The 72,089-nt window shown below is 40.2% G+C and overlaps 1 protein-coding gene across 1 annotated transcript; it reads left to right on the top strand.

Annotated features, from left to right (window-relative positions):
* The first annotated feature begins 48,052 nt into the window (after positions 1-48,052).
* On the top strand, positions 48,053-52,291 carry LOC306876128 (nuclear receptor subfamily 4 group A member 2). Its single transcript, XM_079427083.1, has 7 exons — positions 48,053-48,193; positions 48,367-49,235; positions 49,539-49,668; positions 49,847-50,010; positions 50,373-50,575; positions 50,702-50,880; positions 50,975-52,291. The coding sequence occupies exons 2-7, from the start codon at positions 48,369-48,371 to the stop codon at positions 51,229-51,231; spliced, it is 1,800 nt and encodes a 599-aa protein (XP_079283209.1). The 5' UTR covers positions 48,053-48,193; positions 48,367-48,368; the 3' UTR covers positions 51,232-52,291.
* The last annotated feature ends 19,798 nt before the right edge of the window (positions 52,292-72,089 follow it).

Raw genomic sequence — 72,089 nt, 5'->3', positions numbered from 1 at the left:
TGGCTACCAATAGCTGCTCGCATAAAATTCAAGGCATTGATGTTTGCCTAAAAAACCACCATTGGCTCTGCACCCCTTTACCTAAATTCATTACTTCAGATTTATGTGCCCTCTAGAAGCTTGCGTTCTGCAAGTGAACATCGCTTTATTGTGCCACCCCAAAGAGGCTCAAAATCACTTTCACAGACTTTTAAATGAAATGACCTGCCCAACTCAATCTGAGCAGCTGAATCCTTAGCCCTCTTCAAGAATCAGCTAAAACACATATCTTCCATCTTTATTTGACCTTCTAACTCTAGCACTCTCTATTCTAATTCTATTCTTAAAAGAAGAAAACTTGTCCCTTTTAGACATGCACTCTATTAATTTACTGCTTGTTTTCTAAAAAAACAACAAAAAACTAGCTTTGCTAATCTTTTTGTATTCCATCTGTTTACTTTTTGTTTATTATACAATTAACAAAAGCAAAAAAGGCCTCTAACACTATCTTGCTCAATTCTTTGTCTATTCTTTCTGTTTTCTTTTTATGTATTATATAATTTAAAATAACCTTGCTACGTGTACTGCGTTAAGAGACTTGTTTTTGTTTTTTTAATCAAAATCAAGTCTCTACTGCGTTGTAGAGACTTGATTTTGATTACTTTCATTGTCCTCATTTGTTAGTCGCTTTGGATAAAAGCATATGTTAAATGACTAAATGTAATATAAATGTAAATACTGTATGGCTGTATCCAAAATCGCCCCCTATACCCTCATTCACTATTCCCTACATTAGTCCACTCATACAGTTCACTTGAAGGAGTGAATGAAAACGAGTGAGTGAATTCGGACACTGAGTGCACCGGAAAGACTGCCGCTTTTGCATAGTCTGCTTGCTGTTAAATAATCATTTGAAACGGGCAGCTCCAATAGTAAGATTGAAGGATAAATCTTGAACTCTGTCAATTTACAACTAATTACTAATAACAATACCTTTGTTGTATTACGCTGTATTACGCCGTGGACGAGCACTATAAAATCAATGAATAGGTGATTCAGCTGCGGGCGCCATCTTTGGCGAGTGTACATCGGTTGTACACTCGTTTTTGCGGTGCATTGTGGGATTGAATGAGTGCACTCGAGAACATCCACTATGGTTTCAAACACCACTTAAAATGGCTGTCCCCTCAAATAGTGCACTATCTGAGGGTATAGGGGGCGATTTCAGATACAGCCTATGTCTATCTAGAATATATACAGAGTTCTGGCATGAAACTGTAGATGGCGGAGTCCGATGGGTCTAACTCAATCTGACCTAATGAAATCATTATCACATGACACAGCTGATTGGTTCTCTCCTTTATCGGTAGCTTATGAGCTCGCTGCTCAAGATTCAAATATATGACTAATGCTTGACGTAGCAGTTTGCAGCATGCTTCAGAAACCCTCCACCTTCCCTTGCTCCACCAGTATAGATCTGCTACGAGGTGATTCATGCATGCTATATGGGGGTTATTTCATGTATGTTATATTTGAAGCAGCAGCATGTTGTGGATGTATTGGCAGTAACAAGTCTCGGTACTTGCTCTGCCTCAGCAGCAACAGCATAGCAGATCTATTCTGCCAAGACCAAATACATTAACATTGTCATGTACATTACCATGCCAATCCCTCTGAGAGTTGTCATGACAGAAATGTATTTAATCTGAATTAAATTTTCTAAAAATGTATTTGGTTATTATTCTCTTTAGTACCGTGAAGCAAGCAAACTGTATTGTTTAAATAAATTAATTAAAAAGCGCCATAGATATAAAGGTTATTTGACTTCACTCTTTGTTTCATAAGCTCAGTTTTACAAACAACCACAGTAGTGTGTTTCATCTAATATGAATAAAAAAGACAACTGCCAGTCTGAAAAACTGTTCAGTTCTTCTGTCAGATAGATTGGACCTGTGCTCAATGAAGAAAATAAATGGAAATGTAGATTGAGAATGTCCAGTCTACAATACAGTTAATCTAGTGAGACACTGGCTGTTCGTGACTCATGTGAAAAATGGACAGCCATGTGTCCAGAAAAAAGAGAAAAAAAAGGAGAGAGAGAGAGGGAGACAAGTGGAGACAATGAAAATAGATGTCCTACAGGGAAAGAGATGACAAGTGTCTAGTGTGTCAGCAGCATTGTGAAACGTGTGGATGTGTGACTGCTTGAGGTGTCAGGATTGTTATATCCTCCTGTGAAGTGGGTCTGTCCACTTGAGCCACTCTCCCGTCCTGGGTATCATAGTGTACAGGGTGTCAAACATCGTCTGTCCACAGGCAAGTACCTTGAAAGGCTTACTTTAGAAAGATATCATACTACTTTTTATTTTTGGTTTGTCAGCCTGTGGCCAGCTTTATTTTGTAAACAGTGCAGTTTTCATGAAATACGTTCTTCTAAGTTAAACCACATTTTATTAAAAGCTTAAAATGCCACACTGTATTACAAAATGTGCTCAAGGGGCAAGAGAACAATTATATTAATTATATTAAAATTACTTACTTACTTATTTACTTTTGTCATTTAGCAGACGCTTTTGTCCAAAGCGACTTACAAATAAGAAAAAGTAACTAAAACTAAAAGTTACAACTCTATAAATACTATATACCCACATATTTAAGAAAATAAAGAAATTAAATAAAATTGACACATGCATATAACAACATTTCAATACTAAACATATAAATGAATAAACTAAAATAAAAAGCAATACTTCTATCCCTTGCCGGTGGAGTCGCACGGTAGAGTTGATGGTCTTTACACTCTTCGGTCTTCACACTAGGAGGGCTTCACACGACGACTGCCGCGACCGCTGCCGCGGTATAATAACCTTTTTTATACCAATCCAACAAATCACCATTTCAATTCAGCTGGACCCACTTTCCTGTTTATCAACTAAAAATGGCCAAGCAAGTGCACACACTGACAAGATACGCGATACAGTACGAGACCAAACGCGATTTCAGCACCTCTCAACACAGTAAACAAAAATAAGCGTTTCCTAGCAACGGCAAATGCCCTAAACACTGAATTATAAAATTATATCTACAGTATATATAAAATTACCAAATTATATATAAATGTCAGTTAATAAAATTTATTGAAAAATAAGTTGGAAGAAGGTGATGTGTTAGATATGCACAAAGCACAATTCTCAATCTGTTATATAGAATAAGAGCTGTCTCTGTAAAAGTGTGTAAAAGGAAATCCAAATTTCCTCCTTTAACCCCAGTGAATGAAACAGAAATACAGTTGGGGGATACAGTGTTTCACACATTATGTATGTACTGTCTGTGTAATAACAGCAACGAGTTTGGGCATAATCAATCAAGTCATGATAGAAACATTTCCCAGTCCAAAAATAATTAGAGCCATAGCTTCAAATCAATAAGGTGTATTCTGGAGAGATAGCCAGTGGTCATTTATTTCCACTGCTCTCACTGGACACAAAAACGCTTGTTTGTTAGAGAGACCACCATGAGAGACCTCAGCTGGAAAACTAAAAATATAAATATAACGAACAGCAAAATGCACCTGTGAGCCCTAATAAAAAAACACTAATCAAAAACAAAATAATTCAATATGGGCTTTATCTTTTTCAATCCTCTATCCCAGCTGGAAATTCTTAACAAGCAAACAAAAACAGAAATATGTTTCTTGCTCTCAAATATCATGACCTTCTTTTAGAACAGTTTTGCTATATCACAAAAGTTAATAAAATCAAACTCAAAAAAATGTAAACAAAAATAGGCTGACAAATGTTTGGGGTCAGTGAGATTGATTGATTGATTGATTGATTGATTGATTGATTTTTATTTATATATTATCATTTTTATTTTTGCAAATATGCATTAAATTGATCACAATTACAAAAAGGTATTTTTACTTGAAAGAGTTATGTGAAACTAAAATGGCTGTTGAATTTTCATCTTGGAAAATGCAGGAAATGTGTTAAAATAGCTATTCAAATAGTAAAAAGTGTATTTTAAAGTGTAGCAATATTTCATAATATTGTACTGTTTGTGAATTTATACAATTATAATTGAGGCAAATGTTACTGTTATGTCTTACAATGTTATTGTATTATTATACTTTATATTATACAAATGTATACAATTTAAGCATACTAACTGTACTGTAATATCTGAGTACAGAAAATTACATTAAATTAAATGAAAAACAAAACAAAAGAAAACAAAAGAAAAACAAAACAAGGAACTGCTTCATTCCATATAATTACATTCTACTAAAGAGTATTTATAAACTAAACTATGTAACTACAATGTACTACAATTTGTACTAAAGAATGTATTTGTACTGAAGTTAATTATTGTTATGGGGGTTTTTTCTTTTCTGTATGTTATGTCATTTAAGATAACTGACACACAGTTTAATTTCTGTTTGTGTAATTCGATTTTTCCTGCTGTAATATTGAAAGGAAAGGATGAACTACAGAAACAGTATTCATGAGATAATCTACCCCTGAGGCGACACATATTTTTTACAATACAAGCTTAATCCTGCTCTCACAGAGATCCTGAGAGGCTTTCAGATGTGAGGCTGCATAATCTCAGATTATTATTATTTTTGTTATTTTTTGCCACAGAGGAAAAGAAAAAACTACACTCTGTAGAGAATAAACAGTATAATATTGGATACAATATAGCATATATAATTTATACAGCATTATGTTCAGTGTAAGCAGCTCATTACACTGCCATGCAGGCTTCTTTTTCTGTCAAAGGGTGCGTCTCAATCAGCTCCCTAGCTCGGTAGTCAGGCCACTAATCAGGAAGTCAGAAATGGCTTCAAAGGGCTGTCTTAATCATAACCTGAAACGTTTGCTCTAATTATTTTTACAATGCACTGCAAAACCTATGCTCCCTTAACAGAAATTCTGAAGAATAAAACGCATAAGCAAGTTCAATTAACATCATGACATGCAACAAAAGTTTTGAAAAGACAAACTGGTATTTACAACGCGAGTACGTAGTCATGTTGCCAGAAATTCATCAGTGTCAGTGTCCCAATGTGCAGTGAGCCAGAGTACTAACCAGCGCCTAAATTCATTTATAGGATGCACTGATTTATGACCTAGGGTGCTAGTAAGATGATTGTGACACAACCACACTTACAAACTGATGAAATGACTGCATTTATTGACATTTTAACAAATTAGCTGTAATCTCATGAATGTAATTTAACAGTGGTCTTTTAAGTTTTATCACCTGTCACCAGTTCACTATCTAACAAACAGTGTGTGTGATGACTGAATTAACCAAGAGACCTTGCTAAATAGAAGCTAACCAGATTGTCTACCATTCATTGAAATGGAGGTGTTCTAATGCAGATCAGTCTTGTACTAAATGTTACTAACTTTAGCAACAAATGTAATCAAAGAAGATGTATGTATGTTAATGAATGCCAATAATCAGTGGCACCTGCAGATGTACGGATGTACGCACAAACAACAAAGTGCAGATGTATGTACAATGTACTGTAAGAAATACATTTGACAGTGTAGACAGCTTCATTGATAACAATGGGAGTTTTCTGAGAGTGCTTAACTTTGTGCTAGACTATAGTCAGTGATATTGTGATAATGTAAATATTACTTTCGTTATAGAATTTATTAGCTGTTTGAATAACTGTGGAAATTAAACAAAATAATGAAATGTTTAGCCTTATACCCTGGAGTTGGTTCACCCTCCATCTACGCTGAATCATCTGAAGTGGTTTCTGAGTCAGTAAAACAAACAAGTACACAGAGACCAAACTGTGCAAGATGAAGTGGACAATCATCTACAAACAACTGAAACAAAAGACTACATTTTGAAAGTTAACTTAAAAAAAATCAGTCCTGTGATTAAGTGCTTATTCACACTGAAACAGTTTTTGTGTCCATCCGTGCTGTTTTTCATTTGTTTTCAATTCCTTTGCTATAAGCCATTTTCAGAGTTTTACATTTTTACAACTTCTTACAGAAATGTACTTTTTACATTTCTAAGACACCTTTATTCATAACAAAATAGGCTTAAAACTGCACCTGCATTAGATGTCATCAGCTTCAGGAAGCTCTGTGTGTTGCGAGAATGGAATGAGACACTGCATTGCATTACCATATTTTAGAAATGTCTGCTTGTCTTCCTTTAGACAAATTGAAACTGATGATGTTTTAATGCAGGGACACTTTTATGCCGGTATGCTGAATGACATCACACAGCTGCCACAGCCAGTAGAAATGGCATGCTTTTACACGTGCTTTAGACATCGGCACATGCTTAAGTCTTCACATAGTGTCAGTTGCAGCATCTCATTCCTTTATCAGGAAACCGGGTTACATACAGTATGTAACCCTAAAACGATATGTTGCTGCTTCCATTTTTTGCAACTTTAAAGGGTTTGGTTTTCTGGATGCAATAGCATTTCATGCTTGAGTGTTCTAAAAAATACATTATTTTAAAAATATTTATATTTGCAGCTCCTTTTTTACCAGTCTGTCTCAAACACCCTGTTTAGTTCCTGTCTCAAGCACCCTGTTAAACCCCTTCTTCTGAAACACAAAATGTGCTCTGTGCATTGTGATTGGTGAACCACTTAGTTCTGGAAATGTCACGCCCCCTGATTTAGACCCTGGGAATGTTTACAGAGAAGAGGATCATAAAGAACTTTTGCAAGCACAGATTTTAGAGGACATAGAGTGGTAAGTTTTTTTTATTTTTTTTTTATAACAGTATTACATAAGTAAAACTGTTATACAGCTGCAGGAGAAGCTTTTGAGCGTAGCTGGCATGTACTCTCTTACACTTCTGGAAGCTGTCCTCTGTAAAATGTGCAGCACACAGATAAATGTTATAATGTTCAGAAACAGTTTTAAAGGGGTCATCGGATGCACAATTCACTTTACTAGTTGTTTGAACGTAAATGTGTGTTGGAAGTGTGTGTACACATCATCCTATAATGATAAAAATCCACCCAGTGTTTTTTTTTTTATCCCCTTTAAAATCCCCTTTCTCAAATCAGGCTGTTCTGAGATTCCTGTCAGAATGAGTAGTTCTGTACAGGCCGCTCCCATGATAGTTGACTGACAAGACCGTCTTACCTTAGATCTGCCCTGAGTGAGCTGAGAGAGCTGTCCGCCATTGTGTCATCTCCTGTGCAGAGGAAGACAAGATGTCTCAGATTAAGCGATTGAGGTGTTCTGTTGTTGGATGTAATAATGAATACAGCAGTCATCATTTACTCCCGACATCTCAGGCGTGTCAGTCCTTGTCTTGTGTTTCCCCTCCTCCCGTGCCCATATTTGGCCTTCCTGTTCCTGTCCTCGTTTGTCTTCATTAGTTTAATTAGTCCCTAGCCCTGTGTTTTGATTAGTCCACACCTGTTCCTTATTTCCCTGTGTTTATAAGCCCTGTGTTTCCTAGCCCCTGTGTCCGGTCTAACGTCATTGATGTTCGTCTCTCCCCAAGCTCCTCGTCTCATTGTGTGTGTGTGTGTGTCTCTCTCCAATAAATGTGATTATTGGAACTCCTACGTCTCCTCGCTCCTTGTGTCCCGAGAGGGAACGTGACAGAAGACCGGAACTACAACAACACTATGGCTGAAGACAGGCTTTGGTGTCTGCGGCAGGATGGTCGGGAGTTGGTAAAGTATGTGGAGGAGTTTCTTGAGCTTTCCAACGAGGTGAGCTGGATTGACGCCTCGCTCGGTGTGTGTTTTCGGTTTGGGTTGGACAAAGATGTCATCAGCTGCGATATCCCCACGTCCAGTTTTTCCCTTATCGGGCTGATAAATTATGTCCTCAATGTACATGGCATTGATTTCGAAGTCGAAGAATGTCAAACCGATCTTCGTCCAACCCAACCCGAGAACAACCCGGCCTCACCAGCTCACCGCTCGCCAGGACCCTCCACATGCCCTGCCAAATGTTCCGGCCACCCAACTCTTCCCAGCACTGCTGCTGTCCTCAGCCCAGAGCACCCCCGCAACCCTGCGCTTCAAGAGCGCCCTCCTGAGTTCCCGCTGGTTCCGTCCAGCCCTCCTGAGTTCCCGCTGGTTCCATCCAGCCCTCCTGAGTTCCCGCTGGTTCCGTCCAGCCCTCCTGAGTTCCCGCTGGTTCCGTCCAGCCCTCCTGAGTTCCCGCTGGTTCCGTCCAGCCCTCCTGAGTTCCCGCTGGTTCCGTCCAGCCCCGCGCTTCCCGAGCGCCCCCAAGTGTCCGCGCTTCCCGAGCGCCCCCAAGTGTCCGCGCTTCCCGAGCGCCCCCAAGTGTCCGCGCTTCCCGAGCGCCCCCAAGTGTCCGCGCTTCCCGAGCGCCCCCAAGTGTCCGCGCTTCCCGAGCGCCCCCCAGTGCCGGCTCCACGCACGTGCCCTCCAGTGCCGGCTCCACGCACGTGCCCTCCAGTGCCGGCTCCACGCACGTGCCCTCCCGTGCCGGCTCAACGCACGTGCCCGCCTGAGTTCCCGCTGGTTCCGTCCAGCCCTCCTGAGTTCCCGCTGGTTCCGTCCAGCCCTCCTGAGTTCCCGCTGGTTCCGTCCAGCCCCGCGCTGCCAGAGCGCCCGACAGAGTCCGCGCTGCCAGAGCGCCCGACAGAGTCCGCGCTGCCAGAGCGCCCGACAGAGTCCGCGCTGCCAGAGCGCCCGACAGAGTCCGCGCTGCCAGAGCGCCCGACAGAGTTCGCTCCTCTGTGGCTCCCAGGGGGGAGCTTCCCCAAGAAAATTTTGGGGGGGGGTAAGAGGGTCACAGCCTGTGTGGCCGGGCCAAGGGCCAAGGCCACACGACCCGGAAAAAATAGGCCCTGGCCTCCCGAGTCTCCAGATCCGCCCTGGCCTCCCGAGTCTCCAGATCCGCCCTGGCCTCCCGAGTCTCCTGACCCGCCCTGGCCTCCCGAGTCCCCTGACCCGCCCTGGCCTCCCGAGTCCCCTGACCCGCCCTGGCCTCCCGAGTCTCCAGATCCGCCATGGCCTCCCGAGTCACCTGACCCGCCATGGCCCCTGGAACGGGCACCGCCCTGGAGGCCTCCAGAGCGCCCACCCCCCCTCCCCATTGGATGGTGTTAGGCGTGAGGACACGCCTTCCGGAGGGGGGCGTAATGTCAGTCCTTGTCTTGTGTTTCCCCTCCTCCCGTGCCCATATTTGGCCTTCCTGTTCCTGTCCTCGTTTGTCTTCATTAGTTTAATTAGTCCCTAGCCCTGTGTTTTGATTAGTCCACACCTGTTCCTTATTTCCCTGTGTTTATAAGCCCTGTGTTTCCTAGCCCCTGTGTCCGGTCTAACGTCATTGATGTTCGTCTCTCCCCAAGCTCCTCGTCTCATTGTGTGTGTGTCTCTCTCCAATAAATGTGATTATTGGAACTCCTACGTCTCCTCGCTCCTTGTGTCCCGAGAGGGAACGTGACAAGGCGCTGAAGATGCAGTGAATTATGTTTGTTTTTGAAGGGAATGCACCCCCACAGGGCCGGATTTACCTCTTTTTCGTGACCTAGGCAAAAAAATTGTTGTGCCCCCCCTTCCCTATTAATATACAGGTCCTTTTCAAAAAATTAGCATATTGTGATAAAGTTCATTATTTTCTGTAATGTACTGATAAACATTAGACTTCATATATTTTAGATTCATTACAACACAACTGAAGTACTTCAAGCCTTTTATTGTTTTAATATTGATGATTTTGGCATACAGCTCATGAAAACCCAAAATTCCTATCTCAAAAAATTAGCATATCATGAAAAGGTTCTCTAAACGAGCTATTAACCTAATCATCTGAATCAACTAATTAACTCTAAACACCTGCAAAAGATTCCTGAGGCTTTTAAAAACTCCCAGCCTGGTTCATTACTCAAAACCGCAATCATGGGTAAGACTGCCGACCTGACTGCTGTCCAGAAGGCCATCATTGACACCCTCAAGCAAGAGGGTAAGACACAGAAAGAAATTTCTGAACGAATAGGCTGTTCCCAGAGTGCTGTATCAAGGCACCTCAGTGGGAAGTCTGTGGGAAGGAAAAAGTGTGGCAGAAAACGCAGCACAACGAGAAGAGGTGACCGGACCCTGAGGAAGATTGTAGAGAAGGACCGATTCCAGACCTTGGGGGACCTGCGGAAGCAGTGGACTGAGTCTGGAGTAGAAACATCCAGAGCCACCGTGTACAGGCGTGTGCAGGAAATGGGCTACAGGTGCCGCATTCCCCAGGTCAAGCCACTTTTGAACCAGAAACAGCGGCAGAAGCGCCTGACCTGGGCTACAGAGAAGCAGCACTGGACTGTTGCTCAGTGGTCCAAAGTACTTTTTTCGAATGAAAGCAAATTTTGCATGTCATTCGGAAATCAAGGTGCCAGAGTCTGGAGGAAGACTGGGGAGAGGGAAATGCCAAAATGCCTGAAGTCCAGTGTCAAGTACCCACAGTCAGTGATGCTGGTGTTGGTCCACTGTGTTTTATCAAGGGCAGGGTCAATGCAGCTAGCTATCAGGAGATTTTGGAGCACTTCATGCTTCCATCTGCTGAAAAGCTTTATGGAGATGAAGATTTCATTTTTCAGCACGACCTGGCACCTGCTCACAGTGCCAAAACCACTGGTAAATGGTTTACTGACCATGGTATTACTGTGCTCAATTGGCCTGCCAACTCTCCTGACCTGAACCCCATAGAGAATCTGTGGGATATTGTGAAGAGAAAGTTGAGAGACGCAAGACCCAACACTCTGGATGAGCTTAAGGCCGCTATCGAAGCATCCTGGGCCTCCATAACACCTCAGCAGTGCCACAGGCTGATTGCCTCCATGCCACGCCGCATTGAAGCAGTCATTTCTGCAAAAGGATTCCCGACCAAGTATTGAGTGCATAACTGAACATAATTATTTGAAGGTTGACTTTTTTTGAATTAAAAACACTTTTCTTTTATTGGTCGGATGAAATATGCTAATTTTTTGAGATAGGAATTTTGGGTTTTCATGAGCTGTATGCCAAAATCATCAATATTAAAACAATAAAAGGCTTGAACTACTTCAGTTGTGTTGTAATGAATCTAAAATATATGAAAGTCTAATGTTTATCAGTACATTACAGAAAATAATGAACTTTATCACAATATGCTAATTTTTGGAAAAGGACCTGTAATAGGCCTAATAGTACCACCCAAGCAAACAAAAATATTTCTTAATCAGTGGAAACCGTTACTTATCTCAATAAGCGCTTGCATTCAGCCAATAAAAATTGAATGTAGTTCTTAATTTGTTTGAGAAACCATTCCATTAATAGGCCGTGTGGTGGCCACGTTACCACTTTGGGAGTGTATTATTTCTCTAATAATTTTAACAGCCTGGAGCCACAATCACACATCAATTGTTCAGATGATTTGTTTCAAGAAATTTGTCATGTTTCCATCCTGAAATATTGTGTGTTGAACTAGCAATTTTTTACGCACCTCATCCCAAACCTTCCGTTGCAAATTCCAAAATGTCATTTTAGAGCTTTTCAGGGCCATGCAGAGACCTTTGGAGGGGCAGGTGCTCAAAGTATAAAAGTGGCACATGGAGCACGGCTTTTAATAGGACTGTGCCCCTTGCTGATAGGTGTATCGAAATGGATGCTTCTGTATTGATACAGCAGCAAATGCTATGACGTAGGTTTGAAAAAGAAACACAGAACAGAAAAGACCATTTTAAGTTTAAAATTTTTTGCACCTCTTAATTACTCTGGAATGATATTATTATTATTATTATTATTATTATTATTATTGTTGTTGTTGTTGTTGTTGTTGTTGTTGTTGTTGAGTTTACAGGGTAAGGTGGTTTTGCTGTTGTAAACACTACTGTTGTTGTTGTAGAAAAAATATTCCTGTCTTATTTAAAATAGAATTCTAATCTATTCTAGAATTCTATTCCTGTTCTGAATTTATTAATTTTTTTGAATGATAATGATTATAAAAACAGGATTGATAAGTATAATTCGGAGGATGAGAAAATCAGTATAAGCCTGTTTTACCAGTGTTTTGATAATTATTTTTAAGGCACTCTACGTTTTTTTAAATAAATACTGTAATAATAATAGTTAGAAGTATTAATAATTTTTAGTCAGATAACAAAAAAATACAAGACACCTCGACACGCTTTAAACTTTTCCCAATTAAACAGCAAGAACGAAAGAGAACAAGCACCTTTGTTTTTATTGCTGTGTGTAGAACTATGTTAGCTGCATTTTTTAAATGTAATATTCATTTTAATAAAATTTAAATTCGTCCCCCACACTTTAGTCAAGCTCGAGCAGGTGTTTTCACATAGAGGTTTCTAGATTTAAATCTAGATTCAAATTAAAAGAGACATGACCTGACGTTTTATTCGTATCCAAAATAAGGAGATATGAATATCAGGAGAGCTGAACACTCTCGTGCAGTGCATGTTTCATTCATACTCGAAGCCAGAGGGCGCTCTTGCGTAGAAACTTATGACGTATGGACAAACTTACAAGGCTATGGCTGTAGTCTTGCATAGCCAGACCTTTAGACTGACGGCAGAAAATCTGGAATATAGACGGTTTCATCAGGCGCACACGTCTGGCCCGAAGTTAACTTCCGGTCACAATACCCGCCACAATATCAAAACTGACCGATTTTCTAAAATGCTTCGTTGAATAAACATGAGCACGTAATGCACGTTTAAAAATCAAAACGAGGTGCGGGTGTTTTTATATCACTGTATTTCTGAAGGAACACTGTCTTTAGAAAATGTTCAATGTCATTTTCATTTCATCCAGCATGTTATATGCCTGATAAAGTAGTGTTTGCTTTGTCTATAGATGTTACCGGGGAAACCTCTAGTTCTCCCGCTTTAAAGCGCCTCCTGCTGGCATAGAATGAATTTGCATTTTTAATAAGTCCGTCGTCTGATTAACGCAGCAAACATATTTTGCTTTGTTATAAAAAAATAATTTACTCTAGAGGGACTTAGCTGTTGTTACTGATTCTATTTGGATGTCTACCGGAAGTTAAGTTAGGGCCACAAAAGCGCGCATGCGCAGTAACGTTTGTTTATGTTGTTGCCGTTGAAACCGTTTATATGTCCGCTTTCATTGGCCAAGGCCCATCCATGTTTGACCGACATGTCAAACAACCAATCATAGTTCGTCTTGGTTAGTGTCATGTTTTGTGGCGTGGAAATGTAGCCACAATAACAAACTGGTGTGTGAAACTCTTTTAAAGATTCTATGCCGCAAACTTTAAATATTTCACATACTTTTGAAAATCCTGCGTTTAGTTGACCCTGATAACCGTTCGTCGTCACAGTTGTAAACAAGGTGGCTTTCTTCTTTCGTGAGGGGGTTTGGTCCCACGGCATTTTTGTTTCCTGGCGGACCGAAAGTAACCACTCGCGTCTCCTGGAAATCCAGTTTAATTCAACCAGTCAGATTACGACTTCGACATTCCTGAAGTGTTTCCAGAAAAGTGTGCTATATGCATCAGACATTTAGCCAAGGTAGGCATCACGTGACGTCTGAGGCTGAGACTACTATCGCTGTAGCTGAGCTGAATAAACACACGATTATGAAAATATATAGTTTATGTGTGTTTTTCAAGTTATCTTCAGATAATAAATAAACTATATGAAAAATGCAGTACTGATTGACATATTATTTAGTATAGAAACTATAAAATATATTTCCTGAATTATTATGTGATAAAAATGGGAAAAGGGTGTTCATAGTAGCCTTTATATACCAATCATAAAATTGTCATTAGGAAAACATTGAACCAAAATATTGTAGCCCCTTGCTGCATTTAACCGTGCTTCCACAGGCTACATACAGCAATATAAACAACAGCTGTGCATGATCTCTTCACACAGTTATCGTAAAATAATAATAATTCAATAATATAAGTTTACAAGCACATCGCCCTGCAGGAGAACTCCACTTACCAGCAGCCGCGGACGTTACTGAAGGCATCTTAAAGGTGTCTTAATATGGAGCTTATAATATGACAAAACTATTTGAATTTGAATTGTGTAAATTTGAATTATTGACAGGTGTCATTTAACAAAACTGAATACAATGTGGCATTTAACATAGTTCTGAATTAGAATTTTTTTAAACTTGAATAATGAACATTTGAAATTAAACAACTGAATTTTTTTATGGCAGTTTTTTTTAATAGACATGTATTTTCAAACAGCGGATTTTTTGTTCTGAATTCTTTGAATGCAAATATCCAGTTTTAAAAAATACAGCTTCAAGTTTTCAAGATGAAGAAGAAACTCGAAATATCAAATTCAATATTTAAAATTCAAAGCACAGAAATTCAGATCGTAAAGAAAGTAGGTCAGAGGTCATCCACAGGGAAGAGTAGATGATCTCCGAAAAGTCGAACGAGGCCTTTACTGCGACCGGGAGGGGATATGTTCGGTTCACTTAAGCCGGGCTCACACTGTGCGATTTTTAATAGTCTTTTGCGATTGTTGCTCACACTGTACGAACATGATCCCTATGTCAGACTGTAGGATCTAAGTTGTCTTAATGTCAGACTGTACGACAGTCAAGACGTGACAAAAACGAACATACTCAAGAAGACTTGTCCGGAGTTTTACGTCATCAATACGTGACCCGCGTTCTCTCGCTATAATGGTAGCTAGCAAACAACAGCAACATGTAGCGTTAGTTTTATTAATCACATGCCTTGATGTTAAAAAAAACCCCCGAAAAAGACGACGTGTGTGGAGCAAGTCATGGCTGGGCAAAAGAGGACTTTATGGACTTCCAGTTCTACAGAGCGAACTTGAGGTAATTTTGTTAGTCGGGTTTAAACATCCTGCCCAGCAGCGGCTCGCCCATAGAGGGCGCTGGGGCGCCGACCTCCCTGCCAGTTTTTTATTTTTATTTATTTTTTTATTTAATAATAAGAAGTTTTTAATAATCTCTCATTTTGAAAATTTATCTGTGTTAATGACATGCTATTAATGGTTTTACTTTAGAATGTGTTTATAACTCTCCAGAATGATATTTGCATTCACTTCATGTTGGTGTAGTAGTAGCCAATAGGCTGTCTTCCCTGGGCTCCAGTTCGCTCATCCCTACAGTGCTGGAATTTACGCCAATGGTTCCCCTGTTGCTACGCAAAAAAGTTTATATTTTGCCAATCATCGTCGTCGAATTTTATGGTTTGGGGGCTCTGAAAATATCGCCCCTAGTACCAAGATTAGAGCAGTGCACCTGCTGCGCGGGACATTTACCTCAGAGGAGTGCGAGTGCAGTATGGCAGCGCGGCTACGTCGAGTAGCATTAATGTAAATAAAAAAAAGAAAGAATTCTTAATTCAGATATTTTTGTTTAAAAACATTTTTTGTAAATTTTACTCATTTTAAATGGTTAACTTTTAAGGAATTAATTAGATTAATTATTACTCAATTCTAATTTGTTAAATGTATTTAATAATATTGCTTGTAATCTGTTGCCACAATTTTGAGTGAATATAGCGTATTCATTTTTATGCTGTCATTCTCTTACAGTCTCTCAGTCTCTCTCTCTCACTCACAGTCACACACCACGTTTCACACACATTTGCCATTAAAATAGTGATCTCAATAGGAATATAACTGTATGTTTGCTTTGCTTTTTTTGTTACGAAGTTCTGAGCTGGATTACTGTGTTTCATACTAGTTAAAATGTTAAAATAATTTTTCTTCTCATACTTGGTGTTCTTCAAGAATGTTGTCCCACCCTTTCTTTGAGAGCCTTCTCTTTCTCTAGTATCAACACAGACTGTTATCCATTATCCAATTTGTCTACAGTGAACTTTAAAGATATGTAGTCTACAGCTGGGGATTGATTAAAGAACTAGATTGTTGTATTTCCTATAATAATTTATCGTTATGCGTTTGCACTTTTTCTATCTGGACACGGAGCATAATAAACATGCAACTTGTTAATTATCATTACCTGTGAAACTATTGATTTCTACATGGCAGTTCAAATAATATTGTCTTTTTAGACCGTTGGTATTGACTGGTTTGAGTTATTTTATTGGTATAAGCAAGGGACATGGGTGGCCTAAAATGCACCAGAATGCAGGAAATCACATCTATGAAATAAATGTTTTTCTGGGGGAGGAGCCCTCAGACCCCCCGCACAAACAGCCCCACCTAAAATATTTTTTCACCAGCTGCCACTGATCCTGCCCCTTAATAAATAAACTTTAAGTAAACTTTACTTTGTACATATATTGTTTTTACAAATAACGAAGTTGAAGTTTGAAGTTGTCGCGCTAATTGCGTCATCAAGTTCAGTGCTCCTATTGGTTCTTGGTTTGACGGTCGTCGTAGGAGATGTCACACTGCAGGAAAGTGTCTGAAATCTTCTGACACTGCCAGAATTTAATTGGAGGAAAAAATTGATCGCAACGGCCATTAATCGGCTGTCGGTGAACATGTCAAACCAGCGATCTAGACAACCGATTTTAGCCTAGGATTATAGGAATCTTTTAGGATTTTAGGATTTTCAAAATTTGTCTCAGACGACCAAATCGTGGCCAAAATCGCACAGTGTGAGCCGGGCTTTAGGCTAGTTTTGTCCTGGCCGCAACATATTAACTCGTGGTAGTGTGATTATATGTCTGGCCACGAGATTATTTAGATTTTGGCGGACACAGTTCTCAAGAGGAATACTTCAGCTGCAAAAAGTAGTTATTTCATTTATTTAATATTCAGTCGCGTGTTGTTTGATGTTTTAAATGCCACAAAGAGTATTTATTTTCTATTAGGAGGTTTAAGATGATTGCATACGGATATATTGAGTGTTGATGAGTAACGTTAGGCCTACCCATCATGCAGTTTTGGGTGGCATGGGAATAGGCAGGCAAAGGATATGGAAATTGACAGCATTGCGTGTTGCAAAACTGTTAGTACACCAACAATCCCACCATGGATGTTTTGTTCTCCCAGGGTAGATTTGGAAGTTAAGAATATAATTAAATCAGGGATATATCAAAAAGTTCAGCAATATATTGACATAAATTATGACACAGTTCAGATTTTCACAGACGCATCAAAAGATCAGACTGGGAAAACAGGGGTTGCAGTCCACATTTTAAAGTATAATGTTAATATTAAAAAAAGGACAACAGACCATTTGGCCATTTTTACAGCAGAAATGTTAGCAATAATTCTGGCTTTACAATGGGTGGAAGAAGTAAAACCCAATAAGGTGATCATCTGTTCAGACTCAATGTCCTCACTAGCATGCATTCAGAGTGGAAAGTCTTTATGTAGACAGGATATACAGTATAAGTGTAGTATTTATATGGGTTCCTGCACACAAGGGAGTGGAGGGGAACGAGAAGGCAGACATGCTGGCGAAGGAAGCTGGTTGAACTGTATATCAAATTAAGCAGGTCAGAAACTAAAAGTATTAAGGACAAAATAAACAGAATGTGGCAGGAGAGATGGGATGAGGAGGTAAAAGGCAGACATTTGTATAAAATACACAAAGAGGTTACAGCTAGTAAAATCAGTGGATTGGAAAGGCAGGAGGAAACATGGTTTACCAGACTGAGGATGGGACATACAAGTTTAAATGGTGGATTACATATTATAGGGAAACATCAGACTGGAGTATGCACAAATTGTGGAGTAATAGAAAATGTAAAACACATACTTTTAGATTGTACACAATACACCAGAGAAAGGGAAAAAATGAAGAGAGCGGTAAAGAAAGATTTATAACCAGTAAAACCAGCATAACAAGAGTATAACCAGCACACAGTCTACAGTTAGGGCGGTTATAACTTTTATTAAAGAAACCCAACTACCAAGTAGAATTTACTAATTATTATTTTTATTTTTTTTTTCCTGGGGGTTGAGGAGCCCAAGGTGGAAGCTGGAGGAGCTGAACACGCAGCGACAGCTGAAGCTTGAGCCTTGATCCTATAGGATGTTAATGTTTTTTTTTGTTTTGTTTTTTGGAGATGGGGGTAGCTGCAGCCTGGAGCAATGGGCGTGCTGAAATGAGGCTTTCCGAAAGGTGAATCAGTACAACAAAATCTACCCCTAACCCTACCCCCACACCCTGACAGACAGCTTTGTCGACCAATCATTAAGACCTTTCTCCACGCCCCTACCTTTTGGCACGCCCATTGCTCAAGCTTTTTTTTTGTTTTGTTTTTTGTTTTTTTATTATGCCTTACATCAGAACAATACAACGAGAAACATTCAAGTGTAAAAGAAACATAGAAAAAGATGAACAACATTAATATAATGAAACAGTGCCAGAGGACAGAACAAAATATAATAGACAAATAAATAAATAAAATTACAAACCTTTTTTTTTTTGGGGGGGGGGGCCTCACTTTATACAATAGCATACCTGCTTACAATATTATGAGTTCTAATAGCCTTTTTGTTTGTGCAATTACACAGGACTTTACAATACAGCTTGAAATCGTTTATAAAATGAGAAACGTTTGGTCTGGAGCCTGACCACTTCATTTTATGAATATGAAACTTCCCCATTAAAATGAACAATTGTATGAAGTATGCTTTATCTTTATCAAATCCATGATCTCCCATTGCTCAAGCCTGCAGTTATCCCTACTTGAAATGATGACGTCCCAATGTGGTCACACCTCAGCCCAGTAGATGGCGGTAATGCACAATGATTGCAAGCTGCCAATAAAATTTACAGAAGAAGAAGAACGTTAGGCCTAATTGTTAGGCATGGTGTCTTTAGAATTTTTTTTTCCTTTTATATAAAAAAACGATTAGCTGTATCCAGTGCACGATAATGTTAGCTAATTAGATTTTAATAAGTTAAATTCTATTTTGTTTGCTAGAATTCATTCGATCGTCTTTTTCAACGAGTGTTTGCTATTGAATCATTTTTTGAATCATTCCGCTGCTGGCGCCATAAATATCTATACGGGTGACTCTCTGATTTGATTCACTTAACCATTCAAATGAGTCATTTCTTTGTGAATCAAACTGAGCACGCTGTTATAGCACCTGCTATGTTTAAGTTTCCACTGCTGAATTTAATAATAATATTTATCTTGTGGTAACACTGCTGTGTGGGAAGCTCTGACACAGAAAAACACTTTAGATACGTAAGAGAAAGCCGTAAAATGTAAGTGCATCATGTTTTGTTCTTGAATGGAGGCCTAATCCGTCTGCTGCACAAGAGCAGGTTAAATTTTTAGATTGAATTAACTTTTGAAGCATATATATGCTGTATGAAAGTACTTGTTTTACCGTGGTGGGGATTATTATGTGCAAAATATATTTTTTTAAATTTAATCTGAACATTTTATATATGTAATCTGATTTTTTTTTTTTTTTTTTTTTTTACAGAAATTGAGCTGCTGTATGAATTTATGCATGAACATTCATCAAACACATCAGGTGCGAATTCTGGGTCTGGTCCTAATGACTGTAAAAAACTGTAATGTTTAAGATTGAATAATTACCTTACAATATATATTTATACATATATTTCAAGGAAGCAATTTGGAAAACATTTAATGCTGCTGAAATGGAGGTCAAGGAGACTATGAAGAGGTGGCAGATCAAAAGGGTGGACTTCAGGAGGCAGACACACTCTGTGAGTTTAAAAGTCCCACCTCTTTAAATTTCCATACACATGACACACTATCACATTTCTATAATTCAAATCCATTAAAGTATTTTTATGCTGCACCAATTAGTTTAAGCAGCAACACTTCCCATAATATATAAAGTACTTGTTAATTTGTAAGAAGAATGACATCAATGCTTATATTAGTCGCTTATTTACTGTCTCACCCTTATCCCTAGGTTACAGTAATCCGGTATCCAGACCAGACGGTGGACCTGCTCCTGGGAATGACCACAACACATCCCTGAATGTCAGCAGAGACCATGTCAACAAGATGACAGATCCTTGTGAAGACCTCATTGATGGCCCCATCACAGATCCTCAGCAAAGACTACGAGAACCAGACAAGCCCTCTGCACAGACCCTTTTTACCAGCTTCACCTACTAGCATGATGTTTCTTCAAACAGAAGAAGTTGGATGAAATATTCTGAATGGTATCAATCCACAATGTCCTGGCCAAATTCCCTCCACTGGCCTCTATCATGCCTCCTAATAATCCCCATACACTTGATTGGCTCTATGACTCTCTCTCCTCTCCACCTGTAGCTGGTGTGTGGTGAGCGCACTGGCGCCGTTGTCCTGTGGCTGCCGTCGCATCATCCAAGTGGATGCTGCACACTGGTGGTGGTTGAGGAGAGACCCCCCAGATGATTGTAAAGCGCTTTGGGTGTACAGCAATACACAATAAAGCGCTATATAAATGCATCATTCATTCATTCATTCATTCAATCTGACTTGTGATGCAGCCTGGAATAATCACACCATGTTCATTCGTTTGGTCAGAGGAGAACCGGTTTCCTGACTGAGCCTGGTCTTGTTTGGGTTCCTTGTCGCTGTTGCCTTTTGTCTTGCTTAGTTGAAGACACTTAATATTCAGCAATATTATTGACTTGACTGCACTGACAACATTTGATAAGAACTGAACTGAATTATGACACAATGTTTGTTTATATATATATATATATATATATATATCTCAAGTCTGCTTTATTGTCAATTCTTCCACATGTACAGCACATACATACAGAGAATTGAAATTGCGCTACCCTCAGACCCTTGGTGTAAACAGTTAACATTAAACACGTTCAAATACAGATAATACGGTTTAAACATATGTACATACAACTCTATACAAGTAAGGACATTGTAGAAAAAAAATAAAATAAAAATAAAGAAATAGATAAAGTGGCATAAGGCGCATGGTAGATAGTGCAAACCAGTTAAATAAAAACAAAACTGTGCAGATATATTTGTAGTGCAAAAAGAGCTTATCAATCTGAGAACATTGTAGAAAAATAAAAAAGATAAAGTGACATAAGGCACATGGCAGAATAGATGGAGTGCAAACCAGTTAAATAAACCAAAACTATATATATACAGTAAATATAATTTACTTGTTACTTTGTGGTTTAAAAAGTGTGTTAATGTTTATACTGTAGTGCATTTGTTCATTGTTAATATATATTGTGACGAGTCGGCTGCCTCCCCCCTGTCCATCATCACCACCCCGTCCCGTATTCGCCGCCCTTCACCAGGCTCCCGACGGGAGTGGGTGTGTGAGAGAGGAGGGGCGCTGAACACCCAGGGCTGGCGGCGTGTGATGAGGCGCACCTGATGTTGATAGAGCCTCATCACCGCTGCTGTTTAAACGCCGAGCGCGCCTCTCCTCGGGAGACCGGTCTCTTCCCCGTGCATGCACGCTGGTGTCCTCGTGGGTCCAGGAAGGGTGCGTCGAGGAGGACTGCCGCACCCGTTAGGCGGCTGACAGGCCAGGATGAATGCGCCGAATCCCCCAGAAGCGCCGGGAATCCAGGAGATGGACGAAGCCGCGCAAGAGACGCCGCCGCCACTCCGACTTAAGTTGAACTGCTTCAAGAACCTCGATACTGGGAAATGTCATGTAGCTTTTCAGCTGCGAAACTATTTTATTGATAAATTTGCGGGGCAGCCGCAGCTCTGACAACAAGTTTCTGTCCTCATCTCCACGTGTGTTCGCGAGTGCGTGTCTGTGCTGTGTGCATTTGAGAGAGAGAAAGGGAGAAAGCATATAAATAATTTGTAAATAATTTGTCATTTTTACCCTATTGTTTGTTACCAGTGGTGGGCCGTCAGGAGAAACAGGGCCTTCTCTGCTGGCCCTACAAAAAATTAAATTGTGTGAAAAATGTTTTTGATTATTTAGGTATCATTTTAATTTGTGTAATGTCCATAACATTGCCTATGCTTAGTTTAGTTGAGGTTTAACTGGAATATTCTACATAAAAAAAAGTCTGCGGCCACAAGTGGGTGTTTTAAAAACGACTTCTTTAAATGATTCAGAGTCTACTCTTTCTTTTGAGAGACAATAACTTTAAACTTTAAAATCTGATTGAAGCATATTTTGAATTTGAATTGAATGAGGATTTGATCTAGAAATATAAATATATAAAATATAAAGAAACATTTATTTCTTGAATAAATAAATCAGAGTGTTTCCCTTGGATAACCACACATTGTTTTCTGTTATGTAAATAATAATTAAATCACAATAAATAATTTTATTATTAAAAAAACTGTTTACAACTTATCTAATAACAAGTAATGATCAATTAGATCAAAAGCCTTCTTAAGAGCAATAAAAATAGCCCCTGTAAGGTCACCACTATCTAATGCTGAATATACATCATTAGACAGCTTTAGAAGAGCACTAGTTGTTGGATAATTTGGCCTAAATCCAGATTGAAACAGTGATAAAATATTATTGTTGTCAAGGTACTTTGATATCTGAATGTAGATTAATTTTTCAAATACTTTGGCAATAACACAAATTATCGATATTGGCCTATCATTTTGTGGATCAATAATATCACTTTATGAATTGGAGTAATACGGGAGTACTTCCAAAAAGCTGGTACTCACTAGACTGTAATGACATATTAAAGAGATCAGCCAGTGTGTACATGAGAATATGAGAGGCAAGTTTGATATATCTAGGCTCAATTCCACAAGGTCCAGCACAACTGTTAGAGCGAAGTTGCATACATGTTTGTATAACACAGGGATCCTCAAATCTGGCCCACGATATCCACTTTCCTGCATAGTTTAGCTCTAACCCTAATCAAACACACCTGAGCATGCCAATCAACGTCTTCAGGATCATAAGAAAATCACAGATAGGTGAGTTTGATCAGGGTTGGAGTTAAACTCTGCAGCGCATTGGCCCTCCAGGGCAAGATTTGAAGAACCCTGGTGTAACATGTTTGCTCTGTTTTTGGTTCTATTGTGTTGTTGGGATTGTTTGTCCTGTCATATGACCTAGTTTCCCTGTATGTTAGATTCAGTCTCATTCAGTTCAGCTGGTGCTCATTAATTAACTCATCAGCTCGCTTTGTTTGCTCATGTTTAAATGCTTTCAGTATTGGGTCTCTTTTTCGTCTGGTATTGCTTGCGTGTTACTACATGATCTTGGTTGTGAACTTTTATCTCTTCTTTGTGGATTAATGAAAGCCAGGAGCCTGTTCTTCGTACATCACTTATTACAGGGGTTCCCAAACTCGTTCCTGGAGCCTCCCCAACATGGCACATTTTGCATATCTACTTTGTTTGACACACCCATTTCAGGTCTTGGAATTGCTACTAATGAGCTGATGAGTTGAATCAGGTGTGATTGATAAAGTAGACATGCAAAATGTGCAATGTTGGGGAGGCTCCAGGAACGAGTTTGGGAACCCCTGGTTTATTACATCTGAGATCAAATGAAACATACAAGATGATATCATCGCTCTATTCATGATTTGGCTAATCCGGATCTTCGAATGCAGTTATCTGAGATAAATTCGTGTTCATGGGTTGGTTTAAAACAGTGCTCGAATTGTGTCAAAGTTCTTGGGGGTTCCCCCCAACCAGAGCATCCCCTCCCCCTCCCTCCGTCAAAACATTAAATAAATAAATAAAACCTTACATGTAAATATGATGATTTTTATTTTATTTTTGTCTTGTCCTCATTATCATTGAGAAAACCTAATTCTAATATAAAAGCTTATTTTATGGTGATCAGTGAATTATGTGTAGCCTATCAAACAATCACTATGAAAAAAAAAAAGATATTTGATAAATTAATAAACAAAATTTGATATCTCGAAATTTTCTGGGATTTTATTGATAATGACAATCAGACAATCTTTTCCTGAGTGTGTCACGCTGCAGGACTGTAGTGGACAGATGACTCCTAAATTTTTTGTTAGCCTATTCTTCAGATTCTGTGTGGTGGTCAGTCAAATTCTTATATTTAATCAATAAAGTATATTTGAATAATAAGACATTTGGGCTGATTTGGGCTGTTACCGAACAAACAAAATCATTATCAACAAAAATTAATATTTGCAATGCAGAGGAAACACAGAAGCTGCATCTGAAGTGGCGTTTAGATGTATTTATTTACACACTGTTTAATGAAGGACATGAATGTATTTAACCTGCAGTTACAAATGCATAAATAATGTTTTGATATTTTTATCCTAAAACGTTGAATACTGATATTTGAAATTATTTAAAAAAAATGAAAAGGTACCTTAAATGTTAAATTTAAAACGCCAGCAAGTCACTGGTAATAAGTGAGTGTCATGACCCGGAGAGATGAGGAAGCGATTGCAGGTGAAACAAAGGTTTATTGTAGCCAGACAGATAACAGACAACCAGGAAGTAATGACGACTGATGACTGACGACTGATGACTGATGACTGATGGCTGATGACTGATGGCACAGGGACCGGATGGGCAACACAGCAGGGTGGTGGTGACGAGACGGATCCGTGGCGATGAGTGGGAATCCCCAACACGAACGTAGACACACACCAACACCGGACGAACACCTTGACATCTGACGAAGGACGGAGAAAACGTGAAAGTCACAGAACAAACGCAGGGAGACATCCAAAACAATCTGACATAGGAGAGGAGAAACTGGTGAGTATTTATGGGTGAGTTAAGGAGCTGCAGCTGGTGCTGCTAACGAGGCTCAGCTGAGTGTAGTGAATGGTGATGGCTCGGCCACGCCCACACACGTACTACACGCACACACATGACAATACACGGGACAAGGAGGAAACAATGAATGAGTGAACCGTGACAGTACCCCTCCCCTAAGAACGCCTCCTGGCGTTCCCAGGTTCCCCTACCTGTCGATTGTAATCATCGATCAGAGAGTGGTCCAGTATGTCTCTCGCAGGTACCCAACTTCTCTCCTCCAGACCGTAACCCTCCCAGTCCACCAAGTACTGAAATCCGCGTCCCCTCCGCCTTGAGTCCAGTATACGATTTACCGAAAATGTGGGTTCCCCGTCTACGAGTCGCGGCAGGGGGGGAACCCGTGCTGGCGGATTAATGGGAGAATGAAACACGGGTTTAATTTTGGATACATGAAAGACGGGGTGAATCCTCCTGTACACCGGAGGAAGGTTGAGGCGGACTGCCACCGGACTAATGATCTTGGTGACAGTGAACGGGCCAATGAATTTGGGAGCAAGTTTATTAGAAACGGAGCGTAGAGGAATGTTCTTGGTTGAAAGCCACACTTTTTGACCAACGACGTAAACGGGAGGCTTCGACCGGTGGCGATCGGCTTTAGCCTTGGTGCGCGCCCCCACCTGGAGTAGAGTCTCACGGGCTCTAGTCCAAGTGCGGTGACACCTCTGGACAAAGGTGTGGGCGGAGGGGACCGCGACTTCGGATTCCAGACTGGGAAAAATTGGTGGCTGGTAACCTAAACTACATTCAAACGGAGATAGGCCCGTGGACGACACTGGTAACGCATTGTGGGCGTACTCCACCATAGACAGTTGCTGACTCCAAGAGGAAGGATTCTTGGAGACCAAACATCGCAACGCCCTTTCCAAATCTTGGTTGGCTCTCTCGGTTTGGCCATTGCTCTGGGGATGAAACCCTGAGGACAGACTAACAGTCGCTCCCAGTAATTTACAAAACTCTCGCCAAAATTTGGACACAAACTGGGGTCCCCTGTCGGAAACCACGTCCACCGGGAGGCCATGTAAGCGAAAGACGTGGTTTACGACTGTCAACGCTGTCTCCTTGGCTGAGGGTAATTTGGGCAAGGGTATGAAATGGGCCGCCTTCGAGAACCGGTCCACCACGGTCAAAACGACCGTGTTGCCCTGAGAGGGCGGGAGGGCGGTAATAAAATCTAGCGCAATGTGGGACCAGGGTCTCGAAGGGACGGGCAGCGGTTGAAGTAACCCATCTGGGGGTCGATTGGAAGTCTTACCAGTGGCACAAACCGAGCAAGCCAAAACAAAACTGTGAATGACGCGAGCCATACGTGGCCACCAGAATCGTTGCTTAACCATAAAATTAGTGCGATTGACTCCTGGATGACAAGCCACGTTGGAACAATGCCCCCACTGAATAACGTCGGACCGTAATCCCTCCGGCACAAATAACCGATTCGGTGGGCAACCGGGCGGAGGCATTACCCCTTCTAAGGCCGTTTTGACCTTCGACTCGACCTCCCATGTGAGTGTGGAGACAAAAAGAGTCTCGGGTAAAATGCATTCGGGAGTAGACGGGCGTTCGGAATTGTCAAAAACGCGTGATAAAGAGTCGTGTTTGATGTTTTTGGAACCCGGGCGGTACGAGAGGGAGAAATCAAAACGTCCGAAAAAAAGTGCCCACCGAGCCTGCCTGGAGTTCAGTCTTTTAGCCGTTATAATATATTCTAGATTCCTGTGATCGGTCCAGACGATAAAAGGTACCCCCGACCCTTTCAACCAGTGGCGCCATTCTTCCAACGCTAACTTGACTGCCAACAACTCTCGGTTACAAATGTCGTAATTGCGTTCGGCCGGGGATAAACGATGGGACAAAAACGCGCAGGGATGCATCTTGCCGTCCGCAGAAGAGCGCTGGGATAACACTGCGCCTACCCCCACCTCTGACGCGTCGACCTCCACCACAAACTGACGTGAGGAATCAGGGGCTATGAGGATGGGGGCTGAAACAAAGCGGCCCTTGAGTTTGGTAAACACAGCCTCGGCTGTGTTAGACCACCTGAATGTAGTTCTGGGGGAGGTCAAGGCAGTCAGAGGCGCGGCTAGTTGGCTGAAGTTGCGAATAAAACGCCGGTAGAAGTTGGCGAAGCCCAGAAACCTCTGTAGGGCCTTACGGGAATCAGGGCTTGGCCACTCCACCACAGCCTTAACTTTCTCAGGATCCATGTGCATTCCCTCGGACGACACGATGTACCCCAGAAAAGGAACAGACTGTGCATGAAAAGCGCATTTCTCCGCCTTGACAAAAAGCCCATTCTCTAGCAACCTCTGAAGCACTCGCCGGACGTGCTGCACATGTTCCTGGAGAGACGAAGAAAAAATCAATATGTCATCCAGGTAGACATATATGAACTGATCTACCATATCTCGCAGCACGTCATTGACGAGTGCCTGGAAGACCGCCGGGGAGTTGGACAGCCCGAAGGGCATGACCAAGTATTCAAAGTGCCCCCTAGGGGTGTTAAAAGCAGTCTTCCACTCATCCCCCTTCCTTATGCGGACCAAATGATAGGCATTACGTAAATCCAATTTTGTGAAAATGGATGCTCCCTGCAACCTCTCGAAGGCTGAAGACATCAACGGCAAAGGATAAGTATTCTTTACCGTGATGTTGTTCAACCCTCGGTAGTCAATACAAGGACGCAGGGACCCATCCTTCTTCCCCACAAAAAAGAACCCCGCCCCCGCCGGAGAAGAGGAAGGGCTGATAAACCCGGAAGCTAGAGAATCAGAAATATATTTCTCCATAGCCTCCCTTTCTGGAACAGAAAGCGAATATAACTTGCCCTTAGGCGGAGACGTACCTGACAGTAAATCTATGGCACAGTCGTAAGGACGATGCGGAGGAAGAGAAGCTGCTCGAGACTTACTGAACACTTCCCTCAGGTCCTGGTACTCCGCGGGCATGTTAGACAGATCCATCGCCTCCTCCTGAAACACAGAAACAGAAATCAACGGACAGGCAGACACCAGACAGGACTCATAACAATTCTTGCTCCAAGCTAGGACGGATTTCCGGATTTCAGTCTATTTTGGGGTTGTGATTGAGGAGCCAGGGGTGGCCGAGCACGACGGGTGCAAGGGGGGAGTCCATGATTAAGAAGGAGATAGTCTCTGAATGATTGCCTGACGTGATGAGAGTGATGGGTTCCGTGGTGGAGGAAATGGGGGGTAATTCGTGACCGTTGAAGGCGTGAACAGAAATCTTGTGAGTAAGGGACTTGGTGGAGATTTGAAGTTTGTGTGCAAATGTCTGGTCCATAAAATTACCCTCAGCCCCGGAATCCAGTAGAGCCTGACAGTTGAGTGAAAGTGTTCCCCATCTCAGTCTAACCGGAAGGAGGGTCGATGATGTGGATGAGGTCTTCTCTGCGGAGATCCCACCCGATAGTAGCCTCATACTTACTATCGGGCTTGGTCTTTTACCGGGCATCTGTCCCGTAAGTGACCTGCCCCTCCACAATACAGGCAAAGACCCTGGGATCTCCGCCTCTCCTTCTCCTTCTCCTCCCGGGAAAGCCGAGCTCGCCCTACCTGCATGGGTTCGTGATCGTGGGTGGGACTGACCACGTCCCCGTCGTTGACTCGGTGACTCTCAGACCCACCAGGGACTCGGCTGGCCGGGACGCATCGCTCCGCTCTGGCGAGCCGTGCGTCCACTCTAAGGGCCAAGTCTATCAACCCATTGAGTGTGGTGGGGAGGTCCAGGACGTAGATCTCTCTCTGGACGCGGTCAGCCAGCCCATGCAGGAACATATCCCACTGCGCCTCCTCGTTCCAGCGACACTCCGCCGCCAGGGTCCGGAGATCGGCGAGAATTCTGGCCGCCTCTCTTCCGGCGACGACCCGATCGAAAACTCGCTTCATTTCCTCGGAGAGTGCCTGAAACGAGGTGCAGCAAGGATCCCGGTTCAGGAATGCCCTGCAAAATCTGGGTTCCCCGGCGTAAAGCTCGGGGACGGGCAGCCGAGGTTCCGGCTGGAAGGGTACCTCAGATGGACTGGGGACAATGGGTGGTATGGGTGGCGCAGTGGGAGCTCGCAGCTGTTGGAATTGCTGGGTGAGCTCGGACACCTGTGTCACCAGAGCCTGAATAGCACTGCCAGTGTTACTCAGGCTCGCCTCTTGAGAGTTCATTCTGTCGATGCTTTGCGAAATAAATGTCTCTAATGCTGTGGCTGAAGCGCCCGCCGCTTCCATGGGATGGTCAGATCGTTCTGTCATGACCCGGAGAGATGAGGAAGCGATTGCAGGTGAAACAAAGGTTTATTGTAGCCAGACAGATAACAGACAACCAGGAAGTAATGACGACTGATGACTGACGACTGACGACTGACGACTGATGACGGATGGGCAACACAGCAGGGTGGTGGTGACGAGACGGATCCGTGGCGATGAGTGGGAATCCCCAACACGAACGTAGACACACACCAACACCGGACGAACACCTTGACATCAGACGAAGGACGGAGGAAACGTGAAAGTCACAGAACAAATGCAGGGAGACATCCAAAACGATCTGACATAGGAGAGGAGAAACTGGTGAGTATTTATGGGTGAGTTAAGGAGCTGCAGCTGGTGCTGCTAACGAGGCTCAGCTGAGTGTAGTGAATGGTGATTGCTCGGCCACGCCCACACACGTACTACACGCACACACATGACAATACACGGGACAAGGAGGAAACAATGAATGAGTGAACCGTGACAGTGAGTCATTGCGATTGAACTGAATCATTTAAACGGTTGATTTAACGAAACACCCCATGTTGCTCAGAGAAGCTAAACAGTGTTGTGGCTGTGTTTGGAAGCATTTTTGTTGGCGAAATAGAGCAAAAAACAGGGAATAGGGTGTCTAAAACGTAAGTCTATTAATATTAACTTCTTGTTTATTGAACTGTTGTATAGGCTAAAATCAATATCATATTTGTGATTTTTGTGAAAAATTTTGTCTAAATTTAATACAGCAATCGAATCCTTTCATTTCATTTTCACTAGCTTCAAGTTTCAAGTATTATAGTTTTATTAAAAAACCAGGGGACCCCCCAAGTATATATATTTTTTTGAGTGGTATGTGGGGGGAGGTCCCATGGGAGGTCCGGGACACCCCCCCCCTCACTGGTTTAAAAGGGGCTATGTATCCCTACTCGAAATCACGATCAGCAATGCAGCGATTGGCTGGTGGCAAGAAATCAACGTAATGACATCATATAATTAAAAAAGACACCTGACGAAAAACTTGACAAATTTCTGGACTTTTGTAAGGAAACAAACGAACAAAACTACATAAATGTTATAATAGGCAAATTAATTGTGCACTAGCTGTTTTTAATGTATTTGTATTTTTTTTTACATGATTCCCAATAATTTATATTCACGATTTCTAGTATTTGTACAGACTTTACATGTTTACTTCAATGTTTTAATTAGCAATTAATTTAATTGTATCTTTGAAACGGATTTGTTATGTGACAGCATTAATTAAAGTTTCTTAAGGGTCAAGATCAAGTTATCTGCATCTCCTGCGCTCCATCAAGCCACTCCCATGATAGCTGTCACCACTCAAATTAATGCACGATTCAGATGAACTGTATAGCATGTGTGTAAGACTCCAATACAATTATAACGTAATCATTTCATCACTAATAAATCTTTCAATGAGTAAAACTGTCTGTGTCTATAGTATTGTAGACTGCACAACATTATTATATTATTTTCAAATTATTTATTTTTATTATTTTTATTTTAAATTATTGTCCCTGGACCAGTAGGGTACTCTTGTAATAACGTAGGCTGGGGCAGATATTAAGTATCAATTTTGCTTAAAAAGATGCAATTTAATCCTGTTTACATGAAATAAGCCTGCTCCCGAGCAGGTTTAAGCTTACGTTTAAGCTTACTGTTGCTATGACAGCAAGTCCAGGATGAGCTTCGAAGAACCAAATGATCTAAGATCAAGTGAAATCGGCAACAATCAAATCCAGCTAACTGAGTTTGCGACGTACGAAGAACAGGCCCCTGTTTGGACTCTCCTTTGTCTTCTTCATCATAAAGAAAATTGTGTAGATGCTGTTTGAGCAAGCTTAAACTACTATCGATTAGAAACAAATTTGCTTTATATAGAAAATATGCAGACATTCAAATATAGGCCTATCTACAGTATGACCTGTACTTTCTTTCTTTATTTCTTTCTTTCTTTGAATAAGTGTCTGGCAGACGAATAAATGCTATGAAAAAAAATATAAAAAAGATAGAAAGTTCTAGAATGTGCCCACCATTGCTGAATTGTACCACATTAACCATTAACTGCAGTACACAGGCTTTATAAAGACTTGTGAAGTCAAGTTTTGATCAGTCAGCATCCCTATAGTATCTAGGTATGACAATGTGTACCCCTGCACTGGGCTGATGGATGTTAGAAATCCAATCGTCATCCATTCTTCTCAGTGCGTCTGTAAAGGGACCAGTTGCATTTATAACACATTTGGCTTTGACATCAAACTCTTGGCCTATGAAAGAAAACAGCATCCATCACTGCAGCCCATTCATCTACTGCAGCTGACAAGCCGGATTATTAATTTATCAGCTAACAGCTCAACGGTAATGGACTGGCTCTCTGGCAACGGTAGGAGAGTCTGGAAAGGATTGTAATTAATAGGCAACAGACATACCTAATTTTCCCTCTCACATTGGTGTGTCAAAGAGCAGCCTGGGAGACGATGTGAGAAGGTGTGTGTGTGTGTGGGAGTCTTTCTACAGCTGAACGGGATACATTTCCTAATGTGCTGTTTGATAGTGTCTCTGTTCATTAGCAGGGTGCTATCAATGCCAGTGCAAAAGGAGACTGATGCGATGAGACAGTGTCACACGGACAACACCTCTCATTTATACTGACCACATGTGATTATGCTCTTCACTAGTCATCTACCTGATCGAGCATCTACACTGTAATTCTAAATGTGCCATTTAAAGACAGTTATTATTTACCAAAGCTGAGTGCATCTACAATGTTAAAATTCTAGTACAAACACACACATATTATATATATCTATATATATATATATATATGTATGTGTGTTCGTCATGGTATAGTAATACTACTAAATTTAGACCTTGTGGGGAGTTTTTTTTTTTTTTTGGTCCCCATGAGGAAACATAAATAAATGATGAATGATGTTTTTTTTTGTTTATTTGTTTGTTTTTTATCTAAAAATGTGGGGTGGGGTAAGGGGATAAAAAAATAAAGACTGTAGAGTATAAAACTATTATAGAACCATCTATGGAATGTCCCCTTAAAACATGGAAACCCAACATGTGCGTATGACTGCATGTGTGTGTTTCTTTTTCTTTTGAAGCAGTAAAATCAATTTTCACATTCATTGCATGGAATGCAGAGGCATTTTTTTCTTTAGCTAAACAGTTTCTATATTGTAACTTGAGTTGTAACCTGAATTGCAAGAATCCAGAATTACCTTTCACAGAAATGGCTTTGATATACTAAGCACATGAGAAGATGATATTGATTCTTTATGGAATGTTCCCTTATTTATGGAAATGATCTACGAAGGTATGATCAAGGTACTTATGGGGATTTTCAAGTATCTTAGAAGAATCTCTCTCTTCTAAGCCTGCTCTTCTACTCTTCTACTTAACTATCAGTGCTGCTTAGAAGCTATATAATCATGATTATTCATGAAATATTCAAAATAAATTAAATGTCTACAGTATCTTTATAGCACTAATTCTATAAGGATGACTTTTAAAAGATATAAACTTGAAAGCGGTACTGATAGGCTAACTGAGAAGCGTTAATTGTGGGGTAGATGTCACCATTCTATAAAATGTAGATTTCATAAAAATTAACCGTTTGAAAGTGAATAAGATGACCATCTGTCAAAACTGATCAATTTACACATATTGTATTATTGGTAAAAAAAAACAAAAAAAACAATAAACATCACCAGCTGTGTGCCCTGCATGATGTTTCCAAATAATTACAAATGATTTGCACACCAGTGCCAACACTTAGTCAACTGATAGCGGTCAATATACAGTATATACTGTATAATCCCTCGGTTTCACAGACAAGGCAAGTCTAGTCCTAGACTAAAATGTAAGTCTGAGCTGTTTCAACTGAAAAAAACTTGCAATGACTGATCTTAAAATATATCAATGCCTTTGGTTTGTCTCAAGATGCACACCAGTAATGTTTTTTTTTTTTTCCTAAGCAGATTTATAAAAATTACTTAAATGTCCTAATTGAACTATGGCCTAATACTGGCTTAGTCTAAGCCCTGTCTGTGAAACCGGGCCAATGTATTTTAGACGACAGAAAACAAAAAGGTGAGGTGATTATTTACCTACACCCCACTGAAAGTAACAAAACTTGCAAATGTCTTCTGTTTTTTTGTCAACAGCAAAGCAATTATGTATTGCTTATGCAGCTTGTAAATGACTCTGCACTGCATTTAAACATGATTTTTAGCTATTTAAATCTAAAACAGCATTAAAAACAAAACAAAATTGTATCAAAACATTTCCAAATGTTTTTGATTTTTGTTGTTGTTGTTTGTTTTAGTACTGTAGAAAGGCTAGGGACACCACTTATCTGAAGTTTTGCTTTGTTGGTCTATTATTGTGGTACCATCAATTTCAAGGTTATCTACCCTTAAATATTTCCAAGAAACCAAACTATGATTGGTCACTTAACAGGTGAATATCTCTGAACAGTTAGAGTTCAAGTGCTGTACAAAAAGCCATACAAATGTTTTTTAAGTATAAACACTTAAGAAACACTTAAAAAAATACTAACAGAAATCTGAAGAAGAAAACAAATCCATCAATAAAAACAAAACAACAACAACAAACAAACACCAGTTAAAAACCCAAGGATAATAAATAAATTTTTCGAGGGTAAGGAGTCAATCTAAGGTCGACTACACTATATTTCAGTGTAGAGTGTGGGACTAAACAAAGGTCCTTGTCTCTTGATCTTTGATTCCTAGGGGATATATAACACAGTCTCATCCCAACTCGTCACACATTGACGCTTGGTTTTTGTGTCGTTTTTTGACGCGCAAGGTACCCCTTTAGCATCACTTTTCGACGTGAAGGGAACGTAATTTTTTTAAATAGGAAACACTTAGCGTATATTAATAATTTTTAAATAAATTATGCCAGTACTTGCATCTGCCTCCTATATCTTGCGTTTTCTTCACAGATGGTAGGTTTAGGGGCAGGGGTTGGGTAAGTCACTATTTTGACTGTTTACATTCAAAAATCACACCCCTACATATATGCAATAATGGCAACCTTATTATGACGATACAATTCCCAATAGCGCGTTAGCATATCGACGCCGAAAAGTTACGCTTCCCTTCACGTCGAAAACTGACGCTAAAGGGGTACCTTGAGCGTCAAAAAGCGACGCAAAAACCAAGCGTCAATATGTGACGACTTGGGATGAGACCGGGTTGGGATATAAGCTTTGTTTTGAAACACACAGTTCCTGGCCAGAATGTGTTAAATTGTCGACTTAAAGACTTCATGCCTTTAATCAAATGTCTGGCTTTGCAGGACTTCCTCATGCTGATAACTGATTTTAGAGGCCCTTCAAAGCTAGCAGGTTAGTTATCAGCCATAAATGAGTGCCAAGAAAATAGCACTCCTCTTTTCAAAGCACTCCATAAAAGACCTGACTAATCAGGCTAACAAATTTATGTTCTAATAATAAATGGCAAAAAATATTTTAAACACTGGGTGAAATACCTCAGCTTGAATTAAACTTAATTTGCTTTCTATCGAGACTTCATTTCAGAATAAAAATATTGCATTCAAGATTTCTACCTGGCATCTTGCATGGGCAGTTCACATTGAGCTTGTTGCAAGACACTGAGGGATTGCCTTGTTAATAAAAGATATGTTCCTATGATATGAATTCTGTCCATAATAAGGCATTATAATGACCCACCTTCAATATGCTTTGAAAGAACTCCAGTGCTAGAAATCCAGGCAATACTAATCTTCTTTCACTTATTTTCTATTACATTTACCTGCTATGCAGATCCTCCCCTGGCCACAGCAGGGGTCGGGACTGTTCATGAGGTGCAGTTCTTCAGTGTAATTGGTGATGGCAGCCTCGTACCTGGCAGCAGAGAGTGCGCTGCAGAGATTCATTCATGCATTCTTGTGTTGTCCTGCAGGGGGCAGGGAGCGGGGCGACTGAGTGACTCACCCCTCCGCACACTGACTGGTGCTATGGAAGTGTGTCGGAAACGATCTGTCACATCTGGTCCTGTCACTTTCAATCACTTATACACAGGCAAATGCACAAATACTAGTGCAGAGTGCAGGAAAAGGGCCTGCTCATTTAAAGCCACAGCATGAGAAGGAAGGGACCCCGGAGACACAGCCACATTCCCACAGACAAAAATGTGTGACACGCACATACATCCAGATAGGATGCACTGGGAGATTCGAATGCACAGATGAACATGCACAAACATTTAAAACTTCTCCAAATGGTGGGAAGCATTTCAAGCTCCAGCTATATCCAAGCCAAAAAGAGCATTGGATGTGTATTTTGGGTAATAATTCATCACAGCATTCAGACATTAAGTGATTACCTTTATGTAAACTCCTGAAATTATAGGTTACACTGGTGATATTATAGGTGAGAAAAACTTTAAGGTCTTGAAGAGAAGCAAAAGGGACCCCGATTCCTCTTTCCCGGTGTCCTGGCTCTTGTTTGAGGATGTGGGTAGCTGAGAGATTAATTCAGAGACAGTTCAAGATAAAGGCAGAGGTGGTGCACAAACAGGCCAGAGACTGCACTGATCATTGAAAATAATTATTTGCTGTGTCACTGGCAACCCCTTCCCTCCATTCATCTATGTCAAAAAACCTTCTTTGACAGGCACTCTGTGTGTGTGTGTGTGTGTGTGTGTGTGTGCGTGTGTGTGTGTGTGTGTGTGTGTGTGTGAAGATATTGGCACGGATTACTATTAATGAAGAGAGGAATCTCGCATCAAGATTTATGGATTAATCCCTTTTGGGTCTGAAAATACCAAAGATCTATACTCACTGGCACAAGGTCGCAAGTTTTGTAATTTAAATGAAAGGGTTTAAAAGGTGACAAATGAACAAAGCACAGTTTCATTACGGACTGATTCTTATGTACATCTCTTAAGATTTATTGCAGCATAATCCTTTGCTTAAAGAAAGGAGTGAACGTTGAAATGATTAATCTCTTTTAATGTTGGTGTCTGAAATAGCCCTCTCTCTATTTGTAATTGCCAAGGAAGCGTAAGTCCTCGTTGTTGGTTCAGGATGTTGCTACACTCTGGGAATGAAATGGCCAAAGGAACCTCTGATCTTTCTTTTTTTTTTCGCCTTGCTTTTCTTCAGACGCTTAAAACGACCGGAGGCTAAGTAACTGGTAGGCCCCGGTTAATGTTACCATACGCTTGAAGTCATTTTCGGAACAAAAGGCAGAAATACGGGACAAGAGAACAAGAAAACACAACAAATATAAAGGCCAAATTTTGAAACAAATTACATGCAGGGGCATGTGTGCTGCCATGATGTATTAAGGTGTGGAGTACCTCTATCCTCTCTGCTGGATAAGCACTTCACTGATCCTGTGCATAAACATAATTTGGAGTGTCGTCTACAAGAGCCTCGCGGTGGATGAGTTTCAGCCCTGGGCAAAACGGGTGCAATAATTCACAATAATGTAAAGGAATATGCAAGCTTGCCTTCCGTGAAATGTCTCTCTCTGCTTATCATTAATATTAGACAATATGACAGTCAGGCATGTTGTTGTTAGAGATTGTATTGAGAACAACATTAATGATGTGTACATAGTCATGTTGACTGAAGGAAGAAAAATGACTCTTAAAACTCCTTGAGACGTACCGAACCCACACCCGAAACCTCCATCCCCAAATGCACTTTCTCCTTCCCCCTCCTTTGCTATAATTTGCACCTCCTGAAGGTAAGCAAACTCAGTGGAGTGCGAGAGAGATCAGGGTGGGATTCCACAGTGACATGACAGAAATGTTAGTGACGATGAATTTCATATGTGCTAGTCACAAAGCGAGATGCTTGGCTGAGCTGACTGCTCATATCACTGTATCTCAGGTACACTCACATTCTTCAGACAAAAGGGGAGAAAAAAAAGACAATTAATCTCCACTGATAGCTGGAGATGATCACAAAATATTTGCATGATGCTAATTAATTGTGAATAATTATATATAATGTTGTGCATTTTAACACAATTCCTTTTGGTTGGCCATTCTATAAAAGCACAGAGGTACTGCATGAGCCCTCTTGAACATACAGATTTTCTGAACGCTCCAACGTCTCGTACTTCACTGCATAATGAAAACACAGTAGTGTGTTGGTCTGCTAAATGTCCTCAGAGAAATAAATTCCAGCATTCAGAGCTCAGACTGAGGAAGAGGGTCAACCTCTGAAATGTCACTGCAATCATCATCCTTCACATAATTATCATAGATACAGAAAAAAATCTGCCTAAAAAAACCTTAATGTGCACGCATTTATGCATTTAGTGAGATCTTTATGGTATTTTCTTCAAAGCCCAAGCAAACATTAATACATTTCCTCTAATATAATTGTTACATAAAGATTTAATCATAGCAAAAGCAGGTGTAAAGACAAACAGAAATAAAAAAATCATTGAACATTAAAAACATACATAGAATGAGGCAGGTATGTCTCCTCTGTGCTGAATGAGTGAAGTTGACAGATCGTTGCTCTCTTCTCTGCCCGGCCCTGTGAATACGCATATCCTCGTGCTACAAATGCGGGCTGACAGCTTGCCCGGAGAAATGAAGTTGGTAGTTTGGGGCAATGGTAAAGAGCCTGAGCAAACAGGACATGCTATGTACACCCAGGCTAACAATGAACATATGCTTTGTTTTTCTGATGCCAACACGGAGCATTCATGGCCTCAAGAGACTCCTGAGATTCAGGGACCAGTTGGAGCGAACAGCCTGCTGGCTATTTTTGCCTTTTTTGGCAGACTGTTGTTTCTAATTTGTTTACAGTACTGTAGCCATTAAACTGTGCTGGTTTTACATTGTGAATAAAGTCTCCCTCAAACTTTAAAACATGACCCGATTGTCTAACCTGAAACTGTAACTCTGAACAAATAATTTGGACCCACATTATATTAATATATTATCTTTTTCACAGCTGCTAACATTTAAATTAATTACTTGATACAATATACAAATCACAATCAAATAAAGGTAATCAAATCATAAATCCAGTATTACATAAAAGGTGTACTTTTTAGTAACTTTCAGTAGTAAAGCATTAGCAAACATTATATAAAGCCTAAAATAGCAGTTATTATAATTCGTTTAAATGTTTCACACAGGAAAAAAAAAAGATTAATTGAATTTACTAATTGTTTTTTTTTTGTTTTTTTGTTTTTAAGGTAAGTGGTTGCAATCAGTTTATTTTAGCTACAATTAAATCAATTTAGTTTACTAATTTTCAAAAAAAACATTTGAAAAAAATTAATAGTTTGCAACCAAATACCTTAAAAAAATAGTATCTTTTTTTTTTTTTTTCAGTGCACAGAGCACAAGTTTCCACATTATTGTGATTTAAAACAATAGACTTCATTGATCTAGGTTATTTTGATGATGCCTAAATTAAAAGTGACAAATAAAAGATCTTTGAATTACTTGAATGAATGGTGACTTGTTATATAATAGAATATTTGTGCGAACGCATCTTTGGATTCTGGTTTAAATGACCTCTCCTTTGATTCTGTGTTATTCTGGATTGGATATTATTCTGCATCTGTGAAGGTCTCAGAGGTAAACCACCTTCCAGGGATGCACAGACAGCAACTATAACAAAAACTGACCTGTCTTTCCTCTACAATTAATTTCTCATTCAGTTCTTATTTTATTTTATTTTATTTGCAGCTATTGATGAGAATATAAGCATATTCACAGTATGTCACTCACTTTGCCTGTCTTAAGAGTCCAAAAGCATTCTCTGTGTGATTAAATCTATTAATGCAGTTAGAATGCCCCATAATTCAAGTTATCCCTTTATGATTTTACATATTTATAAAATATGATATACTTAAGTAATATTATAAAAGCAAGAGTGCCTTTTCCTGAATATTAGTGTGTGAGCATAATAGCGTTTGGGAATGTAATATCAACTTTATACAAGAGTTCAAAATTAAGAAATTTTGAGTGAGTTACATTTAAAACACAATATTGTCTTTTGTTCTTCTGTTATGCCTACAAATATAGTTCTAAACAAAGCCGGAGCAGAACATTTGTGTGTCTCAGAGCAACACTATATAGTATTTCGTCCCTGAATGAATATGTCTTTGAATGAGTCATTAAGTCAATGATTCAATAATCCATTCCTAAAGACAGCCACACTTCGTTTCTAATTGAATCAGCCTTTTTGAACAAATTGTTTGAATGAATCATTTAATGAATCACTCACTAAGGGACGTGCCTCCACCTAATGGCGGTTTTAGTGTCATACTAATTCATCTATGACAGGCCTAAACCAGTCAAGGTACCAGCATAAAGACACAGTCAGCTAAATTTTGTTAATTTATTGTTATTGAAAAACAAAAACACAAAAATCTTTTTTTTTTCATCAATTTCAGACATCCCTATATCAGCATTCTTCAAAATATCTTGTTTTTTAGCTCAGCAGAAGAAAGAGTGAGAAAGAGAACTGATTCTGGGATCCTCTTAATTCCTTTTTATACTGTTTATGGATGATCCTTACAAGCATATACTCTATAAATTACAGCTAACAGGTTTTTAGCTGTAATTGAAGTCAAAGTTTTGATACAGATGGCAGATCAGTGTCAGAGGGTCAAAGGTTACATCTCATCTTAGAAGATGCTCACCTATATCTGAGAAGTCTGAGACTTTATCACAGCAAAAGTCCTACATGAGTGACAGATTCAAGAAGAGACCTTTAGGCTACAAAGTGGATTGGGTTCAGTGTAGAGGGTGCGAGTGCAGATGGGAAGTTCTGTCTCATCTCATTAATGAAGCACACCTGAACTCTGCTTTAAATACCAGAAGAGAGGATGGAAATGTCACATGCAATTAAACCTCATGATGCAAGATGGCACAAATCAAACCTAGACTCTCAAAAAAGAAAATGAGAGAGACGAGGAGATATGGATGGTGGAATGATAGATCACTACTGACACACTTTCACAAAGAAACTCCTGCAAGGTTTAACCTCCAATACATGAATCTTATTCCATATTGAAACGTACATTAATAATCATTATGCTTATTTGGGAGGAATTTCATTACTTTCAATAAAGCACTGACTTGTGTGTAATTTGTGCCACTTGTGTCACCAGGGGCAGAGCTAGATATTATCAACATTCATGATAAAAGTCACAGTAATAACGATCAACCCAGTGTTCCTTTTTAGAACATTCTGCAGCTTTACTTGCAAATATTTGAACTCACATATTGTATATTTCTGCACTGTTTAATTCTTCTATTACTGGGCTGTTGGGCTACTAATGTTAAAGGTGCATGCTGCCACTTACTGTACTGGAGTGTGTAACAAGCTTGCTCATTGAGGTGACTAAATGATACATGACACACACAAGACAACAACCTTTGATGACAATGTTGGAGCGAAACGAATAACGATAGATGCCAATATTTCCCCATCCCCAATAATAATATTTTGCTCCACTGATTTGCTGGGGCATACAAAGTTCACATTATTTTTAAAATCTATAAAATTATGGGCTTTTGTGAAGGTGAATGATTAAAATGTTTGTCAACTTTTATGTTGTCCTGTTGCTTTTTCTGAACCTGAGGCATTAAAGTTTTTATGCCAAAAAAGTAACAAAAAGTGCTTCACTTCTGCCACACCTCAGGTGATCTTTTTCATATTTACAGCACAGTCTGTCCTCTGATCTGAACACTTTGAGCCACTAGAGCATGCATCGTAAATCTGCTCCACTGCAGGAGTGTTATTTCAGTGAGAAATTTGCCAAACATATGAATATATCTGGCTATATTTGCCTAATGTGCTTGGTGCTCATCTCCTGTACTTCTTCCTCCACTATGTGCTGAGTGTGCAGTCTCACTGTGTGCAGTCACACTAATTGGACCCCTCTCTGATTCACCTCCAAGACCCCAGTATGTTCAAACAGATAAGAAAATAAAACACAGCCCTAAAATAATGAGATACCTCAGGTCGTTTCAAATGTAACAGAAAATTATGACATTTTGGTTTGAACCCAGCTGACTTCCTAACAATGCGAAGACAAAAGAAGGCCAGAATGCTTGAAATCGCCCTCTATTACTTTGATATAATTACTCTATAGTAATCCCATCTTGATAATGACAGGGCCTCTCTCTCTCTCTCTCTCTCTCCCTCGCTCTCTCTGATTTGCCAATAAAGTAGGCTACTCTGAATCCTTTGAAATAACTTTAAGAGAGAGAGAGAGAGAGAGAGAGAGAGAAAATAAATAAAAGAAGGGAGGTATAAAAAAATATCCCACGACTGATTCAACACGAACACGTCTAGACCTCTTTTGAATGAAAAATGATACGTGAGGGAAAATAAAGCAATATGACCAGAAGGACCAGGAATTCACCAGATGAGTGTCAACGGAGAGGTAAAAAATGAAGCATTTACCTGTTCCTAATCTAATTCCTTCATGGCTTTCTGTAGATATCGGACCCCGCCGTGAATAAGCTAGTGTTTGCGCTGCCAGTCCCGGGTGAGAAATCGCTCCGCTCTGCCAGGGCCGCGGAGAGTGAGGGAAACCAGCTCCGGATCAACGTCAGCTTGATATTTGGCTACTTATTCTCACCACCACAAAATGTTTAGAATATATTACATATCATTTTCATATGCATCTCTCCTCTCGCTGTAATGTGCTTTAAAGGCGAACCGGGGACCTGGGTAGGCTATATGAGAGGGCATTCATATCTCCATGGGAAACGGGATGCGTTAATATGTATGAGCGCACATGTGACTGTTAAAAATCTCTAAATGTTGAAATAATAACGTTTATCTGGAGGTTTCAGACTCCAGCTTTATTCTGCATGAAGTGTAACTAGTTTTCACAATTCAGACTTGCAAAGCATTTGAAAGACTGCACAGAAGCAAACGTGTATTTTCCGATGGAGGTGAGCGAGAGACTGTTGTAAACGCGACACTGACGCGAACAAGCCTCTGGCTTTCCCAGAAGATTAGAAGATGGAAATCCAAAAATTTCAAAAGAAAAAAAAAAGTGGATTAGGAGAGGGATGAGCACAGTTTCAAAATCCTCCTTCCTCAATCTCTCTCTCTATTTGTCTATATTAGACAATGGAAATGAATATAAAAGGAACAAATAAAAACATATTAAGGAAACATTTAACTCGAGCATAGATAATTGATTTACGGAGTAACAGAAGAGATGATCACATGAAGTCTCATTTGGGACAGCCAGTGAGCTATACTTCAAACGCAGAGATCAGGCTATACCCTGCCACGTTGTCGTTTTCTGGAAGACGAAAATCCCTCTAAGTCCAGCACTTCCGATGGGGAGGCCTCCTGAGGAAGAGGCTGAAGCCACTTAGCGGCTGAGCCTGCGCGAACAGCCCTGCAAGCAGTTAACACACAATGAGCTGCAGCGTTACGCCACAGCCGCTCAGAAAACATCCGTCTACAGCTGCAAGAGGGACGCGTACAAAACAGAGTGCCGCTCGAAATCCTGCTCTCGCTGCTAAGAAGCAAATAGGATTGATCCAAATTTCTCAAATGGGGAAGACTATAAGGAAAACCTCGGACCGAGCGAAAAGAGAGAGAAGGAGCTTAGACCTTTCATTGTGTTGGCTCCGTGAATTCTATATGTAGAATAATGTATGAAAATCATGTTTTCGAGCCTATGAGCATAACTGTCAGTAATGAGGACAGTAGGCCTATTACTGTACATAAAGTTTTTCCAAAGGGTTCCGCCAGTCAGTCAACCTAAGGAACCCAAAATAGTAGCCATATTGAATGTATCTTTTCATTTTTACAGTTACAGGCTCATTTATTACGCTATGTCCAAGCTCTTTCCTGTGTTGTGCTATTATCTGTACAGAAAATGTTTGACAAGAATCACAACGGGCCAATGATCATGCATAGGCCTTTATTCCTCACAAGATTTATAGAATAAGTCTCCAAAGATTTTTATGAGTTAGCATAATTTCCTAAAGCAAAAACCTTTAAAACAAACTAAAACACCAAGCAAACTGTATGTGACAGCATCAGAGGCGTATCTTCATCCTGTAGGCTGGCCACAGATTCCTCTGTGTGTTATGTATAGCACTGCGTGCTGCCCCTCATGGGACAGTGTCCATTCTCACAAACACATACACCAACTAGCCATTCATTTCACTGTCACATGACTTCAGGGGACACTATTCATTTATAAATGTGTTTCATTACTATGCAAGTCTTCATATTCTATATGATGGATTCAACAGAACACAAATCATGCATTTTCTGCAGAAGGACAGAGAAAAAAATAGTGACAGCAGAAAGAAATAAAGAATGATCAATCACATGCTAATTTATTTACTTCCCCCCCACTCCTAACGAGTGTCCAGCATGATTAATCACGAATATGCATGCCACATGCATATGATATTGCTTACCAAAATAGTGTGATTTTACTGTTCTCCACAATCAACTGCTTGAATTTGCTCTTTAACATAGCATTAAAGGAGCAAACATGTTGTGTTTTACAGTTTAGACATTCATACAATCTACACACATTTGAACAGATGAGCTTCACATCCATTATTTAGAACACATACATCAGATAAAAAAGTGAATGTTTTATATGACTGAATTGTACTGCTTTTCGGTTTTATTTATGCTATAACTTATAACTAACATTCAGGAAACACAAATGAAGCCAACTGAATGTGATTGCAATCATCATCATTGACATCCTTTGCCACCTCATAGGAAAGAAAAACAAATAAGGTAATAAAAACATCTGTTTAATATCTCATATAATTTTAATTGAAAAGAAAATCTCAGAGCTTCTCTGATTTTTTCCCCCCAAAAAAGCCCTAGTAATTTTACCACTTTAGATTTTCAGATGAGATTTAAAAAAAAAAATGCTTAGAATTGCCAAGATATAGTGTGCAAACAAAATATATTTCATGAATTCAAGTATTTCTCTCGTAATTCTTTTAATTTGAAATTTGTTGTCATATTAATTGTATAGCTCTATATTCTTAAGTTAATAAGTTTATATAATGAACACAATAGAAACAAATCCATAATCTGTAAAAAAAAGTGTGTATATATATATATATATATATATATATATATATATATATATATATATACTGTATGTATGTATATTGGCTATTGTAACAGTCAAGAGTGATTTATGATGAATGATATAGTGATAAATGGAAACTAAACTGTTATAATTAGCAGAACATATGAACACATATTGGCTAAAATAACTTTGCAGAAGCTGGAGGGTAATTAATTAGACTAGCAGCACTATTCATCTTCCTTCTGACTGACAGTGATTTTTTTCTGAAGCACAATTTAACAATTGATTGTGGCATAAGAGCCCACCTGCAGCTTGAGAAACTTGAGATTCATTTTCACACAAGAAGGAGGGAATAAAAGCCAATGCCAATGCCAAAGCCAAAGCCAAAAAAAAAAAAAAAAAAAAAAAAAAAAACCCAACTAGGATATATTGCCCCATGGCATGAATATGCAAGAACTCACAAGATGCCGGCAGACTCATTACTAATGTTACTGCCAATTACAAGGCATGTCATGACACTGATTCATGAATATTCAACACTGACTGATCTTCATGCTCACCACAGTGATGGGTCTCGTTTTACAGTTTTACTGAGGTAGAAGAGAAGGGACCTTCATCACAGCACAGAAGAGTCGTCCAGCTGTAATACAAGCTGTTTCATTAGGGTTAAATAGTTAAATGTGTGTTATATAAAAGTGCATTAAAATGATGGAGTGCTCCCTTGTTCTACGAAACTTACATTAAAGCATATTAAGTAGACATTTAGTCCTGAAAAGAAGGAATCTTAAATTGGAAAAAAGACATAGACCAGTGCCTTGAGCAAAAGGGGTGCTTTAAGACTGCAAGAAATATGGATTTTTTTTTTTTTTTTTTTGATGAATCTACTGAGGAATTAGATCATGCAATCAACAACATCTGACCTTTCTAAACCTGCATGAAAATTGGAGAGATTTCATCATCACTAAATCAAGCTCAATCACATCAAGTGTGGAGTGATGTTTTAAAAATCATAAAGTCATCTGTTGGCCAATGACACCAAATTAATGCTGCTTATCTCATAGGGAGAGAGCTGGACACATGATCCTTATCTAAATAGGCTCCGTAAGAGGCTCAATTTCAAATGTCTGTTAAAAAGTCTACAGCCTCTGTCAATAAACATTTCCAAAGAGAGTTGGTTTACTTCATACTTAGCACATAGGCATCTGCAGGAACATGCAATGATAAGACAAAGCTCTCTCACTCAAAAATATACGTTATTTGAGACAGTGTATTTATATATTGCCCGTTAATATACTATACCCTGATTTTCAAGCCAACAGAATACACACTGTCAAATTCCAGTCTTATACTGAGATGCTGATAGTCATCTGGTGCTGGTAGTCAGGTTATACTGCAATCTCAGGAAAAACTGAGAAAATTATACTACACAGTACAGCAGCTTCAAAGAATTAATAAAATGTTTAGGAGTAAATCCTGTTTTTATCTGCGAAGATAAGTAATGTCTGCCTCAGGGGATTTTCCCTGTCTCAAGTAATTTGGCGGCAAACTCAATATAAAACATCAATATATTTACATTAGGGAAACTATTCAAAATTATATCACCATGTCATTTTTAAATCACAATGACTCTGAGACAGCTTAGATTTTATACACTGACGTAAGACTGCCCAACATGAGAATACCACAGGCGCTGTCCATGGTGCTTCACCTGTCTCAATATTCAAGTAAAAGTGCTGAATAAACAGCTTTTTGTTTGTGTTCTTATTATTTGTACTTCCTTAAAAAAAGTTAATTTCATGTTGGCTGTTAATTACGTCAGTAAGAATAGCTTTATACATAACTCTTTCCTCCACACACACACACACACACACACACACACACACACACACACACACACACACACACACACACACACACATTCTTCAATGTGTCATAATTGGGAAATAACTTCAGTCCAATTTGATTGCTCTTCATTTGCTGCCTCTTCTTCCCATGAGCAGTGATTAAACTATGCATATATATAAGGCAGTTAGTAATTAAATGAGCCAATGGGCAATTATTGCTTAATTGTATGTAATTTCCCTTCATTAAAAAGGTAAATGAAAGCAGACCGTATTGTGGGTATAACACATTAGATATAGCTATAAACCCAATCAGGTGTTGAGCACATGGCTGGCCTGTCATTTGCTATGTGGAACATGATTGACAGTTTTGGACATATCTTTAAATTAGACATCATGGACATCATGGGATAGTTTTGTCCTCACATGTCAGCCTTGAATGGCTAAATCGCACATCGACATCTAATTTGTTCTGCATAAGGCTGAAATACATTGATCAGCACTGTATTTGCTTTGCGTTATAACAACATAAAACAATAATCCAAAACTATTGTCCAGTGGGTGGTGAACAACAGTGTCCTCTAGAGGAGACTGCCACCCCCATTTGGAAAAAAATAAAAAAAACACAGTGGTTTAGTTCAGTTTTGGAAGCTGTATTAAGAGCTTTAAAACTTTAATTGTGTATCTGTTTACATAGAAAAGGGACTGAGCAATGATTTTTTTTTTTTTTACATACTGTGGTTTTACCCATAAGGCCATGAAATTGTTTCTGGTGGCTCGGAGGTGCAGGATTGGAAAGAAGGTGTTCCCATGATGGTTGAGTGAGACCTGTCTCAAATAACAGTAACAACTGTATTCAGATACAATATGGCAAAGATTTTGAGGGGAAGTGACCTCTGTTTCTAGACCTCTTCACAGTCTTTTTTCTTTTGCCAGTTCCTGATATATTTCCCCATCTTTTTACCTTTAAATGGAAATGACTGTGAGAATCCCCTCCTCTGCCCTCTTCTAATGACTGTAGTCTCCTACACATAGACGCAGGGTTAAATAATCTGTATATGGTACTATGGTTTCTTAAAAGGAAAGCTCTTGTTTAATAAAAGCTTAGCTGTCTTGGGTTTAGTCAAACAAATGGCCAGCATGGCCTGTTTAAAGTCATCTTTGTCGAAATGTAGCTTTTATCAGTTTATTTATTATTTCATTTCTAATGCTTCTTTTGCAGTGTACAATACAATGACCAATAGCTCCAAGATTCCAACCCCTATTACTTGTTGTTTAGGCTTAGATTAACACGCTTTACCAAAACAAATATTGAACAAACAGTTTTATTAGAATGAGAAGGAAATAAATATTTACAATTCTATTATTGTTACCTTTTTTTTGTCAGTGTTTAATGTGAAACCGACCCTAATCGAATGTAATACTTGTAATTTCCTAACATGTGAATGTATAAAGTGTACTATGCGTACTGAAATGTATATTACAAAACAGAGGTAAATTGCTATTCGACGATGGGGAATATAAACTACAGCAGATCTCAGTGAAATCAGTCAGTCAGTCAGCCCTCAGATTGGCAGAAGAGTATCGCAGCTGATTGGTTCTACTCACGTATGACGCAGATGACGTACTGAACTCAAACACGTGGGTCTCACATAAACAAAGACACATTGGCAGACAGAGCTCTACATGCCAGTGTTGAGCTCCGCGCTCTGCGAACCACACGCCGTACTGGACATTTACACACATGTTCTGCATCACGACCTTATGGATACAATATAGTTTTACTGATGGTCTACTAAGGTATGTCATTGCCTTTCTTTTTATTCTTTGTCTGTTTGGGCATTTTCTATAAGAGCAGTGCAAAAATAATCCTATGGCATGTTTGTTTTAAGCAGTCGTTGAATGTTGTTTGATGATTTCTGCAGGTTTTATAGAAATTGATTTGCTGTTTTTCTGTAGAGCTGAATTGTGAAATAAACTTTTACCCAGTCGTTGCATGAGACGCTTGTGTGAAATTGTGTTTATTCAGACATGCATTTATTAAGAGTATTAAACTCGAGAGTAAAACAAATAAACAAACGCGGCGCGCAAATCCTTAAACTTTCGCCCCATCACGTATACATGTCCTGATACGGCGCTAGAAAGTCTGTTTAAAATTTCAAAGTTAATTGAGCTCTAGAATTTTGTGTAGTTATGTAACAGAACTAATAAAATGTGATGCAAAATCAAGTGAAAGTTGTGTGTTTTATCAGAGGGAGAATCCAGAGCTGACTCGTTTGTCTTGAGCCCCAGTATTAAATTTCACCTGATATTATCACCTTCACCGCGAACTGCAGAGGAACAGTCTCACGACTGAAGGTAGGCTACTTCAGCAGAAAAAAAAAATGTGTATATATATATATATATATATATGTTGAATAGTAAAAAGCGATCTTGCTAAGTTACATGCAAGCTGAAATCAGTGCCAAATCATGTTTTGATGGGCATGCGGCTATGTCTTTGTTTTTTTATTGATTGCTGTGTTTTTGCAGCCATGCCCTGCGTCCAGGCTCAGTATGGCTCATCCCCGCAGGGCGCGAGTCCTGCGTCTCAGAGCTACAGTTACCACACCAGCGGAGAATACAGCTGCGATTTCCTCACGCCAGAGTTTGTGAAGTTCAGCATGGACTTGACCAATACCGAGATCACTGCCGCCACCACCTCTCTGCCAAGCTTCAGCACCTTCATGGACAACTACAACACCGGTTATGACGTGAAGCCGCCTTGTCTTTACCAGGTGCCCCATTCTGGAGAACAGTCCTCCATCAAAGTGGAGGAAGTCCAGATGCACACATACCATCAGCAGAGCCATTTGGGCCCGCAGTCAGAGGAGATGATGGCCCACTCCGGGCCTATGTACTTCAAACCTTCCTCACCTCACGCTCCGGGAGCGGCGAATTTCCAGGTTCAGCCCAATCATATGTGGGAGGACCCCAGCTCCCTGCACACTTTTCATCAGAACTATATGACCACGCATATGATAGATCAGCGAAAGAACCCCGTTTCCAGGCTCTCCCTCTTCTCCTTCAAGCAGTCTCCACCCGGAACCCCTGTTTCCAGCTGTCAGATGCGCTTTGACGGGCCTCTCCACGTGTCCATGGGGCACGACAGTCCCGGAGCGCACCGAGCCCTGGACAGCCAGAGTTTCGCAGTGCCCAGTGCCATTAGGAAACAGGCGGGAATAGCCTTCACGCACTCCCTGCAGCTCAGTCACGGCCATCATCTGATGGACACTCAGGTGCCGTCACCCCCGTCTAGAGGATCTCCGTCCAGCGAAGGTTTGTGCGCGGTGTGTGGGGACAACGCGGCTTGCCAGCACTATGGAGTCAGAACGTGTGAAGGATGCAAAGGCTTCTTTAAGGTATATATATATATATATATTTGAATTATTATTATTATTTTATTAGATTTGTTGCAGCCTTATATCGGTTTTATCTGATGAGACCTAATCAGACATATGAGCAACTGTCATATGAGCGTTAGCGTATTTTTTCTTTTTTTTTCTGTCAGTATTTATTTTGTTCACTTGTTAGTCGCATATCCGATTAAAGGTAATTTAAACCAAAAACAAACTCAATGTTTGCTTAGATGTTAAAATGTGAAAAGTTTTTCTGAATTGTATGCTATATAAATTAAATCTTACTGTCCCGTTTTCTTGATTTAGCGTACAGTACAGAAGAACGCCAAATATGTCTGTTTAGCCAATAAAAACTGTCCTGTGGATAAACGCCGGAGAAACAGATGTCAGTATTGTCGATTTCAGAAGTGCCTGGTGGTCGGAATGGTGAAAGAAGGTAAATCGCTTTTTGTACACACGTCTGTGCGTCTTATAAGGGCTGTTCATTATAATATGCGTCGCACTTGGAAAGAAGAGAAGCGCGCAACTGCAATTATCGCTGACTGAATTGTATATGCACGTTACAACTAGCATAACAGCCACTTGATAATAACAGTCTTGTATTGTTTTGACAGTTGTCCGGACCGCCAACTTAAAGGGTCGGCGAGGCCGTTTACCCTCCAAACCCAAAAGTCCGCAGGAGTCTTCTCCCCCCTCTCCGCCCGTCAGTTTGATCAGCGCTCTGGTCAGGGCTCATGTGGACTCCAACCCCTCTATGAGCAGCCTCGACTACACCAGAGTGCGTTATGCTTCATTCATCTAAAATTTTACTCATCACTTTAGGCTTTAAAAGAAGAAAGTAAAATAATGCGCATGTGAGTCTTGATGCGCTTCCTGCGCCAATCTGACACAACCAATATTAGGAATTTAATATCATACAGTGTTTCATTATAAACTTTCAGCACTTTAAGGATGGCATATTTTACTCTCTAAATTGCTTTTGCAAGAAAGAAGCCAGTGAAATACAGACACAAGTTAAATTAAAGAGGGGGGGGGGGGGGGGGGGGGGGGGACTCTCCCCCTTCTAGAAATGGGCTTTGCAATTTCACGGGTTATATATTTTAAGGGAGCTCATTAAGTCATGTTTAAATTAAATTCCAGTTCCAAGCCAACCCAGACTACCAACTGAGCGGAGATGACACACAGCACATCCAGCAGTTCTACGACCTCCTCACCGGATCCATGGAGATCATCCGCGGATGGGCAGAAAAGATTCCCGGGTTCACCGACCTGCCTAAACCGGACCAGGACTTGCTGTTCGAGTCTGCCTTCCTGGAGCTCTTCGTGCTGCGCCTGGCGTACAGGTACCGAGGCCCCTGGAGAGGTGGCTTTGCTGCTTCAGTTTTTATTGGCTCTGCAATAATTAGGAGCCGCTTAAATCCCCGTTTAATAGGCAAAGTAATTAACGGCTGCTTTGTCATTAATCTCAGGTCCAACCCGATGGAAGGCAAACTCATCTTCTGTAACGGAGTGGTGCTGCACAGGCTGCAGTGCGTCCGTGGATTTGGCGAGTGGATTGACTCTATAGTGGAGTTCTCGTCTAATCTCCAGAACATGAATTTAGACATATCTGCTTTCTCATGCATCGCCGCCCTAGCCATGGTCACAGGTGAGATCAGTTTGTATTACACTGTTTAGAAAATGGAAACAGTTTTTTTATGTTATATTCTCATAAGCGAATTATTATTATTATTATTTTGCAGAGAGACACGGACTGAAAGAACCCAAGAGAGTGGAGGACCTTCAAAACAAGATAGTAAACTGTCTGAAAGACCAAGTCACCTTCAATGGAGGCGGCTTGAATCGTCCAAACTATTTGTCCAAACTGTTGGGTAAACTGCCTGAACTGCGCACACTGTGCACACAGGGTTTGCAGCGCATCTTCTACCTAAAATTAGAAGATCTGGTCCCACCGCCAGCAATAATCGACAAACTGTTTCTTGACACTCTGCCCTTTTAAACAGCGAGAAAAGGAGAGAGAGAGAGAAAAAACTATTTCAAACAACCTCAGAGAACTTCCACTGACTCTCTTGAAAACTGAAAGTCAGATTTTTTTTTTATCCACCAACCATTGCCAAATGACGTGCGCTTTCGGAAAAAAAAGGATTCAACAATATAAAGCCTGGAAAACACCACGCGAAATAATGATAATAATAACTTTTGTCATGGGCAAGTTATTTTGCCCCTTTATCCCACCAAAAAATACCGCGACTGAGTATCTCAGAACAGAGAAAAAATGTAAAAATAGGGAAGAAAGTAAATAATAATATGAGAAATTATAATGAAAGACACATATTAGTCAATAGTATGCCAATTTTGAACAATTAAAAATATCTCGCCACTACTAATCATTGTTAACTGCAAACGTCTGTAGTCATGGAAAATCACAGAGTAGAGTGTATTATACACCATTTCTATATACCTATTCAACAGATTTATGTGATTTATATGATGTGTATAAAGCTTGTACAGAGACTTTTTTTTTCTTTTATAACTTGTGCCTGTGTATCTCTGTCAGGTGGAAGGGAGACGCATGTTGTAGAGGACTCTTGTCTCTATTACACACTCTATATTCCGGACACTATGTAGTCTGTTAGATTTTATAAAGATTCGTAGTATTGGGGCAACTTTTAAATATGGCACATGTGGATAAAACCAGTATCATCTGTACAGATAAAAAGGGACCCATGGTGTTTGTAAAATTGTCAGACATTCCTCGTTTGTATGTGTTGTATGTATTGTTGCTGTTTAATATAAACGTTTATATATTTATTTTTGAGTTTGCCGTTAAAGCGTGGTGCAGTTGAAATGATTTCAGACGCATCACCGTCGTCTTTGTTTAATGTCTTACATGTGATTTTATTTGCCATCTTCTATTCCTGTAGGTGTGTGAAGATCATCACTGCCTTTTTCTATGGTTTAAACTAACTATACTGCAACTCGTTCGGTTCCGAATCCGAATCAAATATCACGAGAAAGGAATATTTAATGTTTACAAATAAAACTTTTAAATCATTTCCATGCAGGAGCCGTGTCTCTTAATCACATTTCATTATTGTGTGGTCAGAAATTGTTCAATTAAAAACCTACATTGCTCAAGGAAATCAAACAAAGAAAAAAAGTTTATTTTTTATTTTATATTTAATCCCATTTTTTTTTTCTCATGTGATTTTTTTTTTTTTTTTTTTTTTTAAGAAATACTGAATATAGCCTACTATTTAAACTCTAGATAAAATGCAAATTAAGGAATCCGGGGAAATGCGCGTTTCTTATATATCCCATTCATCAGGTTGTTTGATGATTATTTTTTTTTTTTTTTTAATACTAGACAAATAATCTTCAGCGATTCCACTTCTCAGTGTATATATAAAAGCATTTGGAAAGTTTGCTACACAATCAAAAATAAAACATCTTTTTTTAAAACGTAAAATGTATTCCCATTTATTCTAAAGACTTCTGCGCTCTAAAAAGATCGAAGTAGAAATATAATACATAAGAATATATTCGTTATTCAAAAGCATAAAATTGTTTTCGAAGACATGATTTATTGTTTTATTTGTTGTCGAACGTGTGATAACTACAGGTGTTAGAAAACTATTAAATCCGTTACAGTAAGTGAGTAAAATGAGAGCGATGAATGAAAATATAATAATGTAATAATAATGCATCTAAATTCTATGTGTAAAATTTGGAATCCCGCTCTGAGTAACATTTAGAGCAATTAAAGCACTGCGTAATTTTTCATCCAAATGCATTTCTCTAAATTTAATTCAGGATAAAGCAATGAAGAAAGCTTTACTGCTTGCATTCGTAATAAAATGTTGAAGAAGAAAATATAAGTAAGCCAATCATATAGCGCATTTAAAAGTCATTTAAATGTGTCTGAACATAAAGTAGTCAACTATGTTATGGACATTAATGTGTAGTAAATTATATTTTTGTTTTAAGTTATTTATTAATTACAGAAGATTGATCCATATTTGTTATTGTTTTAGATTGTGCTAAGAAATATTGAAATTACATGAAATTATCGAATTAAACTGTGAATACTGTTTATACAATACTGCATGATGTTTTTCATCTTTTTGTTAAACTCTCGTTAGGTGCTTTTCGGCACCATTACAAGGTTTCACAGGCTGTCGACCACACCAGGTCATAATGAACTTTATTATATTGAAAGGTAGCATTTTCTAAATTATTTAAACCAGCGCGGATTTGGATAATGGAAACGAGCGCATCGTTGTTTTACCTGTCTGGTGTGAGCGCGCGAGTGAGGATTTATGTGTTTAAAACCAAAACAAAATGAAACAAACAAACATGCACACATTATTATTATTAGTATTATTATTAAGTTATAATCTATAATCTGCCGGTCTGATCATTTACGTTAACACCAAGATCACAAAGAGTAGTCATTTTAAACTCCTGCAGGATATTTGCACTCACACACAATGGCATACAATCACAATTCAGATTTTGTGATTTTTCCCACCCACGTGTGTAAAAACAAAAATGTCCTTATCTTGCTTTTTTATTATTTATTTATTTGTATTTATTTATTTTTTGCAAACAGGTGCAAAGTAAAATTCCCTAAACATAAAGTTGGCGTACTCGGACATTAAAAACAGGTAGCGAAACCCAGGAAAACATAACATAATATTTAGATCATAAATCAGCGTAAAACATAAGCCCAGAACATGTCACCATGAGCGTGAATCTGTATTTTTCCTGTGTTGTGTCACCTGAGACTTTCTTCTAAGGCATCGGATAGAAGTTAATTCCGAAACATTTTACCTGAAACCAGAACCAAAATAGTCCTGATGTAGCATGAGTAGTAGCTGTTTGGCCGATAAGTCAGTGAAGTAAGATAAATGAGCCTTACAATTTCATATAATGCACAGCTGTACAGTATTATATATAATGTGCCTACTAATTATTATACATTAATCTAAAAGAAATTAGATTGCGAAGTGAAAATTCTTGCCCACCTCTAACCCATAACACCTATATCCAGAGTGTGCAAAAGTCAATCCCATTCGGTTCTATCTCACTATTTCCAAGGCAGCAGGTATGCCGTTATGGCACACGTTCGTTGTGCCTTACTGCGGAGTTCTTGACGGGATTCTGTCATTCGCCATTCATGTCCGCATAGCTCAGAGAGGAGATGAAGGTGCCTCTGGGCAACGTCTGGGAACGCTCACTATCGCGTTATCTCTTTCTCTCTCTGCTTCTCTTGCTCTCTCATTCTCTTTCTCTCATCAGCCGTGGCATGGCTGATCTTTTCCCAAAGTTCTCACAAGGCAAAGAATTGTCTGAATAATTAGATCTTCACAGCAAAAAGACTAATTCCAAGTCAAATTAAGATTACACTCAAAAGCAGTTTGCTGACATTTAGCAGATCAGTTAGAGGGACGCTCTGCGGTGTCACAAGCTTGTACCGTGTTGACTGAAGTAATCATTTAGGTTGGCAACGGCCTAATCTCTGCACAAAGAGAAAAGCATGGAAGCGATGTCGTGAGCGGCGTGTGACAGAGACGCCTTACACATGTCGCGGTATTTTCACTCAGCTCTCCTGCACTCCAGTTCCGCGCGTTTAAATAGAGACGAATCACGGAGCATTTCACTGCTTCCTTATCTGTTCTGACAAAGGGGACGAAGATGGCGGCGGTCGCATACATGCTCTTGGTCTGTCAATCTGCTCTCTGGTTGCTGCTTAGCACTGCAGATAATGCAAAAGCAGACGGAAGGAGGGAAATAACACGCTCCGTCTGCACGTGGAGAGCTCTAGCACTTTGTCTTAAGTGCTAGAGCAGGAAACCTAAGAGGAACTAAATTATAATGCAGTGCTCCACTTGGACAGATCTGTCCAGTCTTTGTACCGAGGGGCCGATGGGATAGACACCCTAAAATACAGTTATTAAGCAGTGCAGGACGCATTCTAGCTACTTCATAGATGTAACTCATAGAGAGCACAGAGTAACGAGGTCAAGCAGAAGTAGCTGCCGTATTGAACTGAACCGAAGGAAAATCACCTCTCTTGCCACCAGGAACCCTGCAACTTGTATCATTGCTTTGAAGAGTTCTGTTGTGTGATGTACATTTGCTTTGCAAACTTTGTGAAAACGTACTTTAAATAGCAGTTTCCATATACCAGGCAACGACATCCTCTGTGATATGTGGGCATTGCACATTGCAAATCTGTGCAGAGCTAAAGCAGATGCCATGTGTTGGTAGAGGGCTCTGCTGGGTTTACAGACAGATGCTTACGGCATGGCCTTTAATGCAGTCCCTCCGACTCACATGTGTAAATGCAAATCTACTGGCAGAAAAAAAAAATACTACAGATCCTACAGCTATTGGCACAACAAAAGACAAAATATTTCTGTCCAAGGATCTGAGACAAAATAGCAATAATACATTGCATGCAAGTAATTAAATATTAAACCAACTCTGAGGACATCACTTTGGGTTAGAGTTTCAAAAGCACCAGTAATCTGCCCTTTGTGACCTCTGTCCTTTGTTGACTTTGAGAAAGTGAGACAAGTCTAATTCTCTGAGCAGAGAGTTTGCAGTGTTTTTATTGTTTTTATTGTTTTGGGTATAATTGTGTCTCTTTGATTTGGATATATGGGAGACTGAGGCTAGTTGCCGTGAGATATTTAAGGTTTAACGTTTCAAGCACCTTATTCAAATTTGCTCATTATTATGAGTTTTTCTACAAACTAAAATTACAATGTCATCTTATTTGTCTGATGGCTGTTGGGTTACAAAAAAAGAGAGAGAAAAAAGAAATGCTCATTAAAATCACACATTACAACATAAGTAAATTATCTAATAAACTTTAGAAATAATTTATAAAGGTTGTGTATTCTCGGGAGAGAGGTATTTTTGAGCATTTCAGCTCGGTATTTGTGTGTGTACGTGTATGGTGTTATACACATACACACACAAATATATATATATATATATATATATATATATATATATATATATATATATATATATATACACTGTATATATTGTGGTAAATTAACAATACATTGTTAACTGGGAAATATAAGAATATAATTGTTCAAAAGTTGTGTGTGTGTGTGTGTGTGTATGTTAATATAGACTTTCAACAACATAACGTTCAGTGAAATTCCACTGGAATTAAAAATGGATGAATGAACGAATAAACAAACAAACAAAAAAACAAATAACTTAATTAATTAAATAAAATAGACAATTTACATCAGCCTCCCCTGTATTGGGATGGAATCCTAAGAACTTTAGCAGCATTCACAACATTTAAAAATGAAAGAAAAACTAAAATAAAACAGAACAACAATATTTAATTATTATTTTAGATATTTCTTTTCACAGTGAGTTTTAAAACAATAAACATTTTCTATATTATTCTCAGTATTTTTCCTTCAGTTCTAGTAGATTTTGTCTGCATTAAAAAAAAGAAAAAAAGATGATGATTGTGATGAAGGTGCATCGTGTACGTCCTGGTTCTTGCAGTCAGTGAACAACAGTTTATCATGATGTTAGAGTGTGTATCAGTAAACTGGGTCAGAGAGTAGGCTTTTCATAATCCATACTCCATACAGCTAGAGGTCACAGCACACACACATGCAAACGCAAATGTTTTACATATAATGTAAGAGTGACACAGAAGATATTCTACTAATTCAATGAGTTGAAATATGTCTGCTTGCTTCATTAGAGTGTCTTTTTAAGCATGATCACACATTTTCAATTGACAGTTTCCCTTCACTGCAAATGACAATTGTCATTTGGATGCATTAACTATGTCTCTTTGTGAGAAAGACAAACACACACATACACACGTACGCACACACACACACACACACACACACACACACACACACACACACACACACAGAGATCTCACTCTTTACACATTGTTCTATCATTCATATTAGTAAACAGACAACCAGTCTTTCAGTCATGTGAAGATAATGACCAGATGTCAAGCAATGACTGATGTCATTGCATGTGGAAATGAAAGTGCTGTCCCCTGTTCTAACAGACTTTATCACACACATCAGGCTAGTAAAAGACACTAATTATTTAGGGATCTACTTTGAAGTGACTGACTGCAGCTGTAGAAGCAGTCACACCACTCATAAATATTTAGCTCAGACACAAGTTGTGGGCTGACCCACTGCTGTGCGTTGATTCCTGATGAACATTGTCAAATTATTATTTGTAGTGTGGCTAGTAACACTGCTCTGCATGGGTGACTAATGCAAATCTACAGATGAGGGGGAAATAAGGAAGAAATAAAAAAAAATCCCCTCAGTAACATTATATTTAAAACAAGTGTACAAAGATAATGGGTGTGCAATCTTCTTTGACAAACACTTTACAATGACAAACGTAAAATGAAATACGAGAGCTTTCTGACCCTATTTAGACAGCAGCGCAACTCAGGGCCGGCGCCTGTGTCCCCCCCAAACGAGTTACTGTGCCCCACCACTTTCCATCCTCCCTCCTCCTTGTTGAACGCGATCGATTTTGAAAGCGAAAGTACTGATACAACAGCGCACATAAGATAGTGCCGCCACCCAAACCCCCCAACCACCCCCCACCCCCCGGTTGAGACATTGAGACACAGATCGTCCAATCCTCCTTAATCCAACCCAGACATCGTGACTGCGTGATTTGTGCCCCCCCTAGAAATTTAAATGCCCCCCAATGGAGGTGACCTGCCGCCGGCTCTGGCGCAACTGTCACATTCAAGTCCCAGAAATGTAGTAAAGACATAATTAAAATAGTCCATGTGACATTAGTGGTTCAACCGCAATGTTATGAAGCTAAGAGATTACTTTTTGTGCACAAAGTAAACCAAAATAACAATTTTATTTAACCAGCGTTTTGATGTAAAACCCTGATGCGCTGCACCTTGTTTACAAGCAGAAGACAACGCATGCTGTACATAAAGCAGACTTTGTTACATGTCTGAAGATTTCGACAGAGAGTATGACTTGCAATTTTTTAGCACAGCCTTTTTATTTGAACCAGAATATACATGGAACTCTCGTGAATGGTGGTGGAGACTGGCATGAGAAGATATTGCTGAATAAATTTATTTTTGTTTTCTTTGAATACACACACACACACACATGTTGGTTTTTGTGGTTTATGGGGACTCTCCATAGGCGTAATGGTTTTTATACTGAACAAACTGTGTGTGCTATTGCCCTACACCAACCCTACACCTAAACGTAGCCCTCACAGGAGACTTTGTGCATTTTTAGATTTTCAAAAAAAACACCATTTAGTATGTTTTTTAAGGCTTTTGAATTACGGGGACATAGGCTGTGTCCTCATAAACCACCTCCATATTGTAATACCTCTGTCATACCCATGTCATTATACAAATTTTTGTCCTCATAAACCACATAAACATGCACACACACACACACACACACAAAGCATCGTAACATATATGTTTGGAACAACATGAGGGTGAGTAATTAATGACAGAATTTTCTTTGGGGTGAACTATCCCTTTAAATAATCTATGTAATATAAGATTTGTTTGTTTTATGTCTGTCAATTTTTTGTTGTTGTTTGTTTGTTTGTTTTTAAAAACAAATATGGTTCCAGGATCAGTGCATGTCTGGATTTTGATACTTTCAGCTTTCCAAATTTCCAGGCATCAAAAGTGGTAAAACAAGTTTACAAAAAAAATAAAATAATCAGGACACACGTTTACTTTTGGTTATAAAGCAATAAAGTGTGGGAAAAACACGAAATATACTGATAATTATGAACTAAATACTTGCCCTGTTCCTTATGAAGAGAGAGCTGATCCACTGAATTTAATGCAGACCGTGTCTGCTGTGGATATTGGTTTGCATATTAAGCAGATCCACAGTCCATGCAGCTTTTATTGAAGTATTGAACAGGGTCATTATGTCTTCTGATCTGATTGATAAACTAAGGCGAGAATTTCCGTCCCAGCAGCATGCGGAAGCAGTTAATGTTTCCCAGGACAGACATGTTTCCGATTCAGTTGCTTTTAATGAACCTTCCTTTATTGGTCAGTGGAGTAGAAAAAAACATCCATTCATGTCTTACGGGAAAATAGACAGACAGAGAGAAATAGTTAGATCAGAGTTTAAGTATGATAAATGGTAAATGGATTTTAAAATATGACGACCACACAAACATGTGCACTGAAGACAACACAGACAAATACAAATTTTAGGCATATTTTGATAACTAAATGTTTTAAAATTAGAGTGCGTATTGGTTATGATGTCATGTTGTAAAATGTCACAGTGATGGGTAACATTCTCCCCGTCAGCATGTACTTACACTGAACCAGCAAAAAATAAACCACTGTCTCTCTCAATCTCTCTCTGTCTGCCTCTCACGCTCTCTATGAGACATACCCATGCACGAGTAATGTGTTCGTGCTTGGTAAATTGCACAGGCTTTTGTCCTGAAGGAATATAGATTTAAAAACTGTGCATGCCTCATTTCTGACATTTGGCATTTGTAAATATTCCATTTAAATCTGAATATAATGTAATATAATATAATACTGAATGCATTGTTGTTTTTACCTTTTCAAGGAGTGTATTGTCAGGTAAAGATGTTAAAGTACAGAATATGACTTAAATAGCTAATGAAAACCTTTACTATATGTGTTAATACAGCCATTTTTCTGAACACATCAATAGTAGTAGTTTTTTTACTCCCTGGCTTTTGTGATAATTATGTTATTGAACTATAATAATTTTACAAGTTACTGAGCTATAAAATAAGATAGATCTACTGCTCCGTTAGTTATGTAAAAAATAAATAAATAAATAAGCTAAAGTTTAGAAATGTAAGTGGATTAAACATAATGAAAATAAATTGTGACAAAATGTTCAACAATTGTGTTGCTTCAGCTCATTTTAGGGTTTAGGGTCATTTCTGCAGCTTGGTGGACTTATACATACAACAATACTGCATATTTTTAAATCAACGTTAATGCCACATGGATTCCATGCATGGATGTAGCCCATTAACACAAATTCATATAATTAGTTTATAATAATAATAATAATAAAAAGAAAAACAAGCACTTGACATTCCCATGCAGTTTGAGTATTAGTGTATACATTTGCTTTATTAATGCTATTTTTCTTGTAGGATAGTAGTAAGTAAATAAATAAATACATAAAGTGCTCTTCTTCCTTTGTTACTTATTTTCCTTCCTGACAGAGGAGAGACAGCATTCAAATTCAGGACATCTTTGTGAACAGACATGGTCGGACATTGCAGACTGAAGCACAGAAGAAAATATTCCTCTGCTTTGACACGGCTGATTTTGAAAGTTCAAGCAGAAAACCAGTTATAATGAACAACACAGACCATGAAGTCTGTCCATCCACAGCACACATGAAATCCAGAAGAACATACAAACAGAGAGGTGCAATGTGAGCACAGTAAGTGTCTATATAAAAAGAGCATTTTCATGGGTTATTCACGTAGTTTGCATATGAGAGAGAGCAGACAACAGAGCTTATTGATTCTGTGCAGCACATAGCTGACAATGTTTCCTGCTGTCATGTTGAAACCTTAAATTTAAAGATACCATGAAATGAAAAATTTAAATTACTGACTCTTATACTATACTAAGATGTACTATCTTAAATAGTGATGGGAAAGTTACTTTGGAAATGTATTAGGTTACAGATTACAAGTTACCCTACTTATAATTTAAAAGTACGTAAAAGTAGTGTAACTTTCAATTGCTTTATTAAAGTAATGTAACTGATTACATCTGATTACTTTTTGATTACTTTTCAAAATTTCTAATCTTTTCAACTGTTAATCATTTCCAAGCATGTTAATAACCAGGCAGGGTTAACCTTACAGTAGGGGTTTATAAATCTTTCATCACTTGAATTAATGTTAATATATTTAATTTTAAAGGAGACATTGGATTAAAAATATGTTAATTTGCATAGAAATGTGTCTTAGCAGTTTGTGGACACAACAACCCTACAATGATAGAAATTCACTCCTTTTTTAATCCCCCTAAAACCTAAACAGTCTCAATTATCAAAAGCTATTTTGATTTTGAAGTGAATAACCAGTGCTCTTTTCCACCTTCAATACAACGACTGAGGTGAGACCCTTGAGCAAGGCACCAAACCCCCAACTGCTCCCTGGGCGCCGCAGCAATATGGCTGCCCACTGCTCCGGGTGTGTGTTCACGGCGTGTGAGTGTGTGTGTGCACTTGGATTGGTTAAATGCAGAGCACAAATTCCGAGTATGGTTCATCATACTTGTCCACACGTCACTTCACTTCACTTTCACTAAATTAGTTTATGTCTGGCTGTGCAAATAATTTTATTCCAGACTGTTTTCAGAATGAGGGCCAATTCAAGGCAGGTTTTGTTAAAAAGTTAAAACTCAAGGATGGATCTCTTCCACAGAAGAGAGGGGCAAGGTGAACAGTGCTCATTAGCATGTAAAGAGATATGCACCGAAACGAGTCAATGTGAACAGAGCTGATTTTGACAAGGATGTTTTACACGACCACTGAGACCATTTCAAGAAGACCCTAATGAATCATACCACCTTGTGGAAAATTGGCATCCGATGTCCCCTTTGAAGCACAGCCACCACAAAATCAGACTTACTTTAACCTACAGATTTAAAATAATAACAATAAATAATTTAATAGCTATGCTACTGAAAACACTGGATCTAACAATGCCTTAGAAAAAAGTAAAGTTAAGTTAATCTTAAAAAAATAAATAAAGCATATACATAAACCCATATAGGAAATGTAAGTGTTATCGGATAAGCATGTTATAAACTTCTGAAACATTGTTGTGAAAAAAACAGATGTAACCCCCTTTGTAATCCTTAACATTTTCATAAGTAACTGTAATTTATTTAAAAACAAATTCTCAGTAACTGTAACTGATTTATTTTGTAATTAAATTAAATTACATATTTCCATTACATGTAACTAGTTACTCCCCAACACTGAACTTAAAACAATAAGAAGGCATATCAACTTACTTTTACACACTTATAACTTACAATCTGTTATCTTTTTATGGTCTTACAGTTTTTTTTTCAACTGCTTACACACTAAATCTTTACTTGTCACACAACTTCTAAAAGCTAACACTCAAACACCAGAACCACACACCAAATCTGCAAAACCATATGCTAATTACAATTTTTGCAAAACACAACACACAATTCTCTATGTAACACAAAAATCGAATAGGAATTGATATTATGGCAAAGGTGTTTGCAAATGTTTGTTTTTGAGATATTTGTGATATTTTGAATGCAGTGCTTCATTTTGCAAGAGATGTGAGGCATTTTGCATTTTGTGTGTGCATTTCTTGGATGTGGACATATAGATGCCATCATTTTCAATTCAAAATAAAATTTTGTAACTGTTCAGAATGAGAATAATATTTTATTAGTAGTTCACAGATCTGGCCTGATGAAGTCATGGACAGCAGGGTATTAACAAAGTCTTTAAATATATTTGCTGCACTTGAAGTCTTATGCCTCTCATTCCTGAAGCAAGAATAGAAAACAACCAATTCAAGGTCAAGCCCCAAACTTCAGTCATATTTATTTTAAGTTAATAATAATATATAATTTAAATTGGATACTTCGTTTTCTGTGCGGTGTGTCATGCCCAGCACAGGCCAGTGACTCAGAGACACACCTTACATCACATGCACACAGACCTAAAAGCAAAGCCACCGCGTGTCACAGCTAACCCTGATATGACCTGCAGAGTCCTGACCTACAAAAGAGTGATAATAAGAAAGGAAGAAAACAAAGTGTAGAAAACAAAGAGTATATGGAGAAGGTTTAGAGAGAGAGAGAGAGCGAGAGCAAGAAAGAGGGAGAGAGAAAGAAAGCAAGACAGGGAAGGTCGGGAGGGAGGGAGGGAGCGATGATTCTGTGATAAAAGGAGGAAAATATGTCTGATTATCACAGAATTGGAAGACGTCAGACAGACAGGTCGGAGTCATCTCAAAACTCAGGAGGAAAGGAAGAAGACAAGAGGTCGCAATTATCCTGGGCAGTTCCTGCGCTACCCGCTACATATAGCCATAATGTATTCCAACAGCACCTGTCTGTGGCACATGGGGAAATTCTAATTAAGGGAGGAGGGAGTTTTGACACATGTGAGGAGCAGATCAATATTTAGGACCATAATCGGAAAATCCTGAAGCTTCCTGATGGTCTGTGCCGTAACACTCCATTATAAAGGGTGCCACCCCCACCAACTTCAGCAGAGTATATTATGAATCAAACACTCATCTTTCATCTTCATTTATCCACAGAAGACCAGAGAGAGAGAGAGAGAGAGAGAATCCTAAAGGCATTACATTGCCTGACTCTCAGATAACATACAGTAAAAGGACATTAAACTGCAAAGTTTTAACTAGCTTTGAAGATGTTTGATCATCAGCAAAGAAGTCTCGAATATGAACCAAACTTTACAGAGGATAAGCAATGCTATGCAATGATGCCTTTTGTTCTGATTACCAACAGAGTGGTTCAAATACTCTGTAATAAAACAGAAATTGTTGTCATGGAAAATAGGTTCATTTATTTGTGAAACAGTGAATATTAGAATCATTAACTCTGGTTATTTCTTGCTTCTTAATGTTGCGGTTTTTGTTAATATTTTGAATGAGATTTTGTTTGTTAAAGTGTTTTATTTATTATTAGAATTCTGTTTTTTACTTATTTTTTATTTATTTTTTTATTTTACTTATTTAGTTTTAGTTATTTTAGTATGTCAACCTAAACTACACAAAATATTAAATGCTGCCTTAGTTGAAGTAAAATAAATATATATTTTTAAATGTATATTTTATGTTATTTCAGTTAATGCTATTTTATTATTATTTTTTTTAATTTTATTTATTTTTTTTAAGTAATGAGCAAGATGGTGAAAAACAAAGAAGCAGAAGAGTGGTCAAAGTCTGACGCATATGTGAATACACCATTACTTATTAAGTACTGCAGATAGTACATAATGTGTGAATGACCCCCTAGAGTAACTAAAAAAACTCAAAAATCACACACACACCCCACTTATGAAATGCATATTGCATACTGACAGATTTGTAGCAAGCAAAGTAATAACTTTGAATTTCAGATTTTTAACGTGAGGTTCCCATGACGGAGAGTCCAATAACAGTGATAATAATTCTAGATGTGAGGGGGGACAGAAATGGAGGAGGGGATGGGATCGGTAAGCAGGATGTCCCCTGCCTTACTCTGTCAGCACATCTACATGTTCCTGTATGTAGCTGACACCAACACCACTGCTTTCTAGCCCGAATCACTCCAATTAAGAGCCGTCCAACTGCGCTGCCAGACACGTACACCAGTGACACCCAATGGTCCATGATCTGTCTCTACCTTGGCATAATGAAGGAATTTTAAAAGCAGGCACACCCTGGATAACAGGATGACTGCAACCTTAGAACATACAGTACACACACTAAAATCCGTACAGTAACTACAATCTGACAGATTTTTTTTTATAGCCTTGATTGTGATATATTTAAGAATTGAATTTTTGCTTTTAGAATTTGTATTCAGGTTCCAACTGAGCCAAGCTAAAGATCAGTCTGCATAAAGCGGGACATCTTTTCGGAATTGGCCTGATAAACATAAAAAAAAAAACAGTACACACACACACACACACACACACACACACACACACTTGTTTCTGTGAATTGTGGGGGACTTTCCATAGACTTCTATTGTTTTTATGCTGACCAAACACCATTTTCTATCCCCTAACCTAACCCTAAACCAACCCCTTACAGAAAACCTGTTTGCATTGTTACACTTTCTGATAAACATCATTTAGTATTTATAATATTTGTTTTCCCCCCTCGTGGGGATCGCAGGCCAGTCCCCACAATGTACCATAAACAAGAACACACACACACACACACACACACACACACACACACACACACACACACACAAAATAAATAAATAATTGTTAGTTTTAACCAAAATTATGGCTTTGTATTCGAGTAAAATGTGATGTGTTTGTTTATTTACCATATAGCATCAGTGTGTCAGTTAAAGGGAAAATTAATTGTTATTAGTGCACATAAACATGGCAGTCAGATGGTGATATCATCTTACAGATGTATAATGTATAATAAAGCGGCACACATATTGATTTATATTTCAGACGGGGTGGATACTGAAACTTGATATCCAATGCAACAAAATAAAGCTCATCACACAAATGTGACCCCTATAGATCAATTCAGCCTATGAGCGGTCCAACATTTTTTACCCGTATGCAGTAACATTATCTCATAAGGTCTTTAACTCTGTAACTGAATTCCTGCCTGCCAAATTCAATTGTACTTTTCCATTCCCAGCCTGCAATGTAATATGTGCATTTTGATTTGATTTGCTCCTCAAATACATACATATACATATTATTTATTTGGTTTCCTAGAGGTAAAAAAGTCAATACATGTAGCTGTGTCTCAGAAATTCTCAATGCACCACAAAACAGTAAAATAGTTCTTTAATCTAATAGAGCAAAAGCACATCAGTTGTTAATTCCACATGATTAAATATTTCCAGCATTTACAATGTCTTATTTCCTCTCATATATCTGTCATTTGTCCTGTTGTGGGGGAAATGGGAATATTTTAAATCTACTGAAATTGAATTTCAAAAGGTCAAAGTCTCTTAACAAATTGAGATGAATTCAAACCACTGTGTGCTCATTTCCCTACAACACCAACAATACATTTTACAGGTGCAATCAAAGATCTGCTTTTGAGTGTTCAGTCATTTTTATTTGTTTAGTCATTGTTTGCATGAAATAAACCCACTAACAATAATGACAATGCTGCTGTGTTTAAATTTAGAAGGGTATATATATATATATATATATATATATATATATATCATATATCATATTATTCTCCTTAAAAAAAAAAAAAGTGTGTAATTGCCACACTCTCAATCGCAGGTTCTCATCTTTGGTATACTGTCTGCTGGACAGAGACCACTGTGTCAGATCACTGTCTCACCAGGGTCAGATCATTCATCTCCCTGGATCTCTCCCTCCATGGTATTATGCAGAAGGTGGCCCTCATACAATTCTTAATTGCTGCACATGATATATGTTGTACATACGAAGAGAATAAACATTATTGCAAATATTCACTTTCTTTTTATTGGCTGACATTTCTTGGAGGAGTACATTTAAATACAATCAATACTTAGCCTAGTCCTTAAATCTAATCACCACACAAGCAGGTACAGTCCTCTGGTCTCAGACATATTCCTAAAATTTCTTCTGAGAAATAAAAATAGGCAACTTGAGGCAATTTTGACATATATCGAGGATAGGGGAGACTGGGGGGGGGGTGTTGTAGAACGGGGTTAGATGTAACATTGCAAGTTTGTCAGGTCAGAAAAGAGCTGTGGAAACATCATCAGTATCACTCCCAACTTCTTTTTGTGCTCACAGGAGAAATTGCATGTGACTGTGAGCAAAAATGTTGATTTTATGACCAAAAAAAAAAAAAAGGCTTTTCATTGAGTTGTGGAAACATTTATTAACATGACCTGAAGTAGCTGTTTCTCTAGTTTAATTTGACGCTTTGCTATTTATGCTAACTTCAAACCCATATAATAAGACAGTTCCCTTTCAGTCGCTCACGTTCGACGTAACGTCGACGTGACGACGTAATTGGGATCACTTCAGAGAGCCCTATCAACTTCGAGTATCTACAGAACAAGCCAATGAACGTTGGCGTGCGTGAACGCGTCACGCGCCCCCGCCCCGCTGCGCGGGTATAAACAGGAAGCGGGCGCACGCACACATTGTCTTTCGCTTCGGAGCCGAGCTTTTGCTTTCACTTCCGAAGTCTACAAGATTGCCTTGAGAACAAAAAGAGGACTCTCCTGTGTTGGTGTGACGGCGCGATCAGCGGTGGCCGCGAGCATTGCAGCTCACAACTGCTGTTTTCACAGCACTATTGTTCTGTGTCTGTGTGTGTGTGTGTCGGCTCGGTGGGCGTTCCCCGTGTGTTCATTCACACCGCGGCTACCCCTGGGTGCCTCAGCACTGAGAGAGTTATTTTTCTGTTTATTGTTTTCACTAAAAGAGCAACACAAGCGTGACGCTGCATCTTTTTCAAGATGTCATTCCGCTTGTGCGTTTCTGGATGCAGTCGTTCCCTGGCACCAGCAGATGGCCACAGTAGTTGCCTCTCGTGTTTGGGCATTCAACACGCTGAGGCGGCTTTTGTGGATAGTTCGTGTTCCCATTGCGGGAATATGACTATCTCAGCGCTTAGATCGAAACTCGCTTACCTCAAGGGAGGTGCAGTCCCCTCGCCTATGCCCCGATCTAGTGTTTATTCTGCCCCGCAGTATAGACCTACTTTGGTGCATGACCAGGGTGATCTGAGGATTACCGTGAGGGCTTCCCCGTCGAGTCAACCTCCGCGGGCCCCTCGTGCCTCACAAGCGCTGCTGCCGTTGGAGTCCCTTAGCGAGCGTCTTGGTCCTTCTCCAGAACGACCGGCCGTTTCCTTTGGGGCTCCTCCTGACGACCAGATGTCGATCGCAGCATCGGAGGGGGAGCTTCAGTCCTCTGGAGATGATGACTCGGCTGCGTTACCCCCCTCGGGGCGTGTGGCGTCCGAGCCGGATCCAGAATGGGCGGCTATGCTTTCCCGGGCCGCCGAGAAGGTTGGGCTTGTGTGGAACCCTCCACCACGTCCCGAACCTTCTCGGTTGGACGATTGGTTTCTCGGGGCGGGCCGTGCTGGTTCTCAGTGCGCCGCCCCGGTACCTTTCTTTCCGGAGGTGCATAAGGAGCTTTCTAGGACGTGGAAGGCACCGTATAGTGCCCGAAGCCGTTCTAGTGGCTCCTCCCCCCTCGCCACCCTCGACCCACGGGTCAGTGGTACCCACATTTTCAAAGAAAGAGCAATTTCTGAAACCTCTGGGCCCCAAGAGGGCGCGCTTGGCAGTCAACGACGCCACCATGCCTTGTCACTCCCGAGCCCCTCTTCCATCGCCAGCGGGCAGCAGTGGCTGTGTCCTGGATGCACTGACACCTCCGCACACTCTCTCTGCCCTTCGACGGAAACAGGTATGTGCTGCACCACACACTCAGACCCCACTTCGGGCCGCTGTGCCGTCCGAGTCGGGTCCCTGCATTCCGCCGCGCTGCCCCACCCCGGGTACGTCTGTGGTGCCCTTGGTCCCGCTTGCTCGGTCTCTGGGAGCGTGGTTAGCGCTTCCCAGCCCGTCTCGCTGGCTCATCCGTACCATCAGACTCGGCTATGCGTTCAGTTCGCCCGGCGCCCCGCTGCTTTCAGGGGCATTCTGTTCACCCGTGTTCTGGCAGACAGTGCCCCTGTGCTCAGGGCAGAGATCGCAGTCCTACTGGCGAAGGACGCGATCGAGCCGGTCCCTCCAGCCGATATGAAGACCGGCTTCTACAGCCCGTACTTCATTGTACCGAAGAAAGGTGGTGGGTTACGGCCAATCTTGGACCTGCGCGTCCTGAACCGGTCCCTTCACAGGCTACCGTTCAAGATGCTTACGCAGAAACGCATTTTCAAATGCATCTGTCCCCAGGATTGGTTGCAGCGATCGACCCCCTTCGGGCTGGCCCTGTCGCCCCGCGTCTTCACGAAAGTCGCGGAGGCGGCCATTGCTCCCATATGCGAGTGGGGTGTTCGCATTCTCAACTACTCGACGACTGGCTTATTCTAGCCCAGTCGAGAGAGCAGTTGTGCGAATACAGGGACATGGTGCTTAGCCACCTCAGCCACCTAGGGCTTCGGGTCAACTGGGAAAAGAGCAAACTCACCGCCGGGCAGAGGTTCTCTTTTCTCGGTATGGAGTTGGACTCGGTCAACATGACAGTGCGCCTCACCGAGGCCCATGTCCAGTCAGTGTTGAGCTGCGTGAGCATGCTCAGACGCAGAACAGCGGCACCACTGAAACTCTTTCAGAGGCTCCTGGGGCATATGGCATCTGTAGCCGCGGTTACGCCGCTCGAATTGCTTCATATGTGGCCGCTCCAACACTGGCTCCACGATCGAGTCCCGAGGTGGGCGTGGCAGAGCGGCTCGTGCCGGGTTCAAGTAACTCCGCACCGTTTCGGCCCAACCGGACCTGGTTCCCGGAACTAGTGCTCCTCGTGACAGCCCCTCCCTGGCCCATTCCTCTGAGATGCTCTCTCAGAGACGGGGCACCCTGCACCCGCGCCCAGACCTCTGGAAACTCCATGTCTGGCCCCTGGACGGGACACGGAGGTTCTAGGTGACCTACCCCCTGCGGTAGTTGACACCATCACTTCCGCTAGAGCCCCCTCTACGAGGCGCCTCTATGCGTTGAAGTGGAACCTGTTCGTTGACTGGTGCTCCTCTCACGAGGAGAACCCCCGATCTTGCTCGATCAGAGCCGTGCTTTCCTTCCTGCAAGATGGGCTGGAGCGAAGGCTGTCTCCCTCCACCCTTAAAGTGTATGTTGCCGCTATTGCTGCACATCACGATGCGGTTGATGGTAAGTCTTTTGGGAAGCACGACCTGATCGTCAGGTTCCTGAGGGGAGCGAGGAGACTGAATCCTCCTCGCCCACTCTCTATACCCTCTTGGGATTTGTCTCTGGTCCTTTCGGCACTTCAGAGACCACCCTTTGAGCCTCTGCAGTCAGCTGAGTTAAAAATTCTGTCCTGTAAGACAGTACTCCTGGTTGCATTGGCCTCTATCAAGAGGGTAGGGGACCTGCATGCATTTTCGGTCGACGAATCGTGCCTAGAATTCGGCCCGGATAACTCTCACGTCATCCTGAGACCCCGGCCCGGATACGTGCCCAAGGTTCCCACCACTCCCTTCCGGGACCAGGTAGTGAACCTGCAAGCACTGCCTTCGGAGGAGGCAGACCCAGTCCTTGCTTTTCTCTTTCCCGTTCGTGCTCTGCGTCTGTACGTGGAAAGAACGCAAAGCCTCAGGACCTCAGATCAGCTCTTCATCTATTACGGAGGCCAGCAGAAGGGGAAGGCTGTCTCCAAGCAGAGGATGGCCCACTGGATAGTGGATGCCATCGCCTTGGCTTACGAAGTCCAAGGTGTGCCCTGCCCGCCTGGGTTGAAAGCCCACTCCACTAGGGGTGTCGCTTCTTCCTGGGCGCTGGCACACGGCGCCTCGCTGACAGACATCTGTAGAGCTGAGGGCTGGGCGACACCTAACACGTTCGCTAGGTTTTATAGCTTACGTGTTGAGCGGGTCTTCCTGTGTGCTCGCTTCTTCTAGCCGGTAACACCGAAGCTCCCGCTTAGTGTCGGCTTGCTGCGTCACTCCCTTCCTAGGAACGGATACGTGCGCTTTTTACTCCAGTCGAGTTCCCCACTTGGCGAACCCTGTGAGTTCCTCCGCACCCCCTCGGCAGTTGGACGTTGCGGAGCATCCGACGCCAGGCCTAGTGCTCGTATGCTTGTGTAACTTGTGCTAGGCTGGGTTCCATATGTGCGTTCCCTGCGGCGATCCCATATGTGTATTCTTCCACGACCAGCTCCCTGTGGTGAGCCCGTGTCTTCCCTTGGCAGAGTCTGCTCTGCCGTCACTGTCCGGTGTGTCTCCCCCTTCGGGTGGAGCCACCCCAGTGACATTCCATATGTTGCACTGCCCCCTCGGCCAGTCCATATGTGTATTCTCCACATGTTACCTCCCTTCGGGCAGGATGTGGCTCCGCAGCGTCCTTTCCCCTGGGAAGGGACGCTTTCCCAGTGTTATTACGAGTTCACTGTGTGGGGTGTAATGGAACAGCAGTTGAACCCCCTCTACGCAGGTCTTCCGCCCCAGCAGTTGGGGGGCTGAGAGTCCTGCGTAGGGCGCTGGATGTGGCAGCAACCGTGGCGTTTTCCATGGGATCCCAATTACGTCGTCACGTCGACGTTACGTCGAACGTGAGCGACTGAAAGGGAACGTCTCGGTTACTGATGTAACCCTCGTTCCCTGAAGGAGGGAACGGGAGACGTAACGTCCCGTCGCCACTGTTGCTGACCATCGCTGCATGGCCGTCACAAATCTCGGCTCCTCAGCGAAAAACAATGTGTGCGTGCGCCCGCTTCCTGTTTATACCCGCGCGGCGGGGCGGGGGCGCGTGACGCGTTCACGCACGCCAACGTTCATTGGCTTGTTCTGTAGATACTCGAAGTTGATAGGGCTCTCTGAAGTGATCCCAATTACGTCGTCACGTCGACGTTACGTCTCCCGTTCCCTCCTTCAGGGAACGAGGGTTACATCAGTAACCGAGACGTTTTCTATGTTATGGCTGTTTGTGTGGGGGATAGTTCTTAGAGTTTATTAAAAATGCTACAGCCAACCCCTATGATGATTCCAATGAGTCCAGTTTTCGATCACACCCTCTGTTGAGTTTTTTGTTGCATATCAAGGTTTATGCGCATGTCTTCCTACCAGATAAAAAAGCCTCAATTGAAGTCTTTTGCACACATTATAAGAATTTACGCACATCGTGATATTTCCATCCAGCGTTTTTATGAGATATCTCAAAATTCACATCAAAATAGATGGATTATGGAGACATATTGAACCTAACCCTTATGTGACAAGAATACAGTACACTTATGCACAAACACACAGGTCTTTTTTTTAGCTACAGTTAAAGTTACAATAATCTTTTTTTGTTTGTTTTTGTTTTTTGTCAGTTTAAATGGTTCACATTGTTCAAAGGAGTTTTTTATTTTTTGTTTGTTTTGTTTTTCAATA

This window comes from Barbus barbus, assembly GCF_936440315.1.
Source record: "Barbus barbus genome assembly, chromosome: 10".
Taxonomy (NCBI): Eukaryota; Metazoa; Chordata; class Actinopteri; order Cypriniformes; family Cyprinidae; genus Barbus; species Barbus barbus.
The sequence above is the reverse complement of the archived record's forward strand: the minus strand, read 5'-3'. Positions and strand labels throughout refer to the sequence as shown.

Excerpts from the sequence above, each read along its gene's own strand:
- LOC306876128 (XM_079427083.1), top strand. The coding sequence starts at position 48,369 with ATGCCCTGCGTCCAGGCTCAGTATGGCTCATCCCCGCAGGGCGCGAGT. Across the intron at positions 49,669-49,846 it reads GGTCGGAATGGTGAAAGAAG|TTGTCCGGACCGCCAACTTA; the intron begins GTAAATCGCTTT and ends TTGTTTTGACAG. Across the intron at positions 50,011-50,372 it reads GCAGCCTCGACTACACCAGA|TTCCAAGCCAACCCAGACTA; the intron begins GTGCGTTATGCT and ends ATTAAATTCCAG.